The sequence below is a fragment of the Hemiscyllium ocellatum genome, chromosome 12 (assembly GCF_020745735.1).
Source record: "Hemiscyllium ocellatum isolate sHemOce1 chromosome 12, sHemOce1.pat.X.cur, whole genome shotgun sequence".
Lineage (NCBI taxonomy): Eukaryota > Metazoa > Chordata > Chondrichthyes > Orectolobiformes > Hemiscylliidae > Hemiscyllium > Hemiscyllium ocellatum.
In genome coordinates this window covers 9,966,297-10,038,385 of record NC_083412.1, presented here as the reverse complement: position 1 = coordinate 10,038,385, position 72,089 = coordinate 9,966,297, and the positions used below count along the sequence as shown (strand labels likewise).

General features: G+C 43.7%; 1 protein-coding gene and 1 long non-coding RNA gene across 3 annotated transcripts; both read right to left on the bottom strand.

Moving 5' to 3' along the window:
- Positions 1-11,926: 11,926 nt before the first annotated feature.
- On the bottom strand, positions 11,927-34,148 carry LOC132820928 (NACHT, LRR and PYD domains-containing protein 3-like). 2 transcript variants are annotated; one of them, XM_060833300.1, is made up of 8 exons: positions 33,980-34,148; positions 33,817-33,882; positions 21,642-23,433; positions 20,399-20,485; positions 20,047-20,217; positions 19,693-19,863; positions 19,368-19,535; positions 11,927-17,241 (listed from the first exon to the last, which is right to left on the bottom strand). In XM_060833300.1, the coding sequence occupies exons 1-8, from the start codon at positions 34,083-34,085 to the stop codon at positions 17,154-17,156; spliced, it is 2,649 nt and encodes an 882-aa protein (XP_060689283.1). In that variant the 5' UTR covers positions 34,086-34,148; the 3' UTR covers positions 11,927-17,153. The 2 variants fall into 2 exon arrangements, with proteins under 2 accessions (XP_060689283.1, XP_060689284.1); XM_060833301.1 differs by lacking the exon at positions 33,817-33,882.
- A 13,808-nt stretch (positions 34,149-47,956) lies between these two features.
- Positions 47,957-71,419, bottom strand: LOC132820930 (uncharacterized). Its single transcript, XR_009645257.1, has 3 exons — positions 71,247-71,419; positions 60,824-60,892; positions 47,957-48,126 (listed from the first exon to the last, which is right to left on the bottom strand). It is a non-coding gene; the product is annotated as an uncharacterized LOC132820930 (long non-coding RNA).
- Between the last annotated feature and the right edge of the window lie 670 nt (positions 71,420-72,089).

Here is a 72,089-nt window from a genome sequence, read left to right as displayed (position 1 = left end):
GTCTTTTCTTGTAACTAAGGCTGTACTATCTCTTAAAAATAAGCCTATAAATAATGTGCAATTTTCTAAGGTAATTGCGCCATTTCTCCACGGAAGCTGTTAACTTGTGTTTTGCTGGACAAATCTACACCAGACTGCCTTAATTTATTAAACTGGTAACCTTGCTTTAAACAGACCGTACTCCTAGTGATTCTTTTGACCGATCTTGAACTAAGGGACCCCTTTGGAGTGGTCCAGGTATTCAGCTGTATCTATTATTAAGTTTACAATAAAATTAAATTTCTCTAAATTCCTCTTTCTTTCATTGTATGTTAACTACAGTATTTAAATAAATTGTATTTTGCTTAACGTCGAATAGTTTGACCGGTCGTGCTGCTTCAGGAACAGACATTGTATATTTGCCTTTAAATGAGAAAAAAGTTTGAGTCTATGCTACCATCTTCAAGTATTTGGAGAGGGTCTGGTCTGGTCCATAACAGAGGGCACCAGTGAAACAGGCAATGGCGGGGGAACTCAGTGCAGGGCATCTCTGAAAATTAGAATCACAAAGATGTCATTCAGCATTGTAAGAGATCAAGGTGAATTCATGGTTAGATGGAGATTGCAAATATTAGTCATTTCAAGATTCCCTTTTGAGAGTTTGGAACCGTGAAAGAAAGAAAATCTCCAAATGTTCATCCAGTGTAACCCTATACTATTGTAAAAGTCTGATCATTCAGCATCTCGAACCCTCTGGTTTAGTACACTTTGCACAGGTTAAGAAGAACCTAATGGTTCAAACAAAGTAACTCCTTGCTTTTGAAGATTGTTGTAGTGTGTCAAACAAACAAGAAATGAAAGACTCTCCACTTACGCATGTTCAATCTGTCAACAATCTTTCACAAGTGTTAATTCTCCATATCCCTCTTATCTGCCTAGAAAATACTGGTCTGTGTTCGAACCTAGAACACAGAACATTACAGCACAGAACAAATGGAGTCAGCTGTTACTAGGGGACACAGCTTTAAATTAAGGGGTGGTAGGTATAGGACAGATGTTAGGAGTAGATTCTTTACTCAGCGGGTTGTGAGTTCATGGAATGCCCTGCCAGTAGCAGTGGTGGACTCTCCCTCTTTATGGTCATTTAAGCGGGTATTGGATAAGCATATGGAGGTTATTGGGCTAGTGTAGGTTAGGTAGGTTTTGGTCGGCGCAACATCGAGGGCCGAAGGGCCTGTACTGCCCTGTATTTCTCTATGTTCTATGTTCTATGTTCGATAGGCCCTTCAGCCCATGATGTTGTGCCAAGTATTTATCTTAACCTAAGATCAACCTAACCTACACATCCCTCAATTTACTACCAACCATGTGCTTATCCAGCAATCGTTTAAATGTCCTTAATGTCTCTGACTCTACTACCACTGCTGGCAGTGCATTCCACACACCCACCACTCTCTGTGTAAAGGACCTACTGCTGACATCTCCCCTAAACCTTCCTCCAATCACCTTAAAATTATGACCCCTCATGACGGCCACTTCTGCCCTGGGGAAAAGTCTCTGGTATCTACTCTATCTATGCCTCTCACTACCTTGTACACCTCTATCAAGTCACCTCTCTTCCTTCTTCTCTCCAGCGTGAAAAGCCTGAACTCACTCAACCTCTCTCCATAAGACAAGCCCTCCAATCCGGGCAGCATCCTGATAAATTTCCTCTGAAGCATTTACATTCTTCCTACATCCTGGTAACATCTTGGTAATTCAAGAGAAATAACTAATTTATGTGAAATATTCTTATCTATGTGAACAATTGCAGCTGTACATTCTATCTCATTTAAACGACCTTGATTATACAGACCTGCTGTTGTTCTATTTTATTAAGCAAGAATTTTCCCATAAGCTCCAACCCCTCTAGCTATGAGCAGCCATCAGCCTTTTGTCCATGGGCAGCCCTCACAACTATTGTTCTTCTCTGGGCTTAGTTAAATGAAATAGTAACCTATGCTAATGTTAGGAGACTGTCTATAAGGGATTTTAACAGACAGACAAGAGGAAGCTTTCTCCTTGTCTAACATACATTACAACTCCAACCTATTGTGGGATGACTGGAGAATTTGAATTGGATGCAGATGCTTGAATAAATATTAATGACTCAGCAGGGAAAGAATTTCAAAATTTAGAGTCCATAGGCACAATGTAGTCATGATCCAACAAAGAGAAATAATGACATTTCCAGATCCAAAACCTCAGAGGTGTCCTGAAGTATACAGGATGCCATGAAACAGTAAAACAAACCCTAAAACTATAGAAAAATGGGTGGAAAAACTACATGGATTAAGTGAAAGTCAAAAACTAGAAAAAGCCAAGGGAAGATGAGGAAAATATTTGCAGTTGAAATCAACAAAAAAACCCAGAATTTTTATCAGTGGATTAAGAACAACATTTAAACAATGGAAATGATTAGTCTACTTACAGCGTGGAAACAGGCCCTTCGGCCCAACAAGTCCACGCTGACCTGCAACCCACCCATACCCCTACACTTACCCAACACACAGGCAATTTAGCATGGCCAATTCACCTAACCTATACATCTTTGGACTGTGGGAGGATACCAGAGGAAACCCACGCAGACACTGGGAGAATGTGCAAACTCCACACAGGCAGGAATTGAACCCAGGCCTCTGGCACTCTGAGGCAGCAGTGCTAACCACTGTGCCACCATGCCACCCACAAAAGGCTCTCAAAAGAGTACAAGGTAACTTCTGTAAGCCAAGTGCACACTCACACACACTGATACACACAGTCAAAAACTTAAGAATCCAACGCAATACTTATTCTTTTATCATATTGATCACTTTGGATCATGCAGTCGTGTCTGTTATTTATTCTCAATTAATGAACATAAATACGTTATAGTGAAGCTCTGTGTGTTGGGTTTGTCACAAGGGGCCATCACATAGATTACTATCACTTGACCAAAGAACTCACCAAGGGAAGATAGGCACAAAGTAGGTTCATAAAAACTGTGTTGGCGTATGGTGCCCCTCTGTTTCTGTGACTATTAAGAGAAGGGTCTGAGAAAGTTGCTCGTATTTCTTCAACCATAACTTTGACGAGTGAGTGAGGTTGAACACATTGGAAGATGGCTTTGAATAGGACAGTGATTAATTAAAAACCAATTAGGTGGATAAAACAGGTAGTTTCCAATATGACAGTCACAGCAGAATGAGGTTAAGGAAATTGTACCATTTAAAAGGCATCTCGATGGCAGCATGAATAGAAAAGGGATATGGGCCAAGTGTTGGCAAATGGGACTGGATCAGTTTAGGATATCTGGTCAGCGAGAATGAGTTGGACTGAAGGGTCTGTCTCCATGCTGCATGACTCGATAAAAAAGTCTGATGTATGCCTTGCTGCTGAAGCCAGGTAGAGTATTTTGGTCGGTGATCCAAAACCAAGCCTGATCATCGGCTGATGGATTCATCACCTAAGTCAGACACTGGCTCATGGGACTTCAAAGCAACCAGTGCCATTGTGAATACATACTATTGCTTCCAAGCGTAATAAAGTATTCCACATTGATTGGAACCTTATTCATGCTTTTTGCAACCAACTGATAGCTGGAACAGATCTATTCGATATAGAAAATTACTTCAAAGAGTGGTTAACTCGGGAAATGAGCCAAGATGGATACTTATCAAATGGACTGTGAGGTTCCAAAAGTGCAAAGCTCAAAGTGAAAGCAAATACCATGAGACCATTAGATATTAAATACTCCAGAAGAAACCTCACCAATGTCCTGTACAACTTTAATATGACTTTGCAACTCCTATACTCAAAGATCTGAGCAGTGAAGGCAAGCGTGCTCTTCCCAGACTTTCTCCAGCTTTCATGAGATTTTATTGAGGATGGGGGTCAAGGCCAGGTCTTGCTCACAAGATGATCAAAGTCCACCTTCTTCAAAAGTTACATGATTTTATGTGTGATCACCATACAGTTCCACTTTCAACCTTCCAGTTGCGTGAAAAAAATACACCTCATACTTCCTTTGCAACATAGCTACATCCAAACGTCCAATTTCCCAGATTATGCAACAATCTATAAACTTTTATGATGTCTGATCTCTCTCAGTGAGCTACAGACTGAGGTCACACTTGTTCTGTGAGGTCACACACACCTGTCTGGTTCAAAAGGCCTCATCACGATCAAACCGTTACAATAACCCTCACTTTTCGGTGGTTAGGATATGCTATTCTCCAGAATGCACAAAGCAGTTCCAGACATAGACAGAAGTGTGTACAAGTCATGGGCAGTGATGGGACTGTCATGATTCTCTGTTCTTTCCCTTGGTAATATCCAGTAAACATGGTCACTATTGTCAACATTGGTCACTATGATCATTAAGGGCTGGGAGAATCTACTCAGTGAGGGAACAGAGAATACGCATCAGTTATCACACCACCCTATCTCTGCAATCTTTTCCAGCCCCCACACAGCACTTTATCTCTGTAACTTCCTTCATCCACAACACTCCATCCTATCCATATTACCTCCAGAATTTACTTTCCTCCAATCTCTGTCACCTCCTGCAGTCTCTACAACCTTCCCTCTTTAACCCATTCCATCTCTGACATCCCTCCCTATCTCTGTATTATTCTTCAGCAGGTACATCCCTCCCTATATATGGAACCAGGCACAGACAATGTGATGTACAAGTGATGGATAATGATGGAATTGTTGTGATTTCTGTGCCTTCCCTTGGTAATACCCAGTGAACATCGATCACGATTGTCCACTCACGAGTGATCACCAAGGGCTGGGAGAAGCTGCTCAGTGAGGCTACTGAAAATTCACATCAGTTATCACACCTATTTCTGGAACCTTCTCCAGCATCTATATGCATCCCTATATCTGTAATCTCTTCTAGCCCCAACACAACACATTATCTCTGTAACTTAATTCATTCACAACACCCTTCCTTAATTCTGGTATGTCCTTCAGATTCCACTTCTCTCTATGTCTTTTTAACCTCCTTCAGACTCTAAGCACCTTTGTAGCCCAGCCATCACTTCCAGCCCCTACATCAAGGGTGGCACAGTGGCTCAGAGGTTAGCACTGCTACCTCACAGTGTCTGGGGCCCAGGTTTGATTCCAGCCTTGGACTGGCTGTGTGGAGTTGGCCCATTCTCCCCGTGTCTGTGTGGGTTTCCTCCAGGTGCTCCCATTTTCTCCCACAATCCAAATAGAGCTGTACAAGATGAGAGGCATGGATAGTCAGAGACTTTGTCCAAGGGTGGAAATGGCTATCATGAGGCGGCATAATTTGAAGGTGATTAGAGGAAGGTTTCGGGGAGATGTCTGAGGTAGGTTCTTTGCATAGAGAGTGATGGCTGTGCAGAATGCACTGCCGGCAGTGGGAGCAGGGTCAGGTATATTAGGGAATTTTAAGCAACTCTTGGATTGGCACATGGATGAGAGAAAGTAGGTTAGTTTGATCTTAGGATAAAAAAAACAAAGAACAAAGAAAATTTACAGTCCAGGAACAGGCCCTTCGGCCCTCCGAGCCTGAGCCGATCCAAATCTACTGTCTAAACCTGTCGCCCAATTCCTAAGCATCTGTATCCCTCTGCTCCCCACCTACTCATGCACCTGTCCAGACATATCTTAAATTAATCTACTGTGTCTGCCTAAACTACTTCTGCTGGCAATGCGCCCCAGACATGCAATATCCTCTGTGTGAAATACTTGCCGTGTGTATCCCCCTTAAACTTTCCACCTCTCATCTTGAAAGCGTGACCTCTCATTATGAATCCCTCACCCTGGGAAAAAGCTTATCTCTATCTACCCTGTCAGGACCCTTCATGATTTTGTAGACCTCAAACAGGTCCCCCCTCAATCTCCTTTTATCTGATTAAAACAATCTCAACTGACTCAACCACTTCTTCTTCTTCATAGCTAGCACCTTCCATACCAGGCAACATCCTCGTAAACCTTCTCTGCACCCTCTCCAAAGCGTCCACATCCTTTTGGTAATGAGGTGACCAGAACTGTACACAGTATTCTAAATGCGGCTGAACCAATGTCTTGTACAATGTTAACATGATTTGCCAGCTCTTATACTCAATACCCCGTCCAATGAAGGCAAGTATACTATATGCCTTCTTGACCACTCTATCCACCTGTGCAGCAACATTCAGGGCACAATGGACCTGCACTCCCAGATCTCTCTGCCCATCAACTTTTCCGAAGGCTCTTTTGTTCACTGTATAATTCGCTCTAGAGCTAGACTTCCCAAAATGCATCACCTCACATTTGTATGGATTGAACTCCATCTGCTACTTTTCTGCCCAACTCTCCAGTCTATCTATATCCTCCTGTATTCTCTGACAGTCCCTCCTGCAGTCTCTACAACCTTCCCTCTTTAACCCATTCCATCTCTGACATCCCTCCCTATCTCTGTATTATTCTCCAGCAGGTACATCTCTCCCTATATATGGGACCAGGCACAGGCAATGTGATGTACAAGTGATGGATAGAGATGGAATTGTCGGGATTTCTGTGCCTTCCCTTGGTAATACCCAGTAAACATCTATCACGATTTTCCACTCCACTCACGAGTGATCACCAAGGGCTGGGAGAAGCTGCTCAGTGAGGCTACTGAAAATTCACATCAGTTACCACACCAATTTCTGGAACCTCCTCCAGCATCTATATGCATCCCTATTTCTGCAACCTCTTCTAGCCCCAACACAACACCCTATCTCTGTAACTTAATTCATTCACAACACCCTTTTTCAACTCTGGTATGTCCTTCAGGTTCCACTTCTCTCTATGTCTTTCTAACTTCCTCCAGACTCTAAGCACCTCTGTAGCCCAGTCATCTCTTCCAGCCCCTACATCAGGGTGGCACAGTGGCTCAGAGGTTAGCATTGCTGCCTCACAGTGCCAGGGGCCCAGGTTTGATTCCAGCCTTGGATTGGCTGTGTGGAGTTAGCACATTCTCCCCGTGTCTGCGTGGGTTTCCTCCAGGTGCTCCCATTTGCTCCCACAATCCAAAGATGTGCAGGTTAGGTGAATTGGCCATTCTAAATTGTCCATTGTGTTAGGTGCATTAGCGAGAGGGAAATGGGTCTGGGTGGTTTACTGTTCGGAGCGTCAGTGCAGACTTGTTGGACTGAAGGGCCTGTTTCCACACTGTAGGTCATCTAATCTTAATCTGTCCCTTTTGCTGTATCCTCTTCCAGCTCTTTCACTACAGGCTATTCCTGTAGCATCAAGTTGATGTGTAGGCAATTCATCACGTCCGCAAAGATTGCTCATCTGTGACAGACATACTCAGTTTTTGTTTAATTCAGAGATCCCGGTATATAACACTCTCCCCATCACAGAGTTTCCCTTCTACACTGCTCTCCACCTTTCACCTGAGACACAAAGAGGAATGCAGGCAATTCCTTCTCACATAGTTTCCGTACATTATCAATCAAAGAGACACAGAGACACAGAAGCACCATCAATCCAACAGTCTGAGATAGATACAGTGTTCAGTCCCATTCTAAGCACTCCCTCAGTACTGTGTTAGGAAGGGTCAATCTCAATCTTGTTCCCCTCAAGGAGCTGTAGCGACAGTCAATTACAATCTCCCTCAGAGGTGCAAGTGCTGCCCGCTGAACCAGAGAGTGGTGCCAATTCAGAGATTCCTTGGCAGGGAAGAGCTATCAACACTGTGGCCATGCCCCTCCTCAGTGACAGAGTTTGAGTTTAGAGGAATTTTGTGCAAGATGATGAGAGACAGGGGAATGTATTCCGTGACCAAAACCAACCAGAGAGAATTGACACCTTTCTCAGTTATGAACTAAGCAGGCTGCTCACAGCCAGTCAGCAGCGAGATATTGGGCTCTATGTTTAGGGAATGTGAACAGTTTCACACAGTGTGTCTGTATTTGTGGTTCTGAAAGTGTAACATGCAAAGATTCAATAAAAAGGGTAAATCAGGAGAGAATAGGACCCTTCAAAGATACCAAGTTCAAGTCCTGGGACCCAAGTTCAAATCCAGCCTCGGACGACCAGATGGGCAGAGAAGTGGCAGATGGAGTTTAACTCAGATAAATGCGAGGTGCTGCATTTTGGGAAAGCAAATCTTAACAGGATGCATACACTTAATGGTAAGGTCTTAGGGAGTGTTGCTGAACAAAGAGACCTTGGAGTGCAAGTTCATTGCTCCTTGAAAGTGGAGTCACAGGTAGATAGGACAGTGAAGAAAGCGTTTGGTATGCTTTAATTTATTGGTCAGAGAATTAAGTACAGGAGTTGGGAGGTCATGTTGTGCCTGTACAGGACATTGGTTAGGCCACTGTTGGAATATTGCGTGCAATTCTGATCTCTTTCCTATCGGAAAGATGTGAAACTTGAAAGGGTTCAGAAAAGATTTACAAGGATGTTACCAGGGTTGGAGGATTAGAGCGATAGGGAGAGGCTGAACAGGCTGGGGCTGTTTTCCCTGGAGTGTTGGAGGCTGAGGGGTGATCTTATAGAGGTTTACAAAATTATGAGGGGCACAGAGAGGGTAAATAGACAAAGTCTTTTTCCTGGGGTCGGGGAGTCCAGAACTAGAGGGCATAGGTTTAGAATGAGAGGGGAAAGAAATAAAAGAGGTTTGGAGGGATATGGGCTGTGTGCTGGCAGGTGGGACTAGATTGGGTTGGGATATCTGGTCAGCATGGATGGGTTGGACCGAAGGGTCTGTTTCCATACTGTACATCTCTATGAGTTTATGACTCTGACTGCGTGGAGTTTGCACATTCTCCTCCAGATGCTCCGCTTTCCTCCCACAATCCAAAGATGTGCAGGTTAGATGAATTGGCCATGCTAAATTTCCCATTGTTTCAGGTTAAACGGAGAATAATGTGGTAGAGGAATGAATCTGGGTGGTTACTGTTTGAAGGGTTGGTGTGGACTTGTTGGGCTGAAGGGTCTGTTTCCACACTGTCAGAATTCTATGAATTCCATTGACGTTTTTAATTCTAACACTCAAACAGAGCAAAAGAGAAAGAAATAAAGTCCGTTTCTCTCCAAACCAATCTTGTTCCTCTCAAGGAGCTGTAGCTTCAGTCAAACTCTGATGAAAGGACATTTGCCAGAAAGGTTCATTTTGTTTTTCTTTGTACAGGTGCTGTTTGAGCTGCTGAATATTTGCAGCACTGTCTATTTTACATCATATAGATTTACTCCATGTTCAAAAGGCATGCAAGTTATATAACTAAGACAGATTCTCAAAGAGTTCAGTTTTTTTTAATTGATCGACCATGGAGAAAACTATTTGTACATTATAATGTTAAAGGCACAATTACAAACATAAATACACAAATCAACATTAAGTATATGCACATAATCCATCAGATGTACAAAGAATAACAGAGATCCTGAGTGCAGAGTGAATATCAAAGACTGGGAGATAAACTCCACAATTCACACATATCGACTGTAATGTTCAGAAACAGAAAGAACCTGACTATCCCTTCCAAAATCTGAAAGCAAAGCTTCCTCAATATTGTCCCCATTAAATATGTGAGGGCAGGTACATCATGGGGTTAGGTACAGAATAAAGATTCCACTACACTGCCCACATCAAACACTCCCAGGGCAGGTACAGCATAGGGTTAGATATCGGCCCTCGATGTTGCGCCGATCCAAGCCCACCTAACCTACACTAGCCCACTATCCTCCATATGCCTATCCAATGCCCGTTTAAATGCCCATAAAGAGGGAGAGTCCACCACTGCTACTGGCAAGGCATTCCATGAACTCACGACTCGCTGAGTAAAGAATCATCCCCTAACATCCGTCCTGTACCTACCACCCCTTAATTTAAAGCTATGCCCCCTCATAATAGCTGACTCCATACGTGGAAAAAGGTTCTCATGGTCAACCCTATCTAAACCCCTAATCATTTTGTACACCTCTATCAAGTCACCCCTAAACCTTCTTTTCTCCAATGAAAACAGCCCCAAGTGCCTCAGCCTTTCCTCATACGATCTTCCTACCATATCAGGCAACATCCTGGTAAACCTCCTCTGCACCCGTTCCAGTGCCTCCACATCCTTCCTATAGTATGGCGACCAAAACTGCACACAATACTCCAGATGCGGCTGCACCAGAGTCTTAGACAACTGCAACATGACCTCAGGACTCCGGAACTCAATTCCTCTACCAATAAAAGCCCAGTACGCCATATGCCTTCTTCACAGCAGTATTTACCTGGGTGGCAACTTTCAGAGATCTGTGTACATGGACACCAAGATCCCTCTGCTCATCCACACTACCAAGTATCCGACCATTAGCCCAGTACCCATCTTCTTGTTACTCTTACCAAAGTGAATCACTTCACACTTAGCGACATTGAACTCCGTTTGCCACCTTTCTGCCCAGCTCTGCAGCTTATCTACATCCTGCTGTAACCTGCCACATCCTTCCTCACTGTCAACAACTCCACCGATTTTCGTATCATCCGCAAACTTGCTCACCCAACCTTCTAACCCCTCCTCCAGGTCATTTGTAAAAATGACAAACAGCAATGGTCCCAAAACAGATCCTTGCAGAACACCGCTAGTAATTGTAAAGCACTTTCAACACTGTTCCCATCAAACATTTCCCAGGGCAGGAACAACATGAAGTTAAATACAAAGTGAATCTCCCTCCATACTACCTTCAACTCGCTTTCCCAAGGTACGGCCACTGTCATTTAGACACAGTGTATATCTCCTCTGCTCTATCCATATCAAGCGCTCATCAGTGTGGGTCAAGCAGATGTTATTATACTGAGTAAATCTCCCTCTTTACACTGTCTCCAGGGCAGGTACATCATGAGATTAGACACAGAGTAAGGAGATATTGTGCTGTGACCAATATCCTCTTTCACTCTCTGTCTCTTAGTCAGCTCTCAGTTTGTATCTATCTTTTTCTCACTTCATATGCTTGTGATTTCTCTTTGTCTCCCCCTGCCCCTTTCCTGAAGGTTTGGGTGTCATAAACAGATTCACTGTGACAAATGGACCTGAACATCTTCCTACTTAAAAAAGAAAACCACCAACACACTGGCCCCAGTGTCCTGAAGGATACTTGTGCAGTATGTCTCAGGAGGGATAGAGTTCAAATCCAATCTCTACACTCCCCCAGTGACTGCAGGCCTGAGACCGGACTCTGAATTTTGTTTCAATATCCAGGAAGCTGTTCAGCTCTGGGAGCCTGCACATGTCTCTCTCTTCAACCCAGTTTCAAACGTGGATTAAAGACTATGAGATGTCAAAGCAGAAGTAGCCATTCAGCCCATCCTATGAGATTCTGGCTGGTTTGATGATCCCTAGCTCTGCTTTCCTGCCTTTCCTCAGAACCCCTGATTCCCGTTCTGGCTAAAAATCTGTCATTGTCAGCCTTGAGTGTACGATTCATAATCTCGAGGAGGTCCAATCATCGATTAGGCTGTGACCTGTAACCTTCTAGCATGACTTCCTTGTCCAACACAAATACAGCTGCTGCTTCAACTAATTCCTTCCTCTTCTCTCTCTCATGGATATACAGTTAAACTACCTGAACGACACTATTTCCTTAATGGAAAACTCAGTAAGTTGCCTATCTAAGTTGCTTCCTGTCTCCACACACCATGGTGCAGGACATTTTCTCATGTTATCCCCATTTATCCTTCTTCAGGAGGGAAGACCTAAAGGTCCTTGACCTCTGGCAGTATCTGGCCAGCTGCTACATGGCCATACAGGAACATCAGCTCCATAAACACTTATGAGGGAGAAAGTGAGGACTGCAGATGCTGGAGATCAGAGTCAAAAAGTGGGATACTGGAAAAGCACAGCTGGTCAGGCAGCATCTGAGGAGCAGGAGAATTGACGTTTTGAGCATAAGCCTTTCATCAGGAATGTGATGAAGAGCTTATTCTTGATGAAGAGCTCATGCCCGAAATGTCGACTCTCCTGCTCCTCGGATACTGCCTGACCTACTCTGCTTTTCCAGTACCATGCTTTTTGATCATAAACATTTATGCTCAGTGAGATCTTCTGATGATTAGTTTGTGCAGTCCTGCAGAAAACATAAAGAGGCAATCTTTGCATTTATTGAACTGGGTATCAGTCATGAGCTAGGATAGTGAAATAAATAAATGGCCAATATTGAAACCAAAAGTGTTCTTCCTGTGAAAATTCCTCCATTTTCGAAAGTGCTTGGTTAAGAGCAATCATTTGATGTATTTATTTGCATATGGTAATGCCAATGTTTACAAGGGTGTTGCCAGGGTTGGAGGATTTGAGCGAGAGAGAGAGGTTGAACAGGCTGGGGCTGTTTTCCCTGGAGTGTCGGAGGCTGAGGGGTGACCTTATGGAGGTTTACAAAATTATGAGGGGCATGGATAGTAGACCTGAGGTCGGGGGGTCCAGAACTAGAGGGCACAGGTTTAGGTTGAGAGAGGAAATATATAAAAGAGACCTAAGGGGAAACCTTTTCATGCAGAGGGTGGTACGTGTATGGAATGAGCTGCCAGAGGAAGTGGTGGAGGCTGGTACAATTGCAACATTTAAGAGGCATTTGGATGGGTATATGAATAGGAAGGGTTTGGAGGGATATGGGCCAGGTGCTGGCAGGTGTGACTAGATTGGGTTGTGATATCTGGTCGGCATGGACGGGTTGGACCGAAGGGTCTGTTTCCATGCTGTACATCTCTATGATTTTATGACTCAATGTTACAATGTTTTAAGATTAATACAACAATCCACAATCAAGTATGTTATGAATAATGCTCAGAGAATGAAACAAATATTTGGCTCAATATTGGCCATTAATGAGATCAGTAATGTTTGTGTAACGAATGGTCACTGACAGAAGACAATTCTTTTCCTTCAAGTATATCAATGTTGTTGTCTTGGACATTCACACATTACCTTGTATTGCAATGCAGAATGGCATTACCAAAACAGACAAAATGAGGCAAGGAAGGGGTGGTAGGGTGAACAAACCTTGGATGACAAGAAATCTGGAATATCTAGTCAAGAGGAAGAAGGAAGCTCACTTAAGGTTGAGAAGGCAAGGATCAGACACAGCTCCGGAGGGTTACAAGGCAGCCAGGAAGGAACTGAAGAATGGACATAGGGGAACAAGAAAGGAGCATGAAAATGGTTTAGCAGGGAGAATTAAGGAAAGCCCCAAGGCAATCTACACTTATGTGAGGAACAAGAGGATGACCAGAGTGAGGGTAGGACCAATCAGGGCCAGGAGAGGGAACTTCTGTCTGGAGGCGGAGGAGGTAGGGAAGGTCCTTAGTGAATACTTTGCTTCAGTACTGACGAGTGAGAGGGGCTTTGATTTGTGAGGACAGCGTGAAACAGGCTGACATGCTCAAACAGGCTGTTGTTAAGGAGGTGAAGGCGCTGGAAATTTTGAAAAACATGAGGATAGATAAGTCCCTGTGCCAGCTTGGGAAATATCCTAGGTTACTACAGGAAGTGAGGGAAGAGATTGCTGCACCTTTGGCGATGATGTTTGCATCCTCACTGTCCACTGGAGTAGTACCAAATGTTTGGACAGTGGCAGAAGTTATTCCTTTGTTTAAGAAAGGGAACAAGGGTAGTCCTAGGAATTATAGACCAGTCAGTCTTACGTCGGTGGTGGGCAAATTATTGGAGAGGATTCTGAGAGACATGATTTATGATTATTTGGAAAAGATAGTCAGCATGACTTTGTTAGTGGGGCAGGTCATGCCTCACAAACCTTACTGAATTCTTTGAGGATGTTACAAAACACATTGATGAGGGTGGAGCAGTGGATATGGTGTATATGGATTTTAGCAAGGTATTTGATAAGTTCCCCATGGTAGGCTCATTCTGAAAGTAAGGAGACATGGGATATCTCTGCTCTTTGTGATTTTAATAAATGACTTGGATGAGGAAGTGGAAGGGTGGGTGAGTAAGTTTGCTGATGACACAAAGGTTGGTGGAGTTGTGGATAGTGTGGAGGGCTGCTGCAGATTGCAATGGGACATTGACAAGATGCAGAGCTGGGCTGGAAAGTGGCAGGTGAAGTTCAACTAGAAAAGTGTGAAGTGATTCATTTTGGAAGGTTGAATCTGAATGCAGATTACAGGGTTAAAGGCAGGATTCTTGGCAGTGTGGAGGAACAGAGGGATCTTGGAGTCCTATGTCTATATATTCCTCAAAGTTGCCACCCAAGTTGAGAGAGTTGTTAAGAAGGCATTTGGTGTGTTGGCTTTCATTAGCAGGGTGATTGAGTTTAAGACTGGTGAGGTAATGTTGCAGCTCTATAAAGCCCTGGTTAGGCCACACTTGGAATATTGTGTTCAGTTCTGGTCACTGCATTATAGGAAGAATGTGGAAGCTTCAGAGAGGATGCAGAGATTTACCAGGATGCTGCCTGGACTGGAGGGCATGTCTTATGAAGAAAGGTTAAGGGAACGAGGGCTTTTCTCATTGGAGTGAAGAAGGATGAGAGGTGACTTAATAGAGGTGTACAAGATGAGAGGCATAGATAGAATGGATAGTCAGAGACTTTATCCAAGGGTGGAAATGGCTATCATGAGGTGGCATAATTTTATGGTGATTAGAGGAAGGTTTCGGGGAGATGTCTGAGGTAGGTTCTTTGCATAGAGAGTGGTGGCTGTGCAGAATGCACTGCCAACAGTGGTAGCAGGGTCAGGTATATTAGGGAAATTTAGGCAACTCTTGGATTGGCACATGGATGAGAGAAAGTAGGTTAGTTTGATCTTAGAGTAGGATAAAATAAACAAAGAACAAAGAAAATTTACAGTCCAGGAACAGGCCCTTCGGCCCTCCAAGCCTGAGCTGATCCAAATCTACTGTCTAAACCTGTCACCCAATTCCTAAGCATCTATATCCCTCTGCTCCCCACCTACTCATGCATCTGTCCAGACATATCTTAAATTAATCTACTGTGTCTGCCTAAACTACCTCTGCTGGCAACGCGTTCCAGACATGCAATACCCTCTGTGTGAAATACTTGCCACATGTATCCCCCTTAAACTTTCCACCTCTCACCTTGAAAGCGTGACCTCTCATTATTGAATCCCTCACCCTGGGAAAAAGCTTATCTCTATCTACCCTGTCTAGACCCTTCATGATTTTGTAGACCTCAATCAGGTCCCCCCTCAATCTCCTTTTATCTGATGAAAACAATGCCAACCGACTCAACCTCTCTTCATAGCTAGCAACTTCCATACGAGACAATATGCTCGTAAACCTTCTCTGCACCCTCTCCAAAGCGTCCACATCCTTTTGGTAATGAGGTGACCAGAACTGTACACAGTATTCTAAATGCGGCTGAACCAATGTCTTGTACAATCTTAACATGACTTGCCAGCTCTAATACTCAATACCCCGTCCAATGAAGGCAAGCATAATATATGCCTTCTTGACCACTCTATCCACCTGTGCAGCAACATTCAGGGCACAATGGACTGCACTCCCAGATCTCTCTGCTCATCAACTTTTCCCCAGGCTCTTTTGTTCACTGTATAATTCGTTCTAGAGCTAGACTTCCCAAAATGCATCACCTCACATTTGTCTGGATTGAAATCCATCTGCCACTTTTCTGCCCAACTCTCTAGTCTAACTATATCCTCCTGTATTCTCTGACAGTCCCTTATGCTTTCTGCTACTCCACCAATATTTGTGTCATCTGCAAACTTGCTGATCATACCAACAGTTCCCTCTTCCAGATCATTTATGTATATTACAAACAACAGTGGCCCCAACACTGATCCCTGTGGAACACCCACTGGTCACCTTTCTCCATTTCGAGAAACTCCCTTCAACTACTACTCTCTGTCTCCTGTTGCTCAACCAGTTTTTTACCCACCTAGCTTGAACACCCTGCACACCATGTGACTTTACTTTCTTCATTAGTCTACCATGGGGAACCTTATCAAATGCCTTACTAAAGTCCATGACATCAACAGCCCTTCCTTCATCTATCAACTTGGTCACTGACTCAAAAAATTCTATTAAGTTGGAAAGGCACGATCTCCCCCGCACAAAACCATGTTGACTATCACTGATAAGCCCATTCTTTTAAAAATATAAATAGATCCTATCCCTCAGTACCCTCTCTAGCAACTTCCCTACCACCAAAGCCAGGCTCACTGGTCTGTAGTTACCCGGAATATCCCTACTACCCTTCTTGTACAGGGAGACAACATGAGCAACCTTCCAGTCCTCCGGCACCTCACCTGTATTTAAAGATATCTGTCAGGGCCCCAGCTATTTCCTCTCTTGCCTCCCTCAGCAACCTGGGATAGATCCCAGCCGGTCCGAGGGATTTGTCCACCTTAATAACCTCTAGCCTACCCAACACATCTTCCCTACTTATGCCAACGTGATCCAGACTAATCAAACTTCTATCTCTAATCTCAACATTGATCATGTCCCTGTCCTCAGTGAACACTGATGCAAAGTAATCATTTAGAATCTCACCCATTCTCTCAGGTTTGACACACAGCCTTCCTTCATTATCCTTTAGTGGACCAATCCTTTCTCTAGTTACCCACTTACTTCTTAGATAAGAATAAAAAGCTTTGGGATTCTCCTTAATTCTGCTCACTAAAGCTATTTCATGACCCCTTTTAGCCTGCTTGATTCCTCGTTTAAGACTGGTCTTACTCTCCTGATATTCCTCCAGGGCCCGTTCTGTTCTTAGCTGCCTAGACCTTATGTATGCTTCCCTTTTCCTCTTGGCTAGTCGTACAATTTCCTCTGTCATCCACGGTTCATGAATCTTGCCTTTCCTGTCCTCTGCCTTCGAGGGGACATACCTATCCTGCACTATCTTTGAAAGTCTCCCACATATCAAATATAAACTTCCCTTCAAATTGCTGTGTCCAATCCACATTTCCCAGCTCCTGCCGAATTTTGATATTCTTGGCCTTGGCCCAGTTTAATACTCTTCTCTTAGGACCACTCTCATCTTTGTCTACGAGTATTCTAAAACTTGCAGAATTGTGGCCAACACAACATCGAGGGTCGAAGGGCCTGTACTGTGCTGTACTGTTCAATGTTCTATGACACAAACAGTATGCATACGGTCAGAAAAAAAATTCTGCTGTGGTCATTAAATCTTTAACCATTAGCAATATGTCTCAAATAATAAACTCATCACATTTCCACTCTGAAGCCACCTCTGGATTCCTGCAGTAAGTGCAGCTGTTCCTTTCCACTGGCAGTAAATGAATTCTCTCCAATCCTAGTTGCACAGAAAATGAACAGAATGCACAAAATGTAAATGCTAGAGAGTTAACATTTCAATGACAAACAGAAACAAATAACACACACGCAATGCCAGCATTTCATTCATATTTGTTGTGATTAGCTAGGGTTGCATTTCACATATCACTGAAATCACAACTCAAGAACAGATGTAAGGCTGAGACAACGTCCACAACAAACAGTCATTGGACAACAGTCAGTATGACAAAAGGGGTTATGGTCAGTCATGGCCTTAAACTGATCACATAGAAAGAGATGAGGAACATGGGGAGAAAGTCCAGCTTGAGGAAGCAAGTTTAGTCTTTACAATAACACTTAAATATGCCGAAACAAAGAAGGGGATTGAAGATGAAATTATGCACTTGCAACATTCCAAAAATATCAAGGCAGGAAAGGGCTGAAATGTCTGTAATAAATATTGATGAAGTCGTGAGACATATGTAATAGATACAGAAACAGGAGGAGGATGTTTATTTCCGTAAGCCTGTTAGACCATGAGGCAAAAGTGAGGACTGTAGATGCTAGAGATCAGAGTCAAGATTAGAGTGGTGCTGGAAAAGCACAGCAGGTCTGGCAGCATCTGAGGAGCAGGATTTTCCTGGAGCAGGAGCAAATTATGAAAACATAAACGAATCGAGGAATTGGCAAATTGGGAATTGGGAATTTGCTCAAAAGAAGATGGAGGGAAAGTTGCATGGAACTGGACCTGCTGAGCTTTTCCAGCACCACACTCTCAACGTATGCTGGCTCTCAGTTTAAATCACCACCAGTTGTCTCTCTCTAATGGGAGAGCAGCCCTATCATCAGGAAATGACAATGCTGACAACTTGATGTTCATCACTTCTCTCTTGTCAGTTTTACTCGTTAACTTTGCAAGATAATTCTTCCATTTTGTCAGGCAGCATTTAATACAAAATTGTGCTAACTGCTCAATCATTTTTTGATATTTAAATCATTTTGTTAACATGGATGTTAATGACGATTTGGTCTATAGTCTCCATTTTTCTCTGTCACTTGTTAAATGGTTGTGTTATCATTGTTATCTCCCAATCCTTACAAAGTTCTCAAGGAGGTGAAACTTTCTGGAAAATCAAACTATTTATACACCATCTCTACATCCATAACTTTTTAGGCCACTGGGGATTTGTCTGGTCCAGGGATTGGTTCATGCTGAGACCCATTAAATTTTCCAGTCTGTATCTTCACGAAGCTCATATCTTCATGGTTTCCTGAATGCAAATGTGTGTTCTACTCCTTTTTGTTGACTCCACTTGGATGATGTTTTCAGTGAGGCTTTAAGAAAACTATATGTGTTGAAGTTCACATGTTGGGCCTTCAGACATTCAGCATTCTTTGTGGTTCAGTATATGTCTTGGCATCGATTTATGATCTACATTAAATTTATCTCCAGAACTGATTCATTGTTGGTCATCAAACAGAAAATGAGCAGTATGGAAAGAACAGATATTGTAAAGACATTGGAAATATTTAATTTGACAAATCTCATGGCCACGAATATAAGAGAGTTGCCAGTAAGTACAGTTGGATATTCAGCTGAAATTATCTTCCCAAATAATGCACAGAATGGGGACACGGTGGCTCAGTGGACAGCACTGCAGTCGGGCAGAGCCAGGGATCAGGATTCGATTCATCCACCTTCTCCCCATGTCTGTAAGGTTTCTGCTGGGTGCTCCGGTCTCCTCCTATAGTCCAATGAGGTGCAGGTTAGGTGGATTGGCCATGCTAAATGGTGTCTAGGGATGTGTAGATTAGATGTGTTAGCCATTGGAAAGGGGGCTTGGTCTGGGTGGGATGCTCTTCAGAGGGTTGGTGTAGAGTTGTTGGGCCGAGTGACCTATTTTGACATGGTGGGTATTCTATAAACAATTAGAAAGAATGGGGAATCTTCTCCCAGCAGAAAATAATTGCGATGGAAACCTGAGCGGTCATTGTGAGGAGTTTATAAGGGAGGACTCCCCTGGTAGTGTTCAATGAAGTTGGAGGTTCATATGGAACATAAATGTTGATATAACTGGTTGGATCAAATAATGTGTTCCTATTGTAAGTCATGGAATTACATTGAAAAGAAAAAGCAGCACTCACCAGATACGCTGCAGACTCTTACAGTTCAGTGTGAGGTGGCTGACAGCAGGAATGGATTGGTCAGTTAGGGAGTTCGACCACAGCGACAAAACTGTCAGTGACTGGCTTGTACTGAGAGCAGAACTGAGCGCCTCAATAGATGAATCTGTGAGTGCATTATTATCTAATCTGAAGAGAGACATCAAGAAACAGAAAGTAATGGCAATGATCTGTGTACATGGATCAATGTTTATTCACAATTCTCTAGCTAATAATAATGCCAGGGAACAGCTTGACAAGTAGTAATTGAAAATAGGAATAACATTAGACTAAGACTGTTAATTACCTCAACTCCTGTATTTTACAGTCTGGCTTTCTCAAACTCTCAGACAGCAATATTACCCCTGAGTCTCCAAGCTTATTGTTGTTCAGGTTCAGCGCTGTGAGGGAGCTGTTTGTATTCAGAGCAGAGGTGAGATCTTCGACACAACAATCTGTGAGCTCATTGTCATTCAGACTAGGGTCAGCCAGAAAGGAAAAAAGAAACAGAGAGCAATGAATAAAAACATGGTTATTCACGCAAACAATACTCCTCTTCAAAATCCAGAAATCAGAGCCTGTCAGCCCATTTTGTTTACAGTTTACTCAGCTCAAATTGTATTCGGGACATCTCATGATGATGAATCACTCTGGTACTCACGACAGTTTCTGTATTTCACAGTCCAAGTTCTTCAGTGCCACAGATAAGTGTTTAACTCCAGAGGATCCCAGTTTATTATAACCCAAGTACAGGTCCTTCAGTGATCGGTTTATGCTGAGAACAGAGTTGAGATCCTCAATAGAAGAAGCTGTGAGGTCATTGTCAGCTAACCTGAGAACATAGTGACAGGGACAGTTAGTGTGGTTCATCAGGACTTATGTAGCAGACAAGCAATGATGAGCATCATTATAATTATAGTAAGTACAAGTTGAACTATCGCTGATAATAATAATGATTTACAATGGTGGAAATCAGTTATTATTCTGTTGATCATGCACAGTCTTGTACTCACCCGAGTGCCTCAATTTGACACTTTGGGTGCTTCAGGACCAAGCACAGTAAATGCATTCCTGAGTCACCGAGATCATTTCCCTCCAACCTTCAAATAAACACAAAGGGGATAGAAATGTGCTGAAACATATCTCAGACATACTGGTTGTTTTCAATTCTCTCTAACAATTGTTATAAAAACTATAAAATAATAAAAGATTGATAAACCAGTTTTGCTGTCTTTGCCAATGAAACCGGGCTATTTCTAGTTTGAGGAGTACATGATATAGTTTGAACCACTGACAGTCTGCAAGTTAGGAGCACCATCAGGGTGAGAACCACATTGTCATTTCGATGATTGCTTTCACCATGGGAGTCTGATGCGAGTGGACTTGCTCCTCCTCTCAGCCAATAAAATCACAGCTTTATGCATGTGTATTTTGTACATCATGTCAATCTGAAAAATACTTTCAAATGCTGCATAATTTGAAACAAAGTAAGTGGATGTCACACAATCTGTTTGATTAAAAGAATAATGTATGATTTGTATATAATCTGAAAGCACTGAAACACTACACAGAGTGGAGGCGATTTCACTTTGAATTAAACTCACTGATTTCAGTCTGGTTAATCAATTATTTTGATTATTTATTTTTTTAAATTCTGCATTGGCCACATGACATGGGTCCTTCTCATTTATATTCTCTTCGGATTGACTAGGGTGTTTCTCGGATAGCTGACAGTGCAGCCAGACCACATTACTTCGTGTGCTGATTTGGGAATACTTTACGAATGCAGCTAAGCAAAATGAAACTTTTTTTTATGAACCAAGAAAGATTTCCCACAGGCAGGAAAAATCAAGTCTCACTCAATGTTACATGTAGCAAATCAAACTGAATATTAGCCATGAAGCTACACTTTTTAGCTTCATTAACCATTTATATCTGGTCAATATGACATTTTTTTTCTAATTTTAGGTCCTTGTCCACAATACATCTCATATGTTTTTCGTTTTTCTCCCTTTTGACAATTTCTATTTTCTAAATCTTTTTTACATAATCAATTGTTGCCATCCTTGAACTTTGTTCATTGAACACTTGCTCTGGCAAAACCTCTGATTTTATTTGCTTTCTTGGTATGATGCCTTGATATTTGATTAACACTAGTACATTTGGATTTTCTAATTCTTTTCCATGGTGTATGTTTATGTAACTAATGAAATAAAAACTGATTTAACAACTTGACTCCTGGAAGTCATGAGTTACCTCAACACTTGGCATTTGTGCAGTGAAGGTTCCAGCCTCTGAAGTCCTTCAGACTGAATGAAACAGTTCCGCAGATCGAGCTGTTTTATTGTATAACAAAGTCCAATGGCGTGAGACAAGACAGCGCAGTCAATTGGGCTCAGTGGCAAGGCTTTCTGTGAGTCTGAATCCCCAAATTGAAGTCTTTCCACAGACCCCAATGTAGTCTGTGCCAGGGCTTTATTCTGGGACTCAAACAAATAGTACAAAGTATTCAGAAGATTCCTTTTCCCACTTTTGCTTCCAGTGTTACCGACCTGGCTTTCAACCTTCTGCTGCACCCAGTCAATCACTTGGCAGGCTGTTTGATGAAGAAATGGACCCACCAGCTCCTCCAAGGGCCAAGCTACCTGTGGGGAGGACAAACCAGCAATGAAACGGAGAAATATCTCAAATCTGCCATCCTCCTTGCTGTGAACATCATTGAGCAATTTCTGGATGTCCTCAAGATCGGGAGTCAGGAACTTTGCGAGTGCAGCGACAAACTCTTGTATGGTGAGATGGAGGAATGTGTAGACCACACTCCGGGCAGAATCACTCCTCTCAAAAATTTCCAACATGAAGCCAGACAGGAACTGCGAAGGCTGAAGATCATATTTGATCAGATCCTCATTTCTGAAGACAATCTGTTTCTCAAAGACACCTCTCAATGCCATCTCACCAATCTTCAGCAACACATCGCGGGGGTTTTCAATCTCTCGGCCATGGTTTTTCAGTATGTTGTAAATGTAGTAGGAATATAGTTGGGTAATGGTCTTGGGGACTTGCTGCTGTTGCTTGCTTCCTTGTGTATAGAAGGGACCCAGTGAGAGACAGAGAATCCAGCAGTACGATGGGTTGTAGCACATGGTGTAAAGGATCTCGTTCTCTTCCACGTATTTGAAAACAGCTGCTGCCACCGTCTGATCTCCAAAGCACTTTTGGAAATACTCTTTCCGTTCTTCCCCAACAAATCCAAGTATCTCAGCCCACACACTGATGTCAGCTTTTTCCAATAATTGCAATTCACTTGGACGGGTGGTCAATAACACTGAACACCCTGGAAGCAGCATCTTCTGTATTAAACTGCTGACAATGTCAGACACTTTGCAGGGAATCTCTGGGTCCATGCATATTGACTGGGGTGTGGCATCTGACTGGCTGTCAGGAAATTCAATGCTATCCTTGAATTCATCTAAACCGTCAAATATAAACAGCAAACTGGCCGGATTTTTCCACAGATCTTCCAGACATTTCTCCAAATAAGGATAGAACAGCAGAATCATTTCTTTTAAAGTTGCTTTCCAGTTAATAACATTCAACTCACGGAATTTAAAACTAAAGACAAATTGAAAATGTGGGTAAATGTTCCCGCTGGCCCAGTCATAAACTATCTTTTGTAACAGTGTTGTCTTCCCAATTCCTGGGACTCCACTGACAACGACGGAACAACCTGAATGAATTTGTACAATCTGTCCCTTTCTAGTTTGGCGCTGATAGACTTCTTGTGCAAAGCCACTTCGGAACAATTGATCAATCCGGATTTTTTCCAGTTCCCTCCGAAGGTGCATCTCTCTCCATTCTTCATGATCCTTGCCACGTGCAATTAGTTCATGCTCCACCAGCTTCCGATGACGAACAGGAGAGATTATTGTCAGTTCAGTGTACCGTGCGTTCAACTGAGAAATCCTAACCTTCTCCTTGATTAGAATAGTGTTCAAATCAAGTGTTTCATTTCTCTGTCTCAGCATCTCCTTGTGTTGTTCCTGAGCATCTGCAACAAGGACGGGCATTTATGGGACCATTTGGACAGACGATAAATGACATCATAATTTAGTTAACATTTCAAATATGATTCACTGCAGAAAGTGAATGTGGTGTTGCTAATTTCTTTTTGTTGACCTGCCATCTTATTGGGTGAACATCCAAATTTAAATCAGGATTGTGGGTAATCGAAGAAGGAGGACAGAAAAGAACTGTGACAGTAAGACAGGCTCCTATTTTTGAGGCATTTTCAATGTTGGAGCTGATTTCTTCGAATTTTAGGAGCGGTAATTACTGCTTTATAAGCTATTGCACTGCTTTGGGGAAAAAAAGCGATCAAAACAACCAGGAAGAGAGACGAAGGCAGAGACCACATGGGGAATGAATAAAATGAGAAAGAATCTTATTCTATTGTCTGACCCAGCAGTGAATCTGCACAGCTGCTGCCTCTGCTGTTTGGACTCATTGGACATTGGAGTATGCCTAAGAAATAAGCTAATAAACAGTGAAATTCATGGCTAAATCTGTGTGGGGAGGTAACAGCAAGGGAGATGCTGGGTGCAATGTGTCACAAAGTCAAAAGAAAAAATTTTTTTCAATTTAGTGTGCAGCAATAGCTGTTAGTGGGCAGAGCAGCTGGAAAATGAGCTGTTCCAAAATAGATATAGGTAAGAATTAGCTATTAAATGGATACCTGAGTTTTGGTTGCTGTTTTGACAACAATTCAAATTTAACCAATTAATTGAAATTGTGCTCAGGATACCAAAACCCAATTGTGTTTGAATTGACAGTATTGACAACATCAGACCAATGAGAGAGTACAATGTTAGAATTTTAAAAATGAGGGTATTTTGAAAACAGGTCAGAGCAACTGCCACCTAAAGAAATAAACACCTTGCTCTCAAAGAACTCTCCGAAGGCACTATTTATCAAAGGTACCTTTTTCTGTAAAGCTCACACCCTCAATACCTTATGCCAACATGACACCAATTGTTAAAGTTCACTTGAGAATGTAACTTTTAAATTAGTTTTGTGATCTACATATGAAACAACTGAAACCAACATGGTCATTCTAACAGATGAGAGATTTAACAAACAAGGTCTTTTTCAATATATAATTTCAGGTACATCACACTGTAAACGTTTTGCTATAAATTCTGTGTCTTACTATCTTATACTCCACAATCAACTGATGAAATACTACTGCTTCCAATACTACTGCTTCCAATTAAACCTGTTGGACTATAACCCGGTGTTGCGTGATTTTTAACTTTTTCTGTAAAAGTAGTAAAAAGTAACAGGATGATCCATGGAGAAGACAGCAGAATTGGAAGGATGAAAATAAGCGACAGATTAAGAATATCGGAAGGAGGACAGCAGAGTGACTGCATGGACTTTGAGAGATTAGATTAGATTCCCTACAGTATGGAAACAGGCCCTTCAGCCCAACAAGTCCACACCAACCCTTAGAAGAGGAACCCACACAGACCCATTCCCTTACCCTATACTTACCCTGGGCTAATGCACCTATCACTCTGTGCAATTTAGCATGGCCAACTCACCCAACCTGCATATCTTTGGATTGTGGGAGGAAACTGGAGCACCCGGAGGAAACCCATTCAGACATGGAGAGAATGTGCAAACTCCACACTTCACCTTTGGTGGGAATCAAACCCGGGTTCCTGGTGCTGTGAGGCAGCAGTGCTAACTACTGAGCCACTGTGCTGCCCCTTGACTAATGTTGAGTTAATGTTAAATATTTGCGTTATTCGAGCAGCATTTTAATAGAGTTGAGGGTCAGACAGTAATTAGTTAAAAAAAAGGGGCGTGGATTTGTTTTTGGTTAGTGTTCACTGGTGGAATTAGGAAAATAAGTTGCTTTTTTTTCTTTAAACAGTGGAAATCGGGGGTTTTCTTTGACTCACTCTTTGAGCATATCACATTAGAGAAGGTATGGGGTTAGAACTAGAATTCCTAGAGTGTGGAAATAGACCCTTCAACCCAATAGGTCCACACTGACCCTCCAAAGAGTAACCCACACTGACCCATTCCACTACCCTATATTTAGGCCTAACTAATAAACTACATTATGGACAATTTAGCCTGGCAAATTCACCTCACCCACACGTCTTTGGACTGTGAGAGGAAACTGAAGCACGGATGGAACCCACACACTCATGGGAAGAATGTGCAAACCCCACACAGACAGTCACCCAGGAGGGGAATCGAACGCGGGTCCCTGGTGCTGTGAGGCAGCAGTGCTAACCACTGAGCCACTGTGCCACCCCAGGTACATTAGAATGTATGAAGGTGGATAAATCTCCTAGTCCTGACCAGATTTATCCAAGAACACTGCAAGAGGCTGAGGAAGAAATGGCGGGGGCCCTGGCTGGTATTTTTGCATCGTCATTAGCCACGGGTGAGGACCCGGAACACTGGAAGGCAGCAAATGTTATGCCCTTATTCAAGAAGGGCCGCAAAGAAAAAACCTGGGAAATGCAAACCAGTAAGCTTAGTATCTGTGGTGGGTAAGTTACTTGAGAAGATTCTGAGGGATAAGATACACATGCATTTGGAAAGTCAGGGTTTGATTAGGAGTAGTCAGCATGGCTTTGTGCATGGGAGATCATGCCTCACAAATTTGTTAGAACAAAGAACAAAGAACATTCCAGCACAGGAACAGGCCTCCGGCCCTCCAAGCCTGCGCTGATCCAAATCCTCTGTCTAAACCTGTTGTCTATTTTCGAAGGATCTGCATCCCTCTGCTCCCTGCCCATTCATCTATCTGTCTGGATACTTCTTACTCCAGGCACCCACCAGCTTCTGTGTGAATAATTTTCCATGTATATCTCCCCAAAACATTTCCCCTCTCATTTTGACTCCTAGTAATTGAGTCCTCCACTCTGGGAAAAATGTTTCTTGCTATCCACCCTGTCTACACCTCATGATTTTATAGATCTCAGTCAGGACCCCATAACCTCCTTCTTTCCAATGAAAATGATCCTAACCTTCTTAACCTCTTCTCATAGCTAGCACCCTCCATACCAGGCAACATCTTGATGAACTTACTCTTCACCCTCTCCAAAGCATCCACATCCTTTTGGTAATTTGGCGACCAGAACTGTACACAGCATTCCAAATGTGTCCGAGCCAAAGTCTTAGTCCTCATTTCCCGTTGTAACATTGGATATGTCTGGTCCAGCCCTGGGAACTTAACTATCTTGATGCTTCCCAGAATTCCCATCACATCCACATCCTTAATATCAAGCTGTTCAAGCTTATTTACCTGGTCCATGGTGTTCCCACTATTAACAAAGTCCCTTTCTCTGGTGAATACTGAAGCAAAAAACTTCATTTAGGGCCTCCCCTACCTCTTCAGACTCCAGGCACAAGTTCCCTCCTCTATCCCCGATTAGCCCTACCCTCTCTCTGATCATTCTGTTATGCCTCACGTAAGTGTAGAATGCCTTTGAGTTTTCCCTAATCCTTCCTACCAAGACTTTTTTGCTCCCCGCTCCTGGCTTTCCTCAGACCATTTTTGAGTTCATTCTTAGCTACCCTGCAATCCTCTCATGCTGTGCCATATCCTTGCTTCCTCAACCTTAAGTAAAAAGTGAGGTCTGCAGATGCTGGAGATCAGAGCTGAAAATGTGTTGCTGGTTAAAGCACAGCAGGTTAGGCAGCATCCAAGGAACAGGAAATTCGTCGTTTCGGGCCAGAGCCCTTCATCAGGAATTCCTCGACCTTAAGTAAGCTTCCTTCTTCCTGTTGGTGAGAAGCTTCTCTTCTCTTGTCATCCAAGGATCTTTCACCTTACCATTCCTTGTCTGTCTCAGTGGGACAAAGTTACCCAACACTCGCAACAAGTGCTCCTTAAACAGCCTTCACATTTCTGCTGTGCACTTCCCAATTTATACTCCACAGCTCCTGTCGAAGAGCAGCATAATTTCCTCTCCCCTAATTAAATACCTTCTCATGCTGTCTGCTCCTGTTCCTCTCCAGGCTATGGTAATGGTGAGGCCATTTTGGTCACTGTCACCGAAATGGTCTCCTACTGAGAGATCGGACACCTGGCCTGGCTCAGTGACTAGCACCAAATCCAATATGGCCTACCCCCTCGTCGGCCTATTGAGTCAGGAATCCCTCCTGGACACACCACAAAATCAGCTCCATCCGGACCATCTGTACTAAGAAGGTTCCAATCAATACTGGGGAAGTTGAAGTCACCCATAACAACAACTCTGTTACATCTGCACCTTTCTAAGTTCGGCTATCCAGTCTGTTCTTCCATCTCTCTGCTGCTATTGGTGGGGATGGGAGCAGGGATCTATTGAAAACACCCAATAAACTGACTGCTCCTTTCCAGTTACTGACCTGCACCCATACTGATTCAGTAGACAAATCCTCCTCAATGACAATCTCATTTTCTGCAGGAGTGATGTACTCTCTAACTAACAATACTACTCCCCCTCCTCTTTTACCCTCCTCCATGTTCTTTGTAAAACATCTAAACCCAGGAACATCCAGCGACCATTCCTACGCATGTGAAATCCATGTCTTGGTTATGGCCACATGATCATAGTTCCAAGTCCTGATCCATGCTCTAAGTTTATCACTTTTATTCCTGAGACTCCTTGCATTGAAACAGACACTTTTACACCACCCCTTTTTCCTATCAACTGTGTATCCTTCCTCTGCACTCTATTTCTGCCTGTTCAACAAATACTCTCTCCTCTGGTCTGGAGCTCTGATTCCCATTCCCCTGCTAAACTAGTTTAAACCTTCCCGAAGTGGTCTAGCAAATAACCCACCCAGGACATTGGTGCCCCTCCAGTTTAAGTGTAAACCGTCCTTCATGTATAGGTCCCACTTTCCCCAGAAGGTATCCCAATGACCCAAGTGAAGCCCTCCCTCCTGCACCAGACCTGTAGCCACGTTCTTAGCTGCACTCGCTCCCTGTTCCTCGCCTGACTAATACTTGGGACCGGTAATAATCCTGAGATTACTACATTGCTCGTCCTTCTTTTTAGCTTCCAACATAACTGCCCAAAATCACTTGTTAGATTCTCATCCCTTTTCCTGGCCATTCCATTGGTGCCAATGGGCACCACAACTTCTTGCTGCTCACCCTCCCCCTTCAGAACCCTGTTGACTCGATCAGAGACATCCTGGACCCTGGCACCTGTGAGGCAACATACCTTCCGGGAGTCCTGTTCACAATCACAGAATCTCCTGTCCTCTAACTATTGAGTCTCGTACCACTCGCGCTTTTATACTGTCCCACTTCCCTTCTGAGCCACAGAGCCAGGCTCAGTGCCAGAGAGATGGTCACAATGGCTTTCCATTGTAGGTCATCCACCTCAACAGTATCTAAACTGGTATACTTATTAATGAGGGGAATGGCCAAAGGGGCCTTTTAGATTAGATTCCAGATTTAAAAAGCAACAAAGAACCATGAAGCAAGAAATAAAGGAAGATAGATTATGAATGCAAACTAGCACAGAATATAAAAACAAGTAGAAAAGATTTAGGTTGGAAAAGGGTGGCTAAAGTGGATGTAGATCTCTTGCAGGATGAGAAAGGGGAATTAATATTGGCTGAAACGGCCGAGGTCTTGAATGACTATTTTGTGTCAGTCTTCACGCTGGAAGATGCGTCTAACTTGGAGAAAGTGTGGACTGCAGATGCTGGAGACCAGAGCTGAAAATGTGTTGCTGGAAAAGCGCAGCAGGTCAGGCAGCATCCAAGGAGCAGGAGAATCGGCATTTCGGACATGAGCCCTGAAAGAAGTCCTGAAGAAGGGCTCATGCCCGAAACGTCGATTCTCCTGCCCCTTGGATGCTGCCTGACCTGCTGCGCTTTTCCAGCAACACATTTTCAGATGTGTCTAACATGCCAAAGTATGATGTGAAGGAGGTGAGGACCTCAACTTAACGGTTATCACTAAAAGGGTAGTGTTGAGCAAATTTGAGACTCTAACGATAGATTAGTTCCCTGGTCCTGATGGAATACATCCCATTGTGCTGAAAGAAATGGCGGAAGTTAGAGGAGATGTGTTAGTGGTAATTTACCAAAATTCACTGGACTCCGGGCAGGTCCCAGCAGACTGGAAGACAGTGAATGTCACACCACAGTTTAAAAAAGGGTGCAGGCAAAAGGCAGTTATCAAAGGCCAATTAGCTCAACATCTGTAGCTGGGAATATGCCGAAAGCTATCATTAAAGAAGGAATAGTGAGACATCTGGATGGAAAGGGTTCCATCAGGCAGGCACAGCATGGATTCAGGAAGGGAAGGTCATGTTTGACAAACTTACTGGAGTGCTTTGAGGATGTAACAAGTGCGGTGGATGAAGGGGAGTAGGTGGATGTTGTATACTGGGATTTCCAGAAGGTGTTCGATAAGGTGCCACATAAAAGACTGATCCATAAGACAAGAATGTGTGGCGGTACAGGGAATGTCCTAGCATGGACAGAGGACTGGTTCACTAATAGTCAGGAAAGAATTGGGATAAATGTGTGTTTCTCTGGTTGGAGATCAGTGGTGAGTGGGGTGTCACAGGGGTCGGTGTTGGGCCCGTAGCTGTTCATGATATATATAAATGAATTGGAAGAGGAGACTCAGTGTAACATCCAAGTTTGTTGATGACACTAAATTGAGTGGAAAGGGAAACTATGCAGAGGATGTGAAGGGTCTGCAGAGAGATTTTGATAGGTTAAGAGAGTGGGCAAGGGTCTGGCTGATGGAGTACAATGCTAGTAAATGTGAGATTATCCACTTTGGAAATCAAAATAGTCGGTCAGAGTATTATTTAAATGGGGAAAGATTGCAATATAGTATTGTGCAGAGGGACTTCGGAGTGCAAACAGTAATATTGGCTTTCATTGCCAGTGGGATTGGTTTTAAGAGCAGGGAGGTGCTGCTGCAATTGTACAAGGTGTTGGTGAGGCTACACTTGGAGTATTATGCTCAGTTCTGGTCTCCTTAGCTGAGGAAGGATCTACTGGAGCGGCACAGTGGCTCATTGGTCAGCACTGCAGACCCGGGTTCAATGCCCACCTCAGGCGACTGTGTGGAGTTTGCACATTCTCCCTGTGTCTGTGTGGGTTTCCTCCGGGTGCTCCGGTTTCTTTCCACAATTCAAAGATGTGCAGGTTAGGTGGATTGGCCATGTTCAATCGCTCATAGCGTTAGGTGTATTAGTCAAGGGTAAATATAGGGTAGGGAAATGGGTCTGGGTGGGTGACTCTTCGGAGGGTCAGTGTGGACTTGTTGGTCTGAAGGGCATATTTCCATATTGTAAGGAATCTAATCTTTGGAAGCAGTGCAGAGGAGGTTCACCAGGTTGATTCCGGAGATGAGGGCTTATCCTGTGAGGAGCGGTAGAGCCTCCTGTGGAGGGAAACTGGTTGGATCGGCAGGAGACGAAGAAATGGAGGGCAAGGAGACCTTCGGCATGGCAGAAGGATGTGTACAGGGACTGGATCTCCATGGTGAAGATGAGGCGTTGGGGACCAGGAAAATGGAAGCCATGGAGGAGGTGGATGCATGGGTGGTATTCTGAATATAGTTGGGGAGTTCCTGGACTATGGGGGGGCAGGACAGTGTTGAGATATGCAGAGATAGGTTCGGTGGGGCAGGAGCAGGCTGAGACAATGGGTTGACGGGGTAGTCAGGTTTGTGGATTTTTGAGTTGGAGGTAGAAAGAGATGGTGCGGGGTTCCCGGACAATGAGGTTAGGGGCTGTGGATGGGAGATCCCCAGTGGTGATGAGATTGTGGATGGCCTTGGAGATGATGGTTTGGTGATGGGGGGGTGAGTTCGTGTTCAAGAGGCTGGTAAGAACTGGTGTCCAAACGTTGGCGCCTGGCTTCAGCAGTGTAGTGGTCAGTGTGCCAAACTACCACTGCACCCCACACCCACCCTTGTCTGCAGGTTTAATGGTGAGGTTGGGGCTGGGGTTGGAGCAGGGGGAGTGGAAGGCTGTGAGTTGCAAGGGTGAGAGGTTAGAGTGGGTGAGGGGGGTTGGACAGGTTGAGGCGGTCAATGTTGTGGCAGCAGTTGTAAATGAAGGGATTGAGGGTTGGTAATAGACCAGCATGGGGTGTCCATGTCAGTTAGAGGCAGGAGGGGGAGTCCTCAAAGGGTGGCACCGAGGCAGCCTTGCTCCAAACCAAAGGGGTAGCCATGGGCACCCGCATGGGCCCCAGCTATGCCTGCCTCTTCGTTGGGTATGTGGAACAGTCCATTTTTCTCTCCTAAAGTGATGACTGCATCGACACCACCTCATGCTCCCACCAGTATGTTGAATAGTTCATCAAATTCACTGACATCTTCCATTCCAACCTCAAGTTCCCCTGGATCATCGCAGACACCTCCCTCCACTTCGTGGACTACTCCATCTCCATTTCTGATGACAAACTCAACACAGACATCTGCTACAAACCCACTGACCCCCACAGCTACCTGGACTACACCTCCTCCCACCGTGCCTCCTGTAAAAACGCCATCCCTTACTCCCAATTCCTCTGCCTCCGCTGCATCTGTTCCCAGGAGGACCAGTTTCACTATAACGCATCCCAGATGGCCTCCTTCTTCAAAGACCGCAATTTCCCGTCCCACATGGTCAACGATGCCCTCCAGCTCATCTCCTCCATTTCCTATACTCCACCCTTGAACCCCACCCCTCCAATTGCAACAAAGATAGAATTCTTCTGGTCCTCATCTTCTACCCCACCAACCTCTGGATACATCCCATCATCTTCCTCCATTTCCGCCACCTACAAACAGACCCCACCACTAGGGATATATTTGCCTCTGCATTCCAGAGTGACCATTCCTTGCACGACTCCGTTGTTAGGTCCAACTTCCCCTGCCACTTCCAGAAGTGCAAAACCTGTGCTCACACCTCCTCCCTCACGTCTGTCTAAAGTCCCAAAACATCCTTCCAAATTCAATCTGCACTTTCTTACACGTCATCTACTGTCTCCATTGTTTCTGTGTGGTCTCCTCTACATTGTGGAGACAGCACGCCAACTTGCAGAATGTCTCAGAGAACATCACTGGGACACACACATCAAACAACCCCACCGCCCTGTGGCCGAACACTTTAACTCCCCCACCCACTCCTCCAAGGACATGCAGATCCTGGGCCTCCTCCATCACCTCTTCCATTACCACCCAACACCTGGAGGAAGAACGCTTCATCTTCTGCTTTGGGACGCTCCAACCACACAGGATCAATGTAGATTTTACCAGTTTCCTCAATTCCCCTCCCCTCACCTTATCCTAGATCCAACCCTCCAACTTAGCACCGTCCTTATGAACTGTCCTACCTGTCCATCTTCCTTTCCACCAATCTGCTCCACCCTCCTCTCCAACCTATCATCTTCACCTCCATCTCCATATACCTATTGCATTATTAGCTACCTTCCTCCAGCCCAACTCTCTTCCTATTTATCTTTCAACCCCCTTGGTCCACAAACTTAATTCCTGCTGAAGGGCTAATGCTCGAAATGTCGATTCTCCTGCTCCTTGGATGCTGCCTCACTGGCTGTGTTTTTCCAACACCACATTCTTTGACTCCTCATTCCAGATTGTCAGAACCTACAGTACCTTTTTTGTGTTCTTCAGTAGTTTTGAATTTGCATTTCACTCCCTGAACTGACTGTGGAATCAAATGAAAGTAGCAACTGTTGGTTTTTTAAAAATGTACAGAGAAGAGGAAAGACCTTGGAATAGGAGAAGTGATTTTCCGGATATTTTGAAGAACCAGGAAGAAAACAAATGGTGAATAGCATTTTTGTCTTGTATCACTGCACAATTTTCACAATTCATTTATCAAACTAACCCATTACATGAGAGAACGTCCAACCTGGAATACCAACAAGCCTCAACTCTTGGATTACCCAACATGCTGGTCTATTTTTGGCGATAAATATTAATCACAATGGTGGCCGTGTAATCACAATGTGACCAAGTTGACCAACCTTCGCACAGAATTCTACTTTTGAGACACACGATTGAAAATGAACACGAAACATAAAATTAGCTCAATTCTGTCACATAACACCTTGATGATTTCATAAGTGAGTAGCTGGATGGAATGAGTTGTAAGTTGCGTGTGAAGTGGAAACTGGATGTGATACTGCAAATAAATCAAATGGAATCATATTTTAGATCAATGTACAGTGCATCTTATATTCAAATTTGCTTAATCAAATGGAACTGACAACAAATTGGCATCAGGCAGGTGACAACAGGTTTCACCTTACTTGGTATCTTTGTCTGTTACAAAATTCCGTGTCTGGAAATGTGTAAGGAAGTGGTCAGCACCAAACCTTTCATCATACAAGCATGTCAAAAGGTGTGATTGGTTTCAATCTTTTGACCTACCCTTCAAGTGTCTGGGTATCTCTGAGATCTCTTCTGTGATGTTTGTATAATGTGCCACAGCAGCACCTGCTTGAAACAAATGTTTCCGTAAAATCAGATACAAGAATAATCCCAGCAGTGTGTATGATTCTAATTTGGATACAAGTGTGGAATTACACAGTACCGCTTTGCTCTATTTCTTCCAATATTTTGTCCAACTTCGGGACACCATTGCGCATTTTCACAAAAGATTTCCACATCACCCTTCGGGCTCCAGCTTCCTTCTCCATTACCAGGTTCAGAAGAAGTTCGGTGCTTTCTACTTTTTTCTCATCGTCTGCCAGTTCAGTAACTTTCTGGAAATAACAAGTAGCACCATATTTCATAAACTGTGAATATTCAATAACCGTGTTATTTCAGTTTGTCAAATGAATCAAATGGATAACAGACGATGAAATTACCCTACACAGTGCAATTTTCAGCATTAGCTAAAAATCATTAGAAAGAGGGGCTTAGAGTTATGAATGTTGTTTAATGTTCACTTTGAGTGTTAAAAGAATAAATTGATACTATTTTCTTTAAATAGTGAAATTTGGGAGTTCTCTATACTTGGACAGATTATTAGATTACTTACAGTGTGGAAACAGGCCCTTCGGCCCAACAAGTCCACATCGACACGCAACCCACCCATTCCCCTACATTTACTCCACACTACGTGGCAATTTAGCATGGCCAATTCACCTGACCTGCACATCTTTGGTCTGTGGGACGAAACCCACACAGACACGGGGAGAATGTGCAAACTCCACACAGTCAGTCACCTGAGTCAGGAATTGAACCCGGGTCTCTGGCGCTGTGAGGCAGCAGCGCTAACCACTGTGCCACCCCATCAAGTTACATTTCAGGATTTTAGCATGCTAAAACTTTTTGGGGACAGGTGGTAACATACTGCTAAAGTTACTGAGCTACTAAACTGGAGGCTAATGTAAAGGCATGAAGTTGTATTATTGTTATATGGTGAAAGTGGATTTCAATAACACAAAAGAGGTCAGGTATTAACTGACAGCATTCTGAAAATATGATCACAGTTGAATGTTGTAATAAAAGACTGGCTCATTAATGTCCTTTAGGGATGGAAACTAAACCTGCCAGTTTTACTTGTTGTTGTTGACATTTGTCTCCACATTCACAGGAATGTGTTTGGCCATTACACCCTCTGGATGGCAGTGGTAAGAACAGTGAAAAATGGTCAATAAATGCTGACGATAGCATGCATACACAGTCCATGAATGAATTAACAATAACACCTGACAGCAGATAAAAGTTCCAACACTCTGTTCTAAGCGATGTGTGGCTCCCAGAGCAATAGTATTCTTTCAAGCACAGTCACAGAGTTATAGACTTACAGAGATGTACAGCATGGAAGCAGACATTTTGATCCAAGTTGCCCATGCCGGACAGTTATCCTCAATTAACGTCAGTCCAATTTTCCTGCATTTGGCTCATATACCCATCCAGATGCCTTTTAAATGTTGCAAATGTTCCAGCTTCCACCGACTCCTCTGGCAGCTCATTCAAAAAGTTGCCCCTTAGGTCCCTTTTAAATCTTTCCCCTCTTACCATAAACCGATACCCTATAGTGTTGAACTTCCCTTCCCTGGCGAAAAGAACTTGACAATTCACCTGGTCCGTGCCCCCCATGAATTCATCAATCTCTATAAGGTCACCCCTCAGCCTCTGCCGCTCCAGCGAAAACAGCCCCAGCCTATTCAGCTCTCCCTATAGTTCAAATCTTCCAAACCCATTCAGCTTCTCCCTATAGCTCAAATCTTTCAGTCTACCGTGTGGAACCTTGTTAAAAGCCTTGCTGAAGTCCATATAGACAACGTCCAATGCTCTACTTTCATCAATCTTCTTTGTCACTTCCTTAGAAAACTCAATCAATTTAGTAAGATACAATTTCCCATACACAACATCGTGTCGACTGTCCTTAATTAGTTCTTGCCTTTCCAAATACTTGGAAATCCTGTTCCTCAGAATCACCTACAACAACTTACCCGTCACCGATGTCAGGCTCACCTGTCTATAGTTCCCTGGGTTTTCCTTACCAACTTTCTTAAATAATGGCACCACATTAGCCACTCTCCAGTCTTCTGGCACCTCAACTGTGGCTATCCATGATACAAATATCTCAGCAAGGGGTCTAGCAATCACCTCCCTTGCTTCCCACAAAGAAAGTTGAATCGCTTGTCAAGAGGAAGAAGAAGGCTTATGTTAGGATCTAATATAAACGCTCAGTTAGGGTGCTTGAGAGTTACAAGCAAGCCGGGAAAGACCTAAAAGAGAGCTAAGACGAGCAAGGAGGGAACATGAGAAGTTGTTGACAGATAGGATCAGGGAAAACAGTGAAGCTTTCCATTGTTATATAAGGGATAAAAGAATGACCAGAGTAAGATTAGGACCAAACAAGGACAGTAGTGGGAAGTTGTGCGTGGAGTCAGAGGATATAGGAATGCGCTAAATGAACATTTCTCATCAGTATTCACACTGGATCAAGAGAATGTTATAGAGGAGAATACTGAGAAACAGGCTGTGAAACTGGATGGGATTGAGGTTCACAAGGAGAAGGTGTTAGAAATTCTGGAAAGTGTGAAAAATAGTTAAATCTCCTGGGCTGAATGGAATTTATCCTAGGATTCTCTGGGAAGCCAGGGAGGAGATTGCCGAGTCTTTGACTTTGATCTTTATGTCATCATTGTCTACAGGAATAGTGCCAGAAGACTGGAGGATAGCAAATGTTGTTCCCTTGTTCAAGGAGGGGAGTAGAGACAACCCTGGAAATTATAGACCAGTGAGCCTTACTTCAACTGTGGGTTAAGTGTTGGAAAAGGTCACAAGAAATTGGATTGATCATCTCGAATAGGTTAAGTTTTGCACCTTCTCTAGTTGGTACATTCACATACTCAATCAGAAAATGTTCTTGTACACACTTAACAAACTCCTCTCCCTTAACACTATGGCAGTCCAAGTCTATGTTTGGAAAGTTAAAATCTCCTATCATTACCACTCTATTTTCTTTTTTACAAATGACTGAAATTTCCTTACAAATTTGCTTCTCAATTTCCCATTAACTACCTGGGGGTTCTATAGTACAATTCCAATAAACTGATCATCCCTTTCTTATTTCCCAGTTCCACCCAAATAACTTCACTGGACATGCTCCCAGGAATATCCTCCCCAAATACAGCCATAATGTTAACCCTGAGCAAAACTGCCTCTCCCCCTCCTGTCTTGCCCCTTTTCAATCCTTCCTATGGCTTATATTCCCTGGAACATTGAGCTGCCAGTCCTATCCATCCTTGAGCCACATCTCTTTAATTGCTATGATATCCCAGTCCCATATTCACAATCATGCTCTGAGTTTATCTGCCTTACCCCTAGGCCTCTCGCACTGAAATAAATACAATTTAATTTACCAGTCCTACTTTGTTCTCTGCCTTACTCTTGCCTGTTTTGACTGTTTGACTTCCTCCTCTTCTCAAGTGCACCAGCCTCAGACATATATCTTTTCTTACTATCTCTTTGGTTCCGTGTGGCCCCTTAATAGTTTAAATCATCCCAAGTAGCTCGAGCAAATCTCCCCACCAGTTTATTCGTCCCCTTCCAACCTGCCTTTGTAAACAGGTCACTTCCACCCCAGAACGATCCAAAAATGTGAATCCTTCTCCCATGCAACAGCTCCTCAGCCATGCATTCATCTGTTCTATCCTCATATTCCTACCCTCACTAGCATATGGCACTGGGAGCACAGCAGATATTCCTACATTTTTAATGTCTTGCCTAGTTTCCTGTATTATCTCATCTGAATCTGGTACTTTTCTCACCCTATGTTGTTGGGTCCAATGCATACGAGATCTGCCTGCTCGTCACTCTCCACTTTGAGATTGACTACCTGCCTACCTCTACTACCTTTCTCAGAGCTGAAAATGTGTTGCTGGAAAAGCGCAGCAGAAACACATTTTAGCTCTGATCTCCACCAACTGGAGTCCTCACTTTCTCCTACCTTTCTCAGAGGTCAACCATCTACCTGACTGTATCTGAAGTTTCTCCAGCTTCCTGACACTGCCATCCATCACCCCCCCATCTAACTCCTGTAACTTCCTCAGTACTTCTCACTGCTGCTGCAAAGGATCTATGTCATTCAATAGGATTTGCAACCAAACACACTTCCTCAATTATGATCACCAGAAACATTAACGTTCTCCCTCTCTGCACCTTAACAATCTACAGACCCAGAAAATCGCATAGCTCTAAAAACATTTCTCTAGGATAACTTAGTGCCTATATTTTATATTTTTAATAAAAGTCAGTTCACTAAAATCTCTGTGCTTCATTACTGATGGCTTTTAGGAATAAGGACTAACATTGTCTTCATGTAAAATAATAATGTCTCTTGAAGAATGTAGAAAAGCAACTGAACACAATGAATATTCTACTTAGAAATTGTTTAGGAATTTCATGAACATCTCCCTGCTCCCAGCTGCCAGAGGAAGTGGTGGAGATTGGTACAATTACAACATTTAAAAGGCATCTGGGAGGGTATATGAATAAGAAAGGTTTAGAGGGATATGGACCAAATGCTGGCAAATGAGACTTGATTAATTTATGATATCTGGTCAGCATAGACGAGTTGAACTGAAGTATCTGTCTTCATGCTCTTTGGCTCCATGACTCCCTGACTCTCGGAGTGAGTTTAAATGAGCTTGTACATGAGTTTGTAGCAAAAAGTTCAGAAGGAAAGGAAGTCGGCTGGAAATAGGAGATTAACATTTTAATTTAGTGCAGAAGTTTTAGAAACCAAAGCTATGAAATAGACAACGTGTTTGTTGTACAATAATTTATACTGAAGAATTCAGTGCAGGATGTCTGGTGAATAAGACACATAAACAGTTTCCACAATAGTGGCCCAAATGTATAGCACGTTCCAATATAAATAAATCACTGAGAAAGGATTCAGAGAATCGGGGAAAGAAATAGCAAAGGTTTCGTCACTGGAGTGAAGAAGGATGTGACGTGTCTTGATAGAGATGTACAAGATGATGAGGCATGGATAGAGTGGATAGTCAGAGACTTTTTCCCAGGGCAGAAATGGTTATCAAGAGGGGGTGTAATTATGAGGTTTAGGACAGATGTTTAGGGGAGATGTCAGATGTGATATTTACACAGAGAGTGGTGGGTGCACAGAATGCACTGCCAGCAGTGGTAGTACAGGCTTATATATTAGGGACATTAGATTAGATTAGATTACTTACAGTGTGGAAACAGGCCCTTCGGCCCAACAAGTCCACACCGACCCGCCGAAGCGCAACCCACCCATACCCCTACATATACCCCTTACCTAACACTATGGGCAATTTAGCATGGCCAATTCACCTAACCCGCACATCTTTGGACTGTGGGAGGAAACCGGAGCACCCGGACGAAACCCACGCAGACACGGGGAGAACGTGCAAACTCCACACAGTCAGTCGCCTGAGGCGGGAATTGAACCCAGGTCCCTGGCGCTGTGAGGCAGCAGTGCTAACCACTGTGCCACCGTGACATTTAAGTGACAAGATTGTAAAATGTAGGATGTGTAAGTTGATTTGATCTTAGGGTGGGATGAAAGATTGGCACAACACTGAAGGCTGAAAGGCCTGTACTGTGCTGTACTGTTCTACATTCGATATTCAGTTCTCCACTTTCCATTTCACTGTGCCAACAGGCTGGATGATGCAGGGTTGGAGAACTGCTAAAGTCCTATTATTGCTTTTTTTTTAAAAAAATAGATATTTTTATTGAAAATTTAACATGTTTTTACGAACTTACAGATAAAAAAAAACACAAGTACAAATACTAATATACAATTAAATCTTAAATAAATAATGGCCAAAACCTGTCAAACAAAAATAAGAGATACAGAGAAAAAAAAGAAAAAGACAAAACTCAACTAACTACTAATCTCACCTATAACAAGAGTGTATGATCAAATATCTTACATTACTCAAGAGAAAAAGAAAGGATGACATAGTAATTAAATAGTGAAGTACATGCTCGGAATGAATTAACATCAAATCGGAATAAAAACTGGATTCATGCAGGATCACCCGCCACCCCCCTCCCAACCTCCAAGGGGCCCTGGAACAGCCAAAACCGCTACCTCAACTAGATGAAAGCCCTTGACAATATGGCCAAAATATCTGTATCTATGTAATTCAAAAAGGGCTGCCGTATTTTATAGAATCATTCAGTTTTTTGGTGCACCATATTTGTAAGGAAGCCAAGGGGAATACATTCCATGGTTAATCTGTGCCAATTCGGAATTCCTGGAGGGCCCTCAGCCACCCAGTTTACTAAGATATTTTTCCTTGCACAAAAGGAGTGAATGGAAAATAATTTCCTCCCGTGCACATCCAGAGAAGGTAAACTCGAGAAGCCCAGGAGAAGAGATATTGGATTTACTCTAATTTCCGTTCCCAAGATTTCTGTCAAGGCATTTGCTACTTTGGTCCAGTATTTGTGGATCTTATGGCATGTCCATAAGCAGTGTGTAAGAGTGCCCACCTCCGTTTTGCATTTGGGACACACTGGAGATGCTCCTGCCCTAAATTCTGCCAATCGTTCCGGTGCTATATGAGTCCTATGGAGTATCTTTAACTGAATGGCCAGTGTTCTGTTACAAATGGAGATTCTTCTGGCATTTTCCCAGATGTCATCCCACATTCCTGTAGAAATTTCCAGCCCCAATTCCTGATCCCATGCTCTAAGCAGAGGGTCCATGTCTTCCGACACTTCATTATGTAATAAATGATAAAGAGTGCTGACCGAGCATACACCCATTGGACACAACACTCTACATTCTCTATCTGATTGATGTCACAAGGAATTAAGGGCTATGGGGAGAATGCTGGTAAGTGGAGTTGAAATGCCCATCAGCCGTGATTGAATAGCGGAGTGGACTCGATGGGTCGAATGGCCTTACTTTCACTCCTATGTCTTATGGTCTTATAAAGGCTATCTTATAGCGTAGTCTTCTTCTGTATGTAATCTCGAATTTGGAAGTATCGAAAGAGGTTTCCATTAGGTAATCCAAATTTCTGATGCAGCTGTTCAAAAGACATCAGGACCCCCTTCTCAAACAGATCCCCTCAATAGGAAACATCCCTGGACCTCCAGGATTTGAATGTGGCATCTGTGAGCCCCAGTTGAAAACCCCATACCCCTACTATAGGAGTATAGGGGATGTTTTATGTGAATTACCCTCATTTTGCCGCATTATATTCCAGGCTTTAATTGTGTTTAATACTATGGGATTTTTGCAGTGGTCCATAATGATTTTCATCTTATCTAAAAATGAGACGTTAATAAGAGGATACTTTACTTGAGAAGCCTCGATGTCCAGCTAGATTAATTGCAGGTCAGACAAGACCCAATCGGCTATGTAGCTTAATAGGGAACTCAGTTGACACTTCCTTAAGTATGGAAAATCCAGGCCTCCCCTTGCCTGTGGAAGCTGTAGCTTCCTTAACTTAATGAGGGAAAATCTATGATTCCAGATGAAAGGACCAAGCCAACCATATAATATGCACAATGCTGGCCTCAGCAGCATCACCGGGAGCATTCTCATTGGGTATCAGAGATGGGGTAAGACACTCATTTTAATTAGAGCTATTCTACCTAGCCAGAAATTGGAAGAATCCCCCCCCAACGCTGAAGGTCCTGCTTTATCCTTTCCAGTAGATGCCCAAAATTGACCTTGTACAGCTGACCAAATACTGGGGTGATAAAAATACCTAAATATAAAAAACCCTCCAGAGACCACCGAAAGGGAAAGTGAGATCCGTCCAATAAATGGGACATACTAGTGAGGCCGCCCTACGGCATGGCCTCCGGTTTTGAAAAATTAATTTTGTAACCTGAGAATGCACTAAATAAATTAATAACTTGGATCAGGTGGGGCACAGATATCAGAGGATTACTAAGGAAAAGGAGAATATCATCTGCATAAAGAGTAATTTTATGTTTACTTGTATCAATCCTCGGGGCTATTATATTAGAGTCAATCCGTATAGCTTCTGCTAGTGGCTCAATTATTAGCGTGAATAGCAACAGTGAGAGAGGACATCCCTGACGGCAGCCCCTACCCACACTGAAGCTATCCGAGCCTAACCCATTAATGATCACAACTGCTTTGGGATCATTATAGACCCATTTAGCAAATATCTTTCCAACGCCAAACCTTTCCAATGTATAGAACAGACATGACCATTCAACCCTGTCGAATGCCTTCTCCACGTCCAACGAGACTACTATTCCCAGTACTTTTTCCTGATAACAGACTTGAATCACATTCAAAACCCTTCTAATATTATTAGATGATCTACAGCCCTTGATAAACCGCGTCTGATCCTCCTTTATGATATGTGGCAATACCCTCTCCAGCCTCAATGCTAATGTTTTAGAAAGAATTTTAAAATCTACATTTAGCAAGGATATCAGTCTGTATGATGCACAATCTTCTTGGTCCTTTCCTTTTTTGAGAATAAGGGAGATATTTGCCTCTTTCAGGGAAGGCGGGAGGCAGCCCTGACTGTACATGTCCATGAGTGGACCAGCTAATACTCCTGTAAACTCTTTGTAAACTTCAACCTGAAATCCATCTGGGCCAGGTGCCTTACTGCTCTGAAGTTGCCTGATTGTGTCAAGTATTTCCTGGGTTGTTAGGGGAACATTCAGGATCGACACCTGTTCTGGAGTTAAGTCCGGAAAGGCCAGGCTTTTAAAAAAGGACTGCATCCTCCTGGCTGGATCTTCACAATCCTGCGGTTTATACCAATCAGAATAAAACTTTCTGAAGATTGTGATGATCCTTTTATGACCATGAGTCAGAGTACCAGTACTTTCCCTAACGGATGTGATAGCTTGAGGGGCCTTTTTATTCCCTTGTGAGAAATGCTAAGTATCTACCAGGTTTATCGCCAAATTCATATAATCTTTGCTTTGCAAATTAAATTTCCCTCTTTGCCGTTTGGGTAAGCGCAGTATTCAGGGCTGTCCTAAGGGCCGTAATCCTTTGTAATTTAGCGATAGAAGGTCTGTCAACGTACGCTGTTTCAGCTGCTTTTAAACGAGCCTCAAATAGACGCTGTTGTTCTCCCTTTAGCTTTTTCTGAGTCTCCGAGTATGAAATGATCAGACCTCACACATAAGCTTTAATGATCTCCCACATCATTGGTGGGTTACTAGCTGTACCTGAACTAATTTCCAAAAAAAGTTTTAAATTCTTGAGAAAAATATTTTGCAAAGTTACTATCCTTCATTAAGAAGGAATCTATACGCTAATGTCTGGGGGGATGCCTCATTGTTCCTAGCCGTGATTTCCATATTCACAGCAGCGTGATCAGAAATTATTAGAACACCTATTTCGCAGGATGATATGGAATTCAAAAAGGTCAAGGGGGCAAAAAAAATATCGATTCTAGTGTGACATGCATGTAGATTAGAGTAAGAGAAATCTCTGCCTTGTGGGTGAAGGCACCTCCACACATCTACTAATCCTAATTCTTTATTCAAATCCACCAATTTGTCTGGATCTGGGGGATACACCTGCAGTACTCTTGGGTATCCTGTCTATCTCCAGGTCCATAATACAATTAAAGTCTCCCCCTGTAATTGTATGACGAGCCCCGAGAGCTGTCAGCTTGGAGAAAGCTTCCACTATATATTTGAAAGGATGCGCCAGGGGGACAATACAGATTTAAAACCCCATATTCCTCTCCATTTATAAGGGCTTTAACCAAAATATATCGTCCAGAATCATCTTTTATCTGACTTAGGATTTTGAAAGGGAGATTCTTCATAATAAGAATGACTACTCCCCTACTTTTTGAGCTGAAAGAAGAAAAGAAGGCCTGATCAAATCCACCCTGTTGTAATTTCAAATGTTCTTTATCTAATAAATGTGTCTCCTGTAGGAGAGCTATATCACCCCTTTCTTTTTTGAGATTAGATGGTATTTTTTACCTTTTGACTGGTGAATTACTCCCTTTGACATTTGAGGTGCACCATTTAATCGAATGACTAACCATAACTGTCCAGGCAAGTCCGAGAAACCCCGGAACGAGAAACCCCGTCCAAAACACCCCTAGCATAGAGCACTGAAAATTCACAAAAATAGAGATTCTTTAATACACTCACACCAATTTAATAAAAAACTATTTCTAAATAGAAAAAATATAAAACATATTTAAATGGAGACATTCCCCCTTGTTTCCAGGGGGCATCACTTCCTTTCCGAAAACCCATCATATCCTCTCCCAACCAGTGCCCCACCCTCGACCCAGCCATCCCATAATAAAATAAAGAAAATTCAAGTGTGCTGCAAAACTAAAGTTAATAGAGAGTACCCTACCCACTCCTACCCACACCAACACCTAGATATATTTAGTAATGTTAATACCACGTATAAATATATAAAACTATAAAATTACAGTCTCAGCAGATAATTATTAAATCTAGTAACACAAAATAATAGTGGGAAACAACCCCGCTCTAAAAGAAAGAGATAAGGTAAGACAAGGCAGGCACCTCCCCTTCACCTGAATCAACTAGACCACCCAGCCTATATATATAAAACAAAAAGGAAAATCCTAAAGTGGAAAACAAACAAGCCCCCTCCCTACCCTCCGGAGATAATACCCTCCGGGGAACGGGGCGGTGGGGGGGAGGGCAGAACAACATCATTCACCACATGAATTAACTCTTACAATTTATTTGAGAGAGTCCTTGGCCTTCTCCGGCGATCTGAAGTTATAGATGGACCCTTCGTGGCTAAAACGGAGCGTTGCTGGGTGGCGCAGGGAGTATTGAATGTTTAAATTCCTTAGATGCTTCTTCGTTTCATCAAACACCCTCCTCTTGTGTTCCAAAGCTGGGGAAGAATCCTGAAACAGCATAATCTTGGATTCTTTGTAAGTCATGGCTTGGGATCTTTCCCGCGATTTCTGGAGGCTTCCAGCAGCACTTGCTTCTCTCTATAGCACTGCAGCCGGAACAGGACCGGGCAGGGGCGCTGGTCCGACCCGGGCCTGCATATTGCAACCCGGTGGGCCCATTCTACCCTTACCTGGCCTGATCCAGCCTCCAATTTCAACATCCAAGGAAGCCACTGCTCCAGAAACACTGCAAGCTGGCCTTCCTCTTCCCGTTCGGGAAGGCCCAGCAAACGAATATTTTTCGACAACCTCCATTCTCAAGGTTGATGATGTGATCTTCTAAGGCCCGGACTCGCTGTTCGACCTACGGCCAATTCTTCAGTAGCCTTGGAGGCCGTGGCCATTAGCTCCGCCCCTCCGACTCGATGTTCGATTTTTTTCTATGTCTCAGTTGTGCTTTTGCAGCGCGACCGACAACAATTCCCACCTGCTCCTGGGCTCTTCTATAAAGGCGTTAATCTTCTCTTCAAGCTTGGAAATCATTGCAACAAGGCTCGCCACCGTAGGTAAGTCCCCCGGGGCGGCTGCAGCCGCCTCTGCTGCAGCTGGGGAGGGTGGGGGAGGGGTTCCTGTGTGCTGCGAACTGCGAGCTGCGGGCATTCTTTCCCTTAGTCATTTTAACAGAGCATCAAACTACTCAAGTTTGGTTCAAAATGACTAACTGTATTGAATAAAATTTATTTTAAATGATTTGGCAGGTGTGGTGAAGGCGGGCAGCCTACTTTGCCTGAGTCTTGGGCAGAGCACTACAGACTCAGACTTCCTGGGTCGCCGCCATCTTGGATCTCGTCCTATTATTGCTATGAAGGCAGAACCAGAAACCAGAGTAAACACAAGCCAAAAAGTAAACACATGGTGTTATTTTTGGTCAGAAACTGACATCTAACAGTTTGAAATGTGTATTATTGATCAAGTCGAATGATCATGTGTTTCCTTACTGTATGTGGCTACCTTTTGTAATTTTCTTCAGAAGGTATCCATGGTGGCTGATGAGGGTAACAAGAATCTGAATGGATATTGGCAAATTCATTTACAAGACCATAAGACATAGGAGTGGAAGTAAGGCCATTCAGCCCATCAAGTCCACTCCACCATTCAATCATGGCTGATGGGCATTTTAACGCCACTTACCCGCACTCTCCCCCATCCCTTAATTCCTTGCGAGATTAAGAATTTATCAACGTCTGCCTTAAAGACATTTAATGTCCCCGCCTCCACTGCGAGACACCACATGCAGACTGCTTAGAATACTAAAATATCCCAGGATCCAAATGAGGGAGTCTGGGCTGGTGCAACCGAAACTATTTAATGCTATCAATGGCATAAAGCCGAAAACAAAAATACAATGTTAAATATGTCAATCAGGATTGGCCGAATCTACGTGTTATGTGGAGAAAGAACAAAAATCTGTTAAGATTTCAGGTCTGTAATGTTTTGTAAGAAGTGAGACTAGTTGGGAAACATAATAGACTTTGATCAAATGAAAGCGGTAGCTGCGATAAGAATAATTAACAAAACAGTAGGTCTGTTCAGAGGGTAGGGAAGATCAAATGACATATTGTTCAATGGGGCCATGTCAAAGGATTAGATAAGAGACAATGAAACTATAAGTCTGGAGGTGATGTGATGGCAAAAGCCAAGCTGAGCATTGCATAAACTCAAAAGCTAAATGAAAAAAAAGATATGAAAGGTATATTATATAACCAATTAAAAAAGTGTATTCGAGTATGTGATCTGAAATTGTTGAATTTAAAAAAAAGGAAGTTTGCAAAACACCCTCTTAATTTCTCTGTTATTTCCTTTTGGTGCATCCAATCCATCACTAACATCTAATTTGGCTGTTTTCATTTGCTGTTCTCCCTTTTTGTATTTTCTTAACTTTTTTTTTCCCATTGCCAAGTTCACCCATTGCTCCTGAAAGCCACGGACCTGCAGAATTATAATCTTCCTGCAATGACATCATCAAACAGCGGCAGAGAATCTTTCACAAAGAATTTTTGACTTTTCTACTTTCCTCATTAACGTATGTTGGGTGCAAAATTGTCTCAATGGCAAGACAAATGGTTCACACAGTTCATGAATGTTTTGCAAGAGGAAGGCAATTTTTATTGGGGTCCTGCAGCATTGAGGTGAGCGTACCTTGCAGTTCCTGACCTTATATGCATGACTTTCATTCAGGGAGCATGATTAAGAAGCCTCCACCTTGACATGGAAAATATCCAGGTGTTTGCTAGTTGTCAAGCCTATTCTATATCAATGAAATTTACATGTCCTCTGCAATGTAGCAGACAAAATGTCAGCTTGAGATGAATGATCAAATGTATCTCGGAATGACGATTAAATCTAGAAAAAAACCATAGAAATGGCATGAGAGGCATAGAACAAAGAAATATTAGTGCACAGATTGGTGAAGTGAATTGGGCAGGTAAGTGGGCAGGAGGAAAATGAATAATTTCTTCGGGAGCTGAGACATAGAGGATCAGACAATGAGAGTTTATATTTGAACCATCTGTACACCAGTTAGATTGAGGTTGGAGCCTCTGTAGATGATTTCATTGGCTGTATTATAGGAAGAAATCCATGGAATTCATGAGGATATTTTTCAGCAATTTGTCGAGGATTGGAATTTTAATAATAACAATAAATTGGGCTTGGATGTTTTTTTAATCATGTCAGTTGTACAGATGAGGGTGATTAGAGATGTTTCAGGTGTAGGTAAGATGAGACAACCAAGTAGAGATAGCAGATATATTTTGTTTAGCAGTGTGGTGAGCAAGTGCTGAGGAGTTGATATATATGGAGGATAGTGCCTGAAAAACTGGTAGAAGCAGAAACCTGCATCGTTCTAAACAGATCTGTATGTGAGGTATCACAATGTTCGGGTTTATGAACCAAGAGCTGAAATGCATGATGATGCCTGGGAACAGTCAATGGTCCAAAATACCACATTCTGTCTTCCAATTATTTCTATGTTTTCATCATTCCAACAGAGGTATCATTTATGATCTGCAAATCCAAAACATTGACAGACATTTCTCACATCGATTGGATCTGTTGCCAAAATAATTCATCATGTAGGATCTCTTGAACGTTTTCTGATGTTGAGGCAATTCAGATTAAGAGTGATTTTGTTCACTTGCCTGATGTTCCTGGCCATTGAAATGTCCCTCGTACGTTAACACCAAGCTGACACCTATCACCGCTTCTTCAATTGCCTGTTCCAATCTCTCCCGGTAGAATGTCGTCACCTTATAAAGGTCGCAATCATTGAAGTTTTCAAGGCACTGGTAGACAGGATCTGTGAGTATAAAGTGTATAAGTCTTTTCAACATATCCTACAAGTTACAGTCTTTAATTTATTGGTATAATTTTCATTTAGCCAACCCAACAAATTCACTTAGTTTTCATGGAACAAAAACTGTTGAAGTAGTATCATGGGCACGAATGATTATGACACCTTCACACTATCTTGCAAAGTTAAAGTCATTCTTCTTCCATCAAGTTAAAGGTAAGGTTCATTTCACAAAAGGTGTTGATCATTGTAAACTGTGTTATCACTGACAACAACTTTGAAGAAACAAAACTTTGGAATTTCCTGCGACTTTTCTTGGTGAAAGGACCTTTATTTAATGATTCACTTGCATTAACCATAGAAATCCTTCATAACATTGTGGGACACGCAATGCATGCCATGGTCAATCTTGGCACAGAGTTGGCAAGGAAACTTTGGGTGGCATCATTTCTATGCCCTCAAAGAGACTTAAAGTTCACACAGACATAAACAAATCAAATAAGTAAGTATACCAGTTAGAAACATCTGAAAAGACCCTTATGTTACACAAGCAGTTAAACATTTTGAAAAGCTGCTAGACAACACAGACAAGAGAAGTCTACATGAGATATTGAAAATACATCTGAATGCCACGTGATTCCTCAACAGCGGGTATCATCCACAATGATGCCCAAATGGATGATTTGCTCAATTTTGTTTTGCCTATGTTCTCATTTGCCCATTCTTTCGAAGGATGAGCTTTTAATTAGTAATAAGCAAAAAGATCCATTTACAATCAACGTGAATGTCCTCTGATGTGTGATGCCATTACAAGTCTCTCAGAATCACACTTTCAGCCCATAGGATCCATACTCTCTCTGTAGATGCACAATTAAATTAGTCACATTCCCTTGGCTGGAGAGTCTTCTTAACAAACCACTGTTTAATTGCCATGGTGGCTCAGTGGTTAGCACTGCTGTCTCACAGTGTGAGGGACCTGGGTCCAGTTCCCACCTGGGTATCTGTCTGTGTGGAGTTTGCACACTCTCCCTGTGGGTGTGCTCTGGTCTCCTCCCATATTTTAGTCAGGGGTAAATGTATGGGTGAGTCCCTCTTTGGAGGTTTTTTGTGGACTTTTTCCACACTGTAAGGAATCTAATTCCCTTTTGAATGTGCCAACTGAATCTGTTTACCCCATACTCTCAGGGAGTGCATTCCACTTTGATGGGAGAATTTTGAAAAGCTATTTTCTGATGTCACTTTTTTGGCTGTGTTTACCTCTGATTTCAATCGTATTCTCAATCCTCTCAAGAGTATTAACAATTCCACCCAGTTTACTCAGCGTGCACTCTCATGCTTGTGAACAGCCAAGTTAGACCTCCTGCCAACCTTCCCTTTTCCAAAGAAATCAGGCCTCATTTCTCCACCCTCCCTCAACAACGGAATTGTCTACCCTGAAGCTATTCTTGTGACTATTTTCCGCACCTTCTTCAAAGTCTTTCTATCACACCTGAATCGCCTTGTCCAGAACAGGGAAGAATACTTCCAATGCTTCCAAACTAATATGAATTTGCTTCATTTATATTCAAAGGAGAATGCCAAACATGGAAGGAGGAAATGACACCGAAGATGACTAATTCTGTCAAACAAATCTTCAATGGCTAAAACCACTTCAGGAAATTCTAGTCTTTGAAATGTCCAATATTTCACACTCTCTACATGACAGGATACTTATAACAAGACGAATTGATTCTCTAACCAGTTGAAATAACTGCTCACAGGTCGATATCCCATCACCAAGTCACCCCTTATTTTATGGACTCTTGAGCATCTAGCTCAGACCAGTCCCTGGAATGTGAAGATTCTCTGAACGAACACGTGAAAAATAAAAATAAAATGAGGAGATTCACTGAATCACCTGTTTTTTTACCTTTTTCACATGTTTGTCCATTTTCTCCACGCGTCTTCTCATTCCCTTGCTTTCATGTCTGTTTCTCACAATGTGACTCTCCTCATTCTTTCTTGGTCGATATTTCCTTTGCTTTTTACCTCTAAATCTCTGTCACTCCTTGAAATAACTCCACAGAGACCAGTATCCTGTCTCTCCTGCTTATACTTGTCAGCCAGGGCTCCCTGATTGGCCCAGGTCAACAGCCACAATCAGGGATCTCTTACTCAACGCGATCCACGTGGCCCTCATTCCAATTACCACATCCCTCCGCGCACCTCACCCAACTCCTGCCCTTTCTCTTGTCGCTTACCTGGAATATTTTCACTTTTCCTGATAAACAGCTTGTGCTCAAAATGTCGACGCTCCTGCTCCTCGGATGCAGCCTGACCTGCTGTGTTTTTCCAGTGCCACACATTTGACTCTGATCTCCAGCATCTGGAGTCCTGACACTCTCTTATATTTCCATCTCAGTTCCCTTTCCTCCAACTCTGATGCACACCGTGGTGGCATGTACCAGACCGCAGGCCACCTCTTACACCCAGAGAATATCGGGAGAGTTTCCCCTGCTTCTTAAGGGGGTAACATTATCGAAACTACATCCATCTTAGACTCTAAGGTTTCCTTGACATGAGAGAGAGAGGGGGAATAATCCATGGTTTCTGACAGTTCTTTCTGGCTGTTCTGAGGGCCAGGTATGCTTTGCCCCTGTCCCATTTGCGAGATAGCACTTTATTGTGGTGCACATGTTAGCTCAGGACTGCCTTGCTTGCCTGAACTTTGAATGTCATGTGTCCAGACCTCACCTCTTACCAACGCAGAGCCTTTTTTTTATTGAATTCCGGCAGTGTGGAAGCAGGCCCAATAAGTCCACACCGACCCTCCGAAGAGTCACCCACCCAGACCCACTCCTCTACATTTACCCGTGATGTACCTACCCTACACATCCCTGAACACTCTGGGCCATTTAGCATGGTCAATTCACTGAACCTGCACATTTTTGGATTCTGGGAGGAAACCAGAGCACCTGGAGGAAATCCACACAGACACGGGGAGAATGTGAAAACTCCATAAAGTCACCCATGATTGGAATCGAACCTGGGTCACTGGTGCTGTGAGGTAGCAGTGCTAACCACTGAGCCAACATTTCTGTGGTTCTGACACCAAACTTTGTCCCCTGAAGTAAATTATCTCTCACTTAGAGGAGGCAAGTGGCATTCCTGCTGCCTTTTCACCCTCCCCATCAGATCTGGAAATATCAGGTTTAATCTGATGTGGAGTCTTCTCCCCATCACTGGAGCGATCCCTGCAGTTTGTGAAGGGTGGCCCTATAATCAAACAGGAACTGGAGCATTTTAGTAGTGAATTACGGCAGGCTGTTTCTTTGATCTTGCCTTCAATGTTTGGACTGCTCTTTCCACCAGACCATTGGATGATGGAAGCTATGAAGGTGTCTGAACATGCTGAATCCCATTTGAAAGGCAAATCAGGGCAGGACTTATACACTTAATGGTAAGGTCCTTGGAGTGCAGGTTCATCGTTCATTGAATGTGGAGTCTCAGGGAGATAGAATGATGGAGAAAGCGTTTGGTATGCTTTCCTTTATGGGTGAGAGCATTGAGTATAGGTGTTGGGAGGGCATGTTGCGGCTGTACAGGACATTGAATAGGTCACTTTTGGGTTACTGTGTGTAATTCTGGTCTCCCTCCTATAGGAGGGATGTTGTGAAACTTGAAAGGGTTCAGAAAAGATTTACAAGGATGTTGCCAGGGTTGGAGGATTTGAGCTACAGGGAGAGGCTGAATAGGCTTGGGCTGTTTTCCCTGGAGTATCAGAGGCTGAGAAGTGACCTTATAGAGGTTTACAAATAATGAGGGGCATGGATAGGGTAAATAGACAAAGTCCTTTCCCCTGGGGTGGGGGAGACCAGAACTACAGGGCACAGGTTTAGGGTGAGAGGGGAAAAATATAAAAGAGACCCAAGGGGCAACTTTTTCACACAGAGGGTGGTGCGTATATGAGGGAGCTGCCAGATGAAGTGGTGGAGGCTGGTACAATTACATTTAAAAGGCATCTGGATGGGTATATGAATAGGAAGGGTTTAGAATGAAATGGGCCAAGTGCTGGCAAATAAGACTAGATTAATTTAGAATATCTGGTTGGCATGGATGAGTTGGACTAAAGGGTCTGGTTCTGTGCTGTACATCTCTATAGCTCTATGCCTTTAGGAAATGTATGACCACATGGTGGCTCAGTGGTTAGCACTGCTGCCTCACAGCACCTGGGACTTGGGTTTGATTCCAGCCTCAGGTGACTGCCTGTGTGGAGTTTGCACATTCTCCCAGTATCTGCGCGGATTTCCTCCGGGTGCTTTAGTATACTCCCACAATCCAAACCAAAGGAGCAGCCATGGGCCCCAGTTATGCCTGCCTCTTCGCAGGATATGTGGAACAGTCCATCTTCCGCAGCTACACTGGCACCACCCCCCACCTTTTTCTCCGCTACATCGATAACTGTATCGGCGCTGCATCGTGCTCCCACGAGGAGGTTGAAAAGTTCATCCACTTTACTAACACCTTCCACCCCAACCTCAAATTTACCTGGACCGTCTCAGACTCCTCCCTCCCCTTCTCATTTCTATTTCGGGTGACCGAATCAACACGGACATTTACTATAAACCGACCGACTCCCACAGCTACCTAGACTACACCTCCTCCCACCCTGCCCCCTGTAAAAACGCCATCCCATAGTCCCAATTCCTTTGTCACCGCCACTTCTGCTCCCAGGAGGACCAGTACCAATACCATACAACCCAGCTGACCTCCTACTTCAAAGACCGCAATTTCCCCGCAGACATGATCGACGATGCCCTCCACCGCATCTCCTCCACTTCCTGCTCCTCCGTCCTTGAGCCCCGTCCCTCCAATCGCCATCAGGACAGAACCCCACTGGTCCTCACCTACTACCCCACCAACCTCCATATACATCTATTATCCGTCGTAATTTCTGCCACCTCCAAACGGACCCCACCACCAGGGATATATTTCCCTCCCCTCCCCTATCAGCGTTCCGAAAAGACCACTCCCTCCGTGACTCCCTCGTCAGGTCCACTTCCCCCATCAACCCAACCTCCACTCCCGGCACCTTCCTCTGCAACCGCAAGAAATGCAAAACTTGCGCCCACACCTCCTCCCTTACTTCCCTCCAAGGCCCCAAGGGATCCTTCTATATCCACCACGAATTCACCTGCACCTCCACACACATCATTTACTGCATCCGTTGCACCCGATGTGTCCTCCTCTATGTTGGAGAGACAGGCTGTCTACTTGCGGAACGTTTCAGAAACACCTCTGGGACACCAGGATCAACCAACCCAACCACCCCGTGGCTCAACACTTCAACTCCCCCTCCCACTCCACCAAGGACATGCAGATCCTTGGAATCCTCCATCGCCAGACCATAGCAACACGACGGCTGGAGGAAGAGTGCCTCGTCTTCCGCCTAGGAACGCTCCAACCACAAGGGATGAACTCAGATTTCTCTAGTTTCCTCATTTCCCCTCCCCCCACCTCGTCTCAGTCAAATCCCTCGAACTCAGCACTGCCTTCCTAACCTGCAATCTTCTTCCTGACCTCTCCGCCCCCACCCCACTCCGGCCTATCACCTTGACCTCCTTCCACCTATCGCATTTCCAAAGCCCCTCCTCCCTACCTTTTATCTTAGCCTGCTGGACACACTTTCCTCATTCCTGAAGAAGGGCTTATGCCCGAAACGTTGAATCTCCTGCTCCTTGGATGCTGCCCGACCTGCTGCGCTTTTCCAGCAACACATTTTCAGCTCTGATCTCCAGCATCTGCAGTCCTCACTTTGTCCTTTCCTCCCACAATCCAAAGATGTGCAGGTTAAGTGAATTGGGCGTGGGCATGGTAAATTGTCCACAGTGTATAGAGACTATGCATTAGTCAGGGGTAAACATTGGGTAGGGGAATGGGTTTGGGTGGGTTACTCTTTGGAGGGTTGGTGTGGACTTGGGCCAAATGGCCTGTTTCCACACTGTAGGGAATCTATGTATCTGTCGGGTTTCTATGATTCCACTTGAAACCCCTGCTGGTAAATGACGTCCCATTGTCTGTGACCAATGCTTCATGTATTGTGGAGATGCTGGTAGCCTTTCAGTCATTATCGTTGTGTTTGTGAAATGAACACTATGTATGTCCAAACAATTTGACCAACGACGTTACGCCCATGAAAGGGCCAGCACAGTTGACGTGTAGCTACATCCAGAGTTTACCCAGCCATTGTCATGATGGCAGGGGGGCGCGAGCGAGCTGCTGGCAGTAGTTTTGTCCTTGTTGGCACTCTGGGCACTGTCCCACTAATCCAGCTATGTCAGTACCCAATCCTGGCCACAAAATAACCTCTCACCAACATCTTTATTCTGGAAACTTCTGAACGGTACTGATGGAGTTCAGCCAGTATCTGGCAGTGACCTTTACTCAGGACTATCACACTTACTCCCTGTAATAAAATGTCGTCCTCTACGGTGATCTGGTCTGTCCGGGTCCAGAAAGGTTTCCATTCTGGTTGTGATGGCTCTTTGGTTTCCCCCATTGCCACCTGCTGTTTTAGTTTTGCCACAGTTGGATATTGTCAGCAATGACCAGAAGGGTGTCCAGAAAGTTTCAAACCAGAATAGACTCTTCCAGGGGCGGCACCAGCGGTGGTGTACCTGCCAGTCAGAGGTGGCTCAAGGCATCCGCATTTGCCACTTGTTCTCCTGGACGGTGGTCCACACTTAATGGTACGCACTGAGTATATGGGCCTACCCCTGAGTTCAACTTGAAGCCACAGCCTTGTCTTCTCTAAGTAGCCCTAACAAAGGTTTATGGTCCATTAGTATTACAAATTTATGTCTGTAACATATTGGTGCAACTTTCTCAAACTAAAGGTGATGGCTAAATCTTCTTACTCCATCTGGACGTGTTTTCGTTCGGCATCAGCCAAAGCCCAGGAAGCGTACATTATCAGGTGCTCCTTTCTGTTGGGCCACTGGTGAGTCACACCATCCCAAGACCGTACAGGGAGACATTGCATATCAGCACCACCTCTCACTTGGATCATAATGGGCCAACACCTTAGATGACAGCAACTGCTTTTTCACTTCACAAAAGGCTACTTCTTAGCTGCACGACCCTTGTTCAATAGGAAGTGTAAGATTGCCAATATGGATGCCAGCTTATGTATGAATTTTTCTGTAATAATTCACAAACCCAAGGAAAGACCGACGCTCCAGTACAGATGTGGGAGCCAGGGTGTCTTTGATCACCCTCCCTTTGTCTTACACAGGGTGTAAGCTGGTTTTGTCAACTCTGTCGCCTAAGTAGATCACTTAGAAAGCCTGGAAAACAGATGTTTCCCCTTCTAAGCTGTAATCCCACCTGGGAGGAACATTTAAGCACTATGTCCAAGTTTTCAGAGTGCTCTTTATTGGTCTTCCTGATGTTTTGCAAATGGTCTTTATCAGTTATTAGCAAGTCTTCCAGAGAAATGGCAACCTGGGATAGAGCTTGTAAAATGTTCTGCCTGGTCCACTGGAAAAGGGCACAGGCTGATGATACACCAGATAGCCATCTTGCGTATCGGTTGAGCCAACCAGGGTTAATCTTTCTCAGTCAATTCCACCCCATCAAGCTTGGCCCAAGGCTTTTTACGACAATTGGTGGTATCTGCATCAATTATTTCTCATAGGCGAACAAAACGAAGCTCTACCCTTAATCTGTAACAATTCGCCAGGACATATTCTCAGTCTGGCTGAGGTATTGCGTGAACTTAAGGGTGGGATTGCAAGGCAAATTCCTGAAGAAGGGCATATGCCCGAAACATCGATTCTCCTGCTCCTTTGATGCTACCTGACCTGCTGCGCTTTTCCAGCAACATATTTTTCAGCTCAAATCAGGTTAAAGACTGTCCTGGAGTGACTGCTACAGCTGCGTTGGTATTGAGCTCCAGAAGAACTGGGTGACCCTTCAACCAGACGTTTATTTTGCTTGGTGATGACTTGACTGCTGCTCAGCAATGGAACTGTTCCAAACCAGCTGTAGGTGGACATCCCAGGGTGTGCACTGCCTGGATTCTCTTACTCAATTCAGCCCTACCGGGTCTCCTTTAGGGCCTTGTGTCCTTATACCTGCAGCAACTACAATAGTCTGCCAGCCTGGATCCGACATAAAATGAAAACCGTTTGGGAGAGGCCCAGTTTTGTTTTTGGGGTTTTGTAGACCTAGAGCCACCTCTGTTCATGATATGTCCCCAGTGAAGCGACACAATGGACCTGAGTGAGGATACGCAATTGACCTGAGTGAGGCGACACAGTGGTCCTGGGTGAGGCTACACAATGATCCTGGGTGAGGCTACACAATGATCCTGGGTGAGGCTATACAATGGTCCTGGAAGAGGGTAAACAATAGTCCTGGGTGAGGGTACACAATGGTCCAGGGTGAGGCAAAACAATGATCCTGGGTGAGGGTACACATTGATCCTGGGTGAGGGTATACAATTGATCTGGCTGAGAGTACACAATGGTCCTGGGTGAGGCTACAAAATGATCCAGGGGGAGGGTACACAATAGTCCTGAGTGAGGGTACACAATGATCCTGGTTGAGGGTACACAATGATCCTGGGTGAGGCTAACGAATAAATCTGGGTGAGGGTACATAATGATCCTGGGTGAGGGTACACAATGATCCTGAGTGAGGGTACACAATGGTCCTGGGTGAGGCGCCACACTGATCCTGAGAGAGTGCACACAATTGACCTGGGTGAGGGTACACCATGATCCTGGGTGAGGGTACACAATGGTCCTGGGTGAGGCTGTACAATAATTCTGGGAGAATGTTCACAATGGTCCTGGGTGAGGCTGAACAATGAACCTGGGTGAGGGTACATAATGATCCTGGGTGAGGCTACACAATGGTCCTGGGTGTGGATACACAAAGGTCCTGGGTGAGGGTACACAATGGTCCTGGGTAAGGGTACACAATGATCCTTGGTGAGGGTACACAACTGACCAGGGTGAGGCTACACATTTATCCTGGGTGATGGTACACAATGGTCCTGGGTGAGGGTACTCAATGATCCTGGGAGAGGCTACACAATGATCCTAGGTAAGGGTAGACAATGATCCTTGGTGAGGGTACACAATGGTCCTGGATGAGGCTACACAAGGACGGGGGTAAGGCTACACATTAGCCATGGGTGAGGGTATACAATTGACCTGGGTGAGGGTACACAATGATCCTGTGGGAGGGAACACAATGATCCTGGGTGAGGGTACACAATGATCCTGGGTGAGGGTACACAATGATCCTGGGTAAGGGTACACAATTGACCTGTGAGAGGGTACACAATGATCCTGGGTGAGGGTACACAATGATCCTGGGTGAGGTTACACAATTGACCTGTGAGAGGGAACACAATGATCCTGGGTGAGGGTACACAATGGTCCTGGTTGAGGCTACGCAATGATCCTGGGTGAGGGTACAAAATGGCCCTGGGTGAGGGGACACAATGATCCTGGGTGAGGGTACACAATGTTCGTTGGTGAGGCTACACAATGGTCCTGGGTGAGGGTACACAATGATCCTGGGTGAGGGTACAGAATGATCCTGGGTGACGCTATGCAATGGTCCTGGGTGAGGCTACACAATTGCCTTCACTCAAGCATTATCTCTCAAGCTCATTCAGTCTGGTGAGGGGGTCTTTTCCATCAGCATTCCCTATAATGCAAATGCTCCACTTGCTGCATTTTCCAATGATAAAGATAGTTGTAGCATCTGTTTAAAGTCCAGTTGGACTTCAGCAAGTCGGCACTTTTGCACGGTTACATATTTTTTATCCCACATACCAATCCATCTCTCAGTTTCTCCCTCAGGGTTAACCAAAATTACATTTTAACCTCGTCAAAAAGCTTGATTTGAATTCCCCAATTCTCTAACAGCTGAGTAAAACCAATTGCATCTTGGAATTAGTGGAGGCGTGGTGTTGTAAAATTCCTTAACTCAATCCATCAAATCTTGATAGGTTTTAGTATCCGGTGCCTCTGGGGAAGTTAGACTTCTAATAACTGAAAATGCTACAGGTCCACAAGCAGTCAGAAGGATTTCTCGTTGCTTTTCATCTCCCCCAATGTCATTTGCACGAGAAAGATACCGCATTCTTTCCACATACAGGGCCGAGTCTTTGACAGCAGGATCAAACAAGTCAAGCTACCTTATATGATGCCTTAAATATTTAACCTAACTGAAAGATGACTATCGAGAGTGAATTTTCTTCAGGTGCATACTGTTTTCTCTAGTTGCCACTGAAATAACAGCACAGAGGCCATTGAGTCTCCCTTCATTTACACGTGCATGGTATAGGGGCTCTGACCAGCCAGCTCAGAGCCAGTCCCTCCAGCAAGGAGGCTGTCTGAATCTCCTATTTATGTTTGTCATCCAGGGATCCCTGACTGACACAGGTTAACAGCTCCAATCAAGGGTCTAATAGTCAATGAGATCCACCTGGCCCATGGTCCAATCACTACACAATATAGATGCTGATTGGAGACGAGTGTCCCTGGAGAAGGAGCACAAGCTGTTCAGGGAGAGGTGGGCGCCGCAGGGAGTGGAGTGCATTATTTCCCCCTCCAACTCTATTTTGATTTAGTCCCTGCCCTCCCCTTCACTGTTTGATCACACAGCATTGCACTTTGATGTGAAGGGCACTGCTTGTCACTGGCCACTTGGGTGTTTCCTTTCTTCCTGGTGGTGAAAATTAAATAAAGACTTGTGCACTTTGTGTCTCTCACTGCGTCTCACGCCTGCACACACACCATGGGTGCTGGGGAAAAAACAAGTACTACCGCAGTTAGGCGGTAGTGCGCAGGTTAATTAAAAAAAAGATAAAAGAAAAATTTTTTAAAATTATAGATGCTGATTGGAGCCCGGGTGTCCCTGGAGAAGGAGCACGAGCTGTTCAGGGAGAGGTGGGTGCCGCAGGGAGTGGAGTGCATTATTTCCCCCTCCAACTCTATTTTGATTTAATCCCTACCCTCCCTTTCACTTTTTTGCTCACGCAGCATTGCCTTTTGATAAGAAGGGCATTGTTTGACATTAAAAATGTGTTGCTGGAAAAGCTTATGCCTGAAATGTCGATTCTCCTTCTCCTTGGATGCTGCCTGACCTGCTGCACTTTTCTAGCAACACATTTTTAAGCTCTGATCCCCAGCATCTGCAGTCCACACTTTCTCCATTGTTAGACACTGGCCACTTGGGTGTTTCCTTTCTTCCTGGTGGTGGAAATTGAATAAAGATTTGTACACCTGTTGTCTTTCACTGTGTCCCAAACCTGCACACACGCACAACATGAGTGCTGGGGAAAATAATAAGTTAGGTGGTAGTAGAGTGGGTGGGTTTTGGGGGTGGGGGTGGGATAGTCCACAACTACAGGGAGTAGGTTTAGGTTGAGAGGGGAAAGATATAACGGGCAGTTTTTGCCCACAGAGTGGTGCATGTATGGAATGAGCTGCCAGCGGAAGCGGTGGAGGCTAGTGGAATTGCAACATTTAAAAGGGATCTGGATGGTGTATATGAATAGGAAATGTTTAGAGGGATATGGGCCAGGTGCTGGTTGGTGGGACTAGATTGGGTTGGGATATCTGGTTGGCATGGACGAGTTGGACCGAAGGGTCTGTTTCTGTGCTGTACATCTCAATGTCTCTATGACTCTATGTCATACAACTGATGCAGTTTATTGAAAAAACCTAGATTGCTGTTAAGCCTTTAATCACTTTGAATGGGTTTCAGGTTTCAATTCATTAATATGTAAATCCCAGACCTTCTTTCAGGTCACATTCCTGAGATAACTTAAGGTTTTATGTTAAAAAAAACTCAGACAATGTATTAAAGGTGTGAGGCTAGAGTCTATCTGTATTCCAATCTTGAGTCAGACTATTTCCAAAGTCGGAATTTATAAAACATCACATGGAATGATTGGTTACAGATTGTGTGCTTATTGAACAAAATAGAATGTATCCGAAATTACAAATCTGCAAACACAAATTCACCCCATAGACATATCTGTGTGTCTGCAAGCATGTGAGGGAGAGAGAGCATGAGAAAGAGAGAGAGAGACAGAGACTGTGTGTGTGTGTGTGTGTGTGTGTGTGTGTGTGTGTGAGAGAGAGAGATAGGGAGAGTGTGTGTGCCTGTGTGTGTGTTTGCTATATCAATTGACTCATTTATTTTCTCCTCTGGAATATGATGCTAATTTCAAAAATGCTGTCCATAAAATTTACAAATCACCATGCACAACCGCGTTCACATCCTTCTGTTCCATACCCTGCAGTCTCTTTCCCATTAGTTTGCCCTCCCTCATGCTGGCACCCATAGCTTTCTGCTCCAACCGGCCTGAAAGAGGCCATTATCTCAAACAAATCAATGTCTTCAGCTCCTTCCTATTATTGTGGATGGTCCCAACAGCAATGGCCAGTAATCCACATTGAACTGTACTGAGCTTTAATGATGTTAGACCGAATATTGTTGACAATAGGCAATAGTTCTCGAATTGAGCTGTCCTAGAGTACAGGTGCAGAATATAGAATTGGCACTCTCCCATACTTCAGACTTAACTTCGAACTAGTGATACTCAAAATATTTAGTTTCATATCATCTCCTGGGTCATCTGGAGTATCCTAGCTAATTTGGACCAATTTCTTGGAACCTCTTATTTTGTACTTACCTGTGTCCATTTCGATTTCACTGACTGGCTGCTTGTCGTCCGCCATGCTCTTTTTTGTTCAGCAAATTTCTGTGAAGATATGAAACAGATGATGGTAACACATGAAATTAGCATTTTATCTACTTTAGATGATTGCCCAAGTAATTATATTTTACTTTGGCAATCCTTTGTCTTTGAGCTGCACTACACAATGTCATTTTTGTGCCTAAATACTTCCTTCATCGACCACACATAAAGATTGAAACCAGATTATTTCCCTTTGTTACACCCATTTGCTGGAGCAGTATGCTCTTAGAGCTGAAAATGTGTTGCTGGTTAAAGCACAGCAGGTCAGGCAGCATCCAAGGAACAGGAAATTCGACGTTTCGGGCCAGAGCCCTTCATCAGAGCTCTGGCCCGAAACATCGAATTTCCTGTTCCTTGGATGCTGCCTGACCTGCTGTGCTTTAACCAGCAACACATTTTCAGCTCTGATCTCCAGCATCTGCAGACCTCACTTTTTACTAGTATGCTCTTAGATACCTTCATGTTAATCCTCTAACATTGAAAATTCCTTCTTTAATCTGAAGAAAAGCATGTAATTTCCAACACTTTATGGTTTATGGAATGCTTTGGTTCATTTAGTTTTAACTTCCAAAGTTAACTTCCAATGTCTTTGCAGCATCCTTGAACAGGGGTGAGGAGCTGGAGGACTGAAGATTAGCTAATGTCCCCTTGTTTAAGAAGGGTAGCAGGGATGCTCCAGGTAACTATAGACCGGTGAGCCTGACATCAGTAGTAGGGAAGCTACTGAGGGATAGGATCTATTCCCATTTGGAAGATCTGTGATCGGCAGCATGGTTTTGTGCAGGGAAGGTCACATCTTAAAAAACTAATAGAATTCTTTGAGGAGGTGACAGTGTTGATTGATGGGGGAAAGAGCTGTAGATGTCATATATATGGACTTTAGTAAGACATCTGATAAGGTTCCCCATGGTTGGCTGATGGAGAATATGAAGTCACATGGGGTCTGGGGTGTATGAGCTAAGTAAATAGAGAACTGGCTAGGCAACAGGAGACAGAGAGGAGTAGTGGAAGAAAGTTTCTCAAAATGGAGACCTGTGCCCAGTGGTGTCCCACAGGGATCCGTGCTGGGGCCACTGTTGTTTGTGGTATATATAAATGGTCTGGAGGGAGGTAGGGGTGGTCTGATTAGCAAGTTTGCAGATGACACTAAGGTTGGTGGAGGAGCAGGTAGTGAAGGGGACTGTCCGAGAATGCAGCAGAATATAGATAGATTGGAGACTTGGGCAGAGAAATGGCAGATGGAGTTCAATCTGGACAAATGTGAGGTGATGTATTTTGGAAGATTGAACTATACAGTAAATGGAAAAGCCCTGGGGAAAATTGATGCACAGAGTTCTGAGTGTTCAGGTCCAATTGTACCAAAAGGATGTGGATGCTTTGGAGAGAGTGCAGAGGAGGTTCACCAGGATGTTGCCAGCTATGGAGGGTGCTAGTTATGAAGAAAGGTTGAGTAGATTAGGATTATTTTCATTAGAAAGATGGAGGTTGAGGGGGCACCTGATTGAGGTTTACAAAATCATGAAAGGTGTAGAAAGGGTGGATAGCAAGAAGCTTTTACCCTGAGTGGGGGACTCAATTACTCCGGGTCATGAGTCCAAAGTGAGAGGGGAAAAATTTAAGGGAGATATGCGTGGAAAATTCTTTATGCAGAGTGTGGTAGGTGCTAGACAGATACACGAATGGGCAGGGAGCAGAGGGATCTTGATTTTTAGAAAATCAGCAGCAGGTTTAGATAGAGGATCTGGATCAGCAAGGCTTGGAGGGCTGAAGGGCCTGTTCCAGTGCGGTAATTTTCTTTGTTCTTTGTTTTTTGTTTAATGCAGAAATGTGGCGCAGGGATGGACAGGACTGGCAGCTTCATCTTCTGGAGTACAGATACAGTAGAAATGACAGAAAGGGAAGCAAGAGAGAATGGGGAGTGGTGTTTTTAATTAGGGATAAAATTACAGCTGTACTGAGGATATTCCCGAGTGATTGTCCGGTGAAATTATACAGGTAGAGCTGAAAAATAAGAAAGGGATGATCACCTTGTTGGTATCGTTTTATAGGCCCTCCAATAATCCGTGGGAAATTGAGGAGCAAATATATAAAGAAATCTCAGATGTCTTTTAGAATAATAGTTATAGCAGGAGGGGATTTTAAATTTCCAAACGTTGATTGGGACTGTCATAGTGTTAAGGGAGGAATTTATTAATGGTGTACAAGAGAACATTTTTATTCAATACTTGAATGTGGAGAAGGAGCGATGTTTGACCTGTTAGGAAATAGGGCAAGTGACTGAGGTGTCAGTGAGGAAGTACTTTGGGAGCACTAATTGACCATAATTCTATTAGTTTAAAAATACTTATGAAAAAGGATAGACCTGATTTAAAAGTTAAAGTTCTAAATTGGAGTAAGGCTTACTTTGACGGTACTAGACAGGAACTTTCAAAGGTTGATTGAGAGAGCCTCCTTACAGGTAAAGTTACAGTTGGGAAATAGGAAGCATTTAAAAATAAGAATATAAAGAGCTTAGAGACAGTGTGTCCCTATTAGTGTGAACGGTAAGGTTGGCAAGTGTAGGGAATGCTGAATGACTCAAGAAATTGAGGCTCTGGTTAAGAAAAAGGAGACTTATATCAGACATGTAATATTGGGTGAATCCCTGGAGGAAAACAGGGCAGTAGGAGTATACTTAACTAGGAAATGGAAGACGAACTTATGCCCGAAACGTCGATTCTCCTGCTCCTTGGATGCTGCCTGACCTGCTGTGCTTTTCCAGCAACACATTATTCAGCTCTGATCTCCAGCATCTGCAGTCCTCACTTTCTCCAAGGCTTTGGCAAATAGAGGAATCCAAAGAGATTCCAGAAGAGAAAAATAGTAAGTAGAGAGAGAATAGGCCCCCTTAAAGATCAACATGGTCACCTATGTGTGCTACAACGATAAAAATCACACAACACCAGGTTATAGTCCAACAGGTTTATTTGGAAGCACTAGGTTTCGGAGCGCTGCTTATTCATCGGTAGCTGAAGGAGCAGTGCTCCAAAACCTTGTGTTTCCAAATAAACCTGTTGGACTATAATCTGGTGTTGTGTAATTTTTAACTTTGACAACCCCATCCAATACCAGCTCCTCTACATTTTGTGTGGTGCCACAGGAGGTGTGTGAGATACTAAACAAATATTTTGCATCAGTATTTACTGTGGAGAAAGACATAAAAGCTAGGTAACTTGAGGAAATAAATAGTGATGGCTGAAAAAGAGTCCACATTACAAAGAGGAGGTGGCAAATGCCTTAAAACGCATAATGGTAGATAAATCTCCTGGACCTGATCAGATGTTTCCCTGAACTCTGTGGGAAGCTAGAGAAGGGGTTGCTGGGCTCCTTATTGAGATATTTGCAGCATCGACAGCTATGGGTGAAGTGCCGGAAGACTTGAGGTTGGCTAATATGGTGCCATTATTGAGGAAAGGCCATAAAGAAAAACCATGGAATTATAGACGTGCGTCTACATCAGTGATGGGTAAGTTGCTGGAGAACTTTTTGATGGGACAGGATTTACCTTCATTTCTAAAGACAAGGATTGATTAGGGATAGTAAACCTGGTTTGATCCATGGGAAATTGTGTCTCACTAACTTGATTGAGTTTTTTGATAAGGTGACAAAGAAGATTGATGAGGGCAGAGCGGTAAACATTGTCTCTATGGACTTCAACAAGGTGTTCGACAAGGTTCTGCACGGTACACTGGTCAGTAAGATTAGATCACATCAGATCCAGGAAGAGCTAGCCATTTGGTTACATAATTGGCTTGAAGGTAGGAGACAACAGGGTAGTGGCAGAGAATTATGTTTTGTACTGGACGTGGTGTGCCACAAGGATTGATGCTGGGCCCACTACTTTTTGTCATTTATATAAATGATTTGGATGTGAATCTCAGAGACATGATTTGTAAGTTTGCAGATGACACCAAAATTGCTGGACACAGACTGAAGCATAGCAGGTGGAGTTTAATTTAGATAAATATGAGGTGTTGCATTTTGCTCAAGCAAACCAGGGCAGGTCTTATACAGTTAATGCTAGGGCCCTGGTGAGTGTTACCAAATAAAGAGACCTAGGGGTGCAGGTGCATAGTTCCTTGGAGTTGCAGGTGGACAGGGTGGAGAAGACGGTTTTTAACATGCTTCCTTCATTGGTCAAAACATTGAGTTAGGAGTTGGAATGTCATGTTGTGACTGTACAGGACATTGGTGACATCACTTTTAGAATACTGTGTATAATTCTGGTCACCTTTCTATATTGCTAAACTTGAGGGGGTGCAGAAAAGATTTACAAGGATGTTACAGGAACTGGAGGGTGTGAGTGATAGGGAGAGGGCTGAATAAGCTGGGGACTTTTTTCCCTGGAGCGTTGGAGGCTGAGGGGTGACCTTATAGAGGTTTATAAAGCCATGAAGGGCATGGGCAGCATGAATATTCAAGGTCTTTTTCACCCGGGTGGACCAGTCCAAAACTAAAGGGGAAAGATTTAAAAAAAGACCTGAGAGGCAACTTTTTCGCGTAGAGAGTGTTGAGTGTATGGAACTAGCTGCCATCTGATTAAGGCGCAGCGCTCCAAAAGCTAGTGCTTCCAAATAAACCTGTTGGACTATAACCTGGTGTTGTGTGATTTTTAACTTTGTCCACCCCAGTCCAACACCAGCGCTTGGAAGTAATGGAGGTGATGGATGATTACCACATTTAAAATGCATCTGGATCAGTACATGAAGAGGAAGAATTTAGAAGGATAAGGGCCAAACGCTGGCAAGTGGGATGAGGTCAGATGGGATGCCTGATTGGCACAGATGAGTTGGACCAAAGGGTCTGTTTCTGTGCTGTATGACACTGTGATTCAATGAACAGATAAAAGAGCATTTTTTTAAAAAAAACCCATAGCTAATGATCTCCATGTACTAATCTAACATAGACCTACATGAAAAGGACTTTGTTTGAGTTTCCATTAAAATATTAGGTTTTCAATACACACAGGACCATCCAGCTGAGAAGTTTTTGTACAGCTTCCCTGGAATGCAGACAGATTCCCATAAAGATGTCACTACTTTATAATTAAAATTCCAGAACTGGTAGTTGTGTTCCCTTAGGAAAAATATGGTTACAATAATGGTCTGATGGGACAGACTTCCTGTAAATTCCCCAGTTAGTTTGGAATACTGCATCTCCTTGTTATAAGGAAGGGTTGTGAAACCCGGAAGGGTTCAGAAAAGACTTCAGGTCGGCACAGTGGCTCAGTGGTTAGCACTGCTGCCTTACAGCGCCAGTGACCCAGGTTCAAGTCTACCCTCAAGCGACTGTCTGCGTGAAGTTTGCAGATTTGTCTGCATGGCCTTCCTCCCCCAGTCCAAAGACATGCTGGCTAGATGAATTAGCCCTGGGGAATACATGTTTATGGAAGAGATGGTGGGACTGGGTGGGACGTTCCTTCGGAGGATTGGTGTAGACTGAATGGTCTGCTCCAAACTGTAGAGTTTCTAGTTACGAAAGATTTACAAGGATTTTGCCAGGGCTGGAGGATTTGAGCCACAGGGAGAGATTGAGACATGAGGGACATGCATACGGCGCATATTCAAGGTATTTTCCTCTGGATTAGAGGGATATGGGCCAAATGCTGGCAAATGGAACTAGATTAATTTAGGATATGGCAAAGATAAGTTGGACCGAAGATCTGTTTCCATGCTGTAAATCAGTGAGAGGGAAAAGGTTTAAAAGGGGCTGAAAGAGCAACTTTTTCAAAGGTGATGCGAATGTGGAAGGAGCTGCCAGATGGAGTGGTGGAGAATGGTACAGTTACAGCATTTAAAAGGCATCTGGGTGTGTATATGGATAGGAAGGGTTTAAGAAGGATATGGGCCAAGTGCAGAAAATGGGACTTGATTAATTTAGAATATCTGACCGGCATGGACGAGTTGGACTGAAGGGTCTGATTCTGTGCTGCACGTCTCTATGACTCTGGCTCTAATTAAAGAGAGAGGTGAGTCAGACTGTTCCAATTCATACAACCAGATGGGATATACCCAAAGTTATTACAGGAAGTGAGGGAAGAGATTGCTTCATCTTTGACGATGATCTTTGCATCCTCACTATCCACTGGAATTGTGCCAGATGTTTGGAGGGCGGCAAATGTTATTTCCCAAGGGAACACAGCTACCAATTCTGCAATATTAATTATAAAGTAGTGACATCTTTATGGGAACCTGTCTGCAATTCAGGGAATCTGTACAAAAGCTTCTCAGCTGGATGGTCCTGTGTTATTGAAAACCTAATATTTTAATGGAAACTCAGACAAAGTCCTTTTCACGCAGGTCTATGTAAGATTAATTCATGGAGATCGTTAGCTATGGGCTTTTAAAAAAAAACCTTTTAAATTCTTCTTATTCATGTACTGATCTAGATGCCTTTTAAATATTGAAATTATAATTGAAGAAAAGGAATAGGAATAATCCTGGGAATTACAGACCAGTCAGTCTTATGTGTGTGGTGGGCAAATTATTGGATAAGATTCTGAGAGACAGGATCGATGAATACTTGGAAAACCATAGTTTGATTAGGCTGGTCATGCCTCACAAACCTTATTGAATTCTTTGAGGCTGGAACAAAACGCATTGATGAAAGTAAAGCAGTGGATGTGGTGTACATGTATTTTGCAAGGATTTTGATAAGGTTCCCCATGGTAGGCTCATTGAGAAAGTAAGGAGGCATGGGACATAGGAAATCCTGCCTATCTGGATACAGAATTAGCTGGCCCATAGAAGACAGAAGGTGGTAGTCGACAGAATGTACTCAGCTTGGAGCCCGGTGAACAGTGATGTTCCACAGTGATCTGTTCTGGGACCTCTGCACTTTGTGATTTTTATAAATGACTTGGATGAGGCAGTAGAAGGGTGGGTTAGTAAGTTTGCTGATGACACAAAGATTGGTGGAGTTGTGGATAGTGTGGAGTGCTGTTGTCGGCTGCAATGGGACATTGAGCTGGGCTGAGAAGTGGCAGATGAAAAAGTGCGAAGTAATTCATTTTGGAAGGTCAAATTTGAATGCGGAAATAAAGACAGGATTCTTGGCAATGGGAGGAAACATAGGGATCTTGGGGTGCACGTCCACAGTTCCCTTAAGGTTGCCACCAGAGTGGACAGGGTTGTTAAGAAGGCATATGGTGCGTTGGCTTTCATCAGCAGGGGAATTGAGTTTACGAGCCTCAAGGTTACGCTGCAGCTTGATAGAGCCCTGGTTAAACCACACTCGGAATATTGTGGTATTGTATATGTGGTATTGTGTTGTCACAGTCTTAGCAGACCATAGGCTGCTCTCTCATTAGAGGTGGTGATTTAACCTGAGGGCCACCAGACCTCAGGCAGGAAAGAGAGTCTGAGAAGGAGAGCCCTTCATGGTAACCTCAAAATGGTGATGGGTATTGAACCCACACTGTTGGCATTACACTGCTCTGCAAACCAACAATCCAACCAACTGAGCTAAACCGACTCCCACACTTGGAATATTGTGTTCAGGTCTTTTTTAGATTAGATTAGACTTACAGTGTGGAAACAGGCCCTTCGGCCCAACAAGTCCACACCGACCCGCCGAAGCGCAACCAACCCATACCCCTACATTTACCCCTTACCTAACACTACGGGCAATTTAGCATGGCCAATTCACCTGACCTACACATCTTTGGACTGTGGGAGGAAACCGGAGCACCCGGAGGAAACCCACGCAGACACGGGGAGAATGTGCAAACTCCACACAGTCTGTCGCCTGAGTCAGGAATTGAACCCGGGTCTCAGGCGCTGTGAGGCAGCAGTGCTAACCACTGTGCCACCGTGCCGCCCACATTGTCTTGTCGCCTCATTATAAGAAGGATGTGGAAGCTTTTGAGAGGGTGCAGAGGAGATTTACGAGGATGCTGCCTGGACCAAAGGCCATGTCTCATGAAGAAAGGTTGAGGAAGCTAGGGCTTTTCTCATTGGAGCGAAGAAGGATGAGGGGTGACTTGGTAGAGGTGTACAAGATGTTGTAATTTGGAGATGCTGGTGTTAGACTGTGGTGTATAATACCAATCAGAAAGATGTTGTGAAACTTGAAAGGGTTTAGAAAAGATTTACAGCATGTTGCCAGGGTTGGAGGATTTGAGCTAGAGGGAGAGGCTGAACAGGCTGGGGCTGTTTTCCCTGGGGCATCGGAGGCTGAGGGGTGACCTTATAGAAATTTATAAAATCATGAGGGGCATGGATCAGTAAATTGGCAAAGTCTTTTCTCTGGGGTTGGGGAGTCCAGAACTACAGGGCATAGGTTTAGGGTGAGAGGGGAACGATATAAAAGAGACCTAAGGGGCAACGTTTTCATGCAGAGGGTGGTGTGTGTATAGAATGAGCTGCCAGAGGAAGTGGTGGATGCTGATACAATTGCAACATTTAAAAGGCATTTGGATGGGTATATGAATAGGAAGGGTTTGGAGGGATATGGGCCAGGTGCTGGCAGGTGGGGCTAGATTGGGTTGGGATATCCGGTCAGCATGGACAGGTTGGACCAAAGGGTCTGTTTCCATGCTGTACATCTCTATGAACATCAGGTTATAGTCCAACAGGTTTATTTGGAAGCACTAGCTTTCGGAGCGCTGCTCCTTCATCAGGTGGTTGTCAATCTGTTGGACTATAACTTGGTGTTGTGTGATTTTTAACTTTGTACAAGATGTTGAGAGGCATAGATAGAGTGGATAGTCAGAGACTTTTCCCCAGAGCAGCAATGGCTATCACAAGGGGGTATAATGTTAAGATGATTGGAGGAAGGATGTCAGAAGTTGGTTCTGTACAAGGAGAGTGGTGAGTGCATGGAATGCACTGCCAGCAGTGGTAGCAGAGTCAGATACATTAGGGACTGAGGACATGGAGGTCCTGGGCCTCCTTCACCGCCGTTCTCTCACCACCAGACGCCTGGAGGAAGAACGCCTCATTTTCTGCCTCGGAACACTTCAACCCCAGGGCATCAATGTGGACTTCAATAGTTTCCTCATTTCCTCTTCCCCCCACCTCACCCCAGTTCCAAACTTCCAGCTCAGCACTGTCCCCATGACTTGTCCGACCTGCCTATCTTCTTTCCCACCTATCCACTCCACCCTCCTCCCTAACCTATCACCTTAATCCCCTCCCCCACTCACCCATTGTACTCTGTGCTACTTTTCCCCCACCCCCACCCTCCTCTCATTTATCTCTCCACCCTTCAGGCTCTCTGCCTGTATTCCTGATGAAGGGCTTTTGCCCGAAATGTCAATTTTCCTGCTCCTCGGATGCTGCCTGAACTGCTGTGTTCTTCCGGCACCACTCTAATCTAGACTCTAGTTTCCAGCATCTGCAGTCATTGTTTTTATCTACATTTAAGCGACTGTTGGATAGGCACATGGATGATAGTAAAATTAAGGGTATGTAGGTTAGTTTGATCTTCGAGTAGGATAAAAGGTTAGCACAACATCAAGGGCCAAAGGCGTGTACTGTGCCTTATTGTTCTATTCCCAGTGTACTTAAAATAATCTACGCAGGCAGTATTTGTAGAAATATCAGTGAGGGGCGCTCTTTCTACTTGAAGGCAAATAATTGTGAGGCCCTTTGACATCTGAGTTTTGACTTTGTATAGGGATGAAGGCGATTCCTACGTGTTTTGAACATTTGGCCATTAAAAGCCCAGAAGATCATTACTGGCTGGAGAGGAGGGGACACGAAACTAAACTTTCCAGTCCGTTTGGAAAATAAAAGTCTCACCGACAGGAATTTGTTACGCTTGTGCCTCATGTGCACCCACATTTACACAGCCCGCTAGCAAAATGAATCAAGGTCTGAGGTTGAATCTGAAGACAGATTGATTTTCTGACTGGATTTGGGTTTTCAGGCGAACGTCCGCCTACTGTCAAAAACAGGGAGGGCTGGCCAGTGCTGTACGCTGACAGCTTAGGCAGCCTGTGTGTTTTCTCAGTGCAGTCGCTGGTTCTCCCTTCCAATATAATCAATATTTACAGTGTAGCAGGCTGTTTATTAAACAAGGATTGGATCTGAGTTACAAAGAACCATGATCCCGTCTGTTTAAACAAATTGCAAACTCCGACATGGAGACGAAACATATTTACATCAGAGTTGTTGAAATAACTAGAGTTCGTGACCCAGCACGGCCCTTGGATCTGTTTCAGCTCGATGCATAGACAGCAGATAGAAACTCTAATGGCTCTGCAGAGTGGAAAAATCACGCTCACAAACCAGCTGCACCCTTGATTCTAGAACCATGGGGGAGAGACATGAGGAGAAAAATCAAACGAAATCAGAATTTAAACTTGGAACCTTACCGTCATCCCGAAAAAGGATTCTTTTTGCCTCTTCACTTCCTTGTGGAAGTTACTTCCAGGTTATTTCATTGGAACCAATTGAAAATAAGTTGCTGGATTTGTTTGAGCGAGTTGCAGTTTGAGATTGGCTCAGTTCCTTGAGCCCTACCTTCGATATGAAGCCTCCTGGCTGCCCTCAAGTGGGATTATAGCTCCAACATTCCTCACTTGCTTTAGTTACAGCCCATTTGCTGGAATCTAACACAACCGGTTTGACAACACACAAGGTTATATTTTAAAAAAACACGTTTATCAAGTCGGTCTTATTTTATAGTAAAAACTAATGAAATGGGTGGAAATAAATTTTAAAATTCCGCCTGAATTTTTGTCATAATTATCTCGAGTTCTCAATCTTTGAATATTGTTCTCTGATTTATTTCAAAAATGTACTTTATACATAAAAATATGTTTATATACATACACAGTCACTAAAACAGTTTGGTTCTGTGGAGTAGCATATCAAAAAGTAAACAAACATTGGAGTTGGACTCCGTCTAACGAATAAGCCAAAGGCATTGCTGACTTGTACAAGAGTGTATCTACAGGTATTTGATGCACCGGGTGGGTCCAATAACCGAATGGGCCCCATTTAACCTAATCTTTCCATGCTGTGCCTTGGTGGCAGCTGCCCCAAGCTTTAGTGCATCTCTCATCACGTGGTCCTGCACCTGGGAATATACCAGCCTGCAACACTTGGTCAGGGTTAACTCCTTGTTCTGGAAGACCAACAAGATTCGGGCAGACCGAAGAGCATCTTTCACTGAGCAGATCATTCTCCAAATGCAGTCGATGCTTGCCTTGAAA

Bases quoted from the DNA above. Each gene is read 5' to 3' on its own strand.
- LOC132820928 (XM_060833300.1), bottom strand. From the start codon at position 34,085: ATGGAGAAGGAAGCTGGAGCCCGAAGGGTGATGTGGAAATCTTTTGTG. The intron at 33,883-33,979 runs GTACTGTGTAAT...TGTTTCAAGCAG, and splicing joins GGAAGAAATAGAGCAAAGCG to GTGCTGCTGTGGCACATTAT. The intron at 19,864-20,046 runs GTGAGTACCAGA...GGCTGACCCTAG, and splicing joins TGTGAAATACAGAAACTGTC to TCTGAATGACAATGAGCTCA.